Genomic DNA, 72089 nt, shown 5'->3' with positions numbered 1-72089 from the left:
TTGAGTGAGAAACAACAAGGGAAACGGCCACAAGGTCAAGGTCAAGCTCATGCTCGACCTCAAGTTGAAAATAGGCCACTTCAAGAAGAATCAAGATATTGTTCCCCATGAGAAGAAATCAATAAAGAAGAGAAATGGGAACACTTGCTACTTATGCCGTGAGAAGGGGCACTTTGCTTCTTCATGTTTAAGTGGTACCTTATCCAACCCTATCATTGTTGATGATGATTATTCTCTTAGTAAGGATAAGGATGGCAATGTGTTTGCCAAGTTTGTTGGAACTCAAAGTGGTTTCAAGAAAAGAACCATTTGGGTCGCCAAGCCTATTGTGACTAACCTCTTAGGACCCAACTTAGTTGGGGACCAACAAGCTCAAACTTGATCAATAGGTGCAAGTGGAGGTCATTGGAGACTTGGCTACTTCATGAAGAATTAAGGGATCTTCATATACTATATTTTGACCAAGCCAAGTCGTATGGATCATCATCTATATCTTATATCCAATGTTCCTCCTTGCGGTAACTTATACTTCAACTCTTCATATTTATTTTAAGTTACTTGCCCCTTTGCATGTTTGGTTTTGTATCAAATATGTGTTTGTATGTGTTGAGTCTTACTTGCCTATCTAGTGTATTCAAGTATGTTTGTTTGACTCATCATGTACTTGTGTATTGTTTTGAGCCTAATGCATCTTGATGATATCTTATTTGGCTCTCTTTGAGTGATTAATGGAACATCCCATTTTGGGGGAGTGATATGCATTGTGCATCTCCCTTCCTCTAAAATGTGTGTACATGGGTACCACCACTTAGTATTGATATTGCAAGATTATCTAGTCACTATGTGGTGCGTCATACTCATGAGAAATTCAAATTCTAATGTCCATTAATCATCTCTAGTCGAATTTTAGTAGTCGAATTTTAGTTGCCTCTTGTTTAGAAGAAATGTTTTATCACATTATGGGGGAGTAATATTTTTTGTACATATCACAAGCCTAAGAAAATGTGAACATATGAGGTTATGCCACTTAGAGTTGATACACGTAATTATCTTGATCCTAGGTGGCATGTTTGCTCAAACAAGCTCCACTTGTATTAAAAAGCTTTTATTGCTTATCTTATGGTTCTTGTTTGAGTAAGAAATTCTTGGTACGGTTTTTTCCTCAAATACATATCTCTATATCTTATTTGAGATACCGTTTGCTTCAAGTTTTTCTAATCATTGCCGTGCGTGATTGTTTGACTAATTGAAACTATCAAGAATCTTCATCCGTGCATAGTGCTTAATTCTATATAGGGATTTCTATTTTCGTGCCCTCGGTTCCTTAGTTGTACTCAGTTTTCCCCAGCTCCTTACTTTTTCCTCAGTTTTACCCAAACTTTTGTCTGAAACCATCACACGTGATGTAACGGCCAGTTGCCCGACGGTTGACCGTTATCTTCGACTAGTGGGGCCACGTAGAGCCCGCAAAGACACGTCGGACCATCCATCTTTGTTTGACCGTAAGCATCGCTGTATCCCCGACCAAAACGCGAACGAGTGGGGCTTCGGTATATCGAATGACAAGTGGGGCCATGACGCTGATACAAGGGGCAATACACGGGTAGGATTAGATTTTTAAATGGAGCTCTACGAGCGATGGCACGGAGGAGGTGGCATGCGGGGTGCCGAGATGAGATCGACGTCCACAATGAACCGCATGAGGCGAGACCGGACGCATTAGGTAGATATGAACTAGACGCGTTTAACCATGCAAAGAAGAGAAGAAATGGTCGACGACATCGAAGACTACGTCAAAACTTTGACCGACCGTGTCGGACACGAACACGAGCAATGTAGAGAAAACTAGTGTCTCTCCTTTCCGGCGTGTATAGGTGGGTGCTAGGAGAGTGTGGTGGCGAAGGGAAAGACCTCGCGGCGGTCCGTGGCGTCCGAGCATAGCGGGTCGGCGTGGCCGTGCCCACGGCGGCGTGCATGCATGTTCGGCATTGGCATCGGCATGTACGTTCGGCATTGGCCTCGGCGGTATCTCCGGTGTGTCGGTGATCGAATGAGGGGACGGGATTGAGGGTGCATCCCGACGTTGACCTAGCGATGGCGGCGAGCATAGCCGTTCTGACCATGCCGATATCGGCATCGGCATCGTTTGGAGGCTGTGGTGCTCGAATCAAGTTGGGATTTGTTTCTCGTAGGCCAAAATGAATTTGAAACAAGTTTCATGTTGAAGGTTAGGTAACGAAAGTTTGTAACTATCCCAAAATTATACTAGCGCCATGGTGAGGTTCTTTTTGATAGAGCTATACGGTTGGGCAAACTTTTTTGACACTTTTTAGATAGGGTTCCTTGTTGTTACACGTATGGCATCATGTATGGAAAATTTGTGGTCATTTGGAGATGTTCGAAAAAATCACTTTGCTTAAGCGCATGCCGTTTCGTCTCAGCTGAAACCAGCTTTTCTAACAAGGTGATTTTTTCTACCTTCTCTAAATAACCTCAAATTTCATACAGCTGATCTTCTATACATAGATAGATAGATTGTTTCGTTTTTACATTTTTCGAACTTTTTATTTCCCTTTATAATACCCAATTGATTTTCGGGTCAAAACCTCGAAAAACAGCATCATGTATGGCATCATTTCACCCTAAATTTCAAATTTTCCGAAACTTTCCCTTTTAGATATTCCTTGTTGTTATAGGTATGCCATCATGTATGCCAAACTTGGTTAGGTCTCACCGAAACCAGCTTTTGTAACAAATTAGGTGATGGTTTATCATTTTTTTTGCGTGAAAAGTAATGGCAACAACAAATCGGTGATGGTTTATCATATTTTTTTGCGTGAAAAGTAATGGCTACAACAAATTGTTGATGGTTTATCATTTTTTTGCGTGAAAAGTAATGGCAACAACAAATCGGTGATGGTTTATCATTTTTTTGCGTGAAAAGTAATGGCTACAACAAATTGTTGATGGTTTATCATTTTTTTGCGTGAAAAGTAATGGCAACAACAAATCGGTGATGGTTTATCATTTTTTTTGCGTGAAAAGTAATGGCTACAACAAATTGTTGATGGTTTATCATTTTTTTGCGTGAAAAGTAATGGCAACAACAAATCGGTGATGGTTTATCATTTTTTTGCGTGAAAAGTAATGGCTACAACAAATTGTTGATGGTTTATCATTTTTTTGCGTGAAAAGTAATGGCAACAACAAATCGGTGATGGTTTATCATTTTTTTGCGTGAAAAGTAATGGCTACAACAAATTGTTGATGGTTTATCATTTTTTTGCGTGAAAAGTAACGCCTAAAATAGTTTATAATTTTTAGCGCGTGAAAAATAATACGTGAAAACCGCCCTTCGACATACTTAGAGGGTGGAAGCTAATTAACCGCCAACGAGAGAGAGAGAGGGGTTATCCTGCCCGTTCCCTATATCATACGATCAACGGTCGGCGGGCACGATCCGCGTGACATGGGCTAGACCAATCGGGGCGATGATGCACGTCCGCGAGAATTTGTGAAGAGAGAGGGCAAAGCCGAGTACTATCAAGAAACCAAGGGCACTCGAGTAGTAAACGGACTAAGGGATTCAAATTTGAGATTTGAAAAATGGAAAATGTGTGTTTTGTACAATGAAACCCATCTTGGCCTACCTCAAACTATTTGCAATACCAATATACATCGGTGTGAGAATTGTGGCCTCATTTAGACAAAGTATGATTTGGGGGAAGCTGTTTTGGGAAGGGCTTGTTGTGGAAAACCATGCACCTTCATAGCTACTAGGTGATTTGAGAAGTGGCAATTTGTGGTAAAACTTGATTTATCTATGATTTATCTATGATTTGAGAAGTGGCAATTTGTGGTAAAGACTCCATGAGTAAGTGCCACTCTTTTTAGGATTTTTTTGCACATTAAATGACTCATTTAACTAGTTAATCCCATTTGTTGACTCTCCGTTGACCAGCCACTTGAGGGTAAAACCGAGTATATTGCACTAGCCGAGTATTAGCACTCGAGGGGAAAATTGAGCACACAAAAAATGCTAGTATAAGACTCGAGGGTATACCCGAGTATATCTAAATTTCCGGGGTTAGACTCGAGGACACGTGCAATTGTTGACGCGTAGACGCGGGTCGCGGTGGAGAAGTCGAGACGTGCAATCGTGGACGCGTGTCGCGTTGCGAGAAGTCCAAGACGTGCAGACGTGCACCGGTGCACGCGTAGGACGCGGGTCGCATTAACCACCCCTCGCCTTTATAGACGCCTCCTCGCACTCTCTCTGTCACTCTCACTCGCTCACGCATCGCCAACTCTCTCACGTCCCATCATCTTCTCCAAAGCAAAAAACCCTCTCCCTCTCCCTCTTCCTCTTCCTCCGCCGTAGAGATGGACAAGGAGAATGCCAATCCCATCGTCGAGGTGGGCTCAAAGCGCGACGCCTCCATCTTCGGCGCCGTCCCCTCTACGGACGACGACGCCTCCGCCGCCGCCGCCGCCGCCGGTGCATCGGACGCTGCTGCCGCCGGTGGCAGTCAGATCCCGGCGGGATGGGTCGACCCCTACGACCCCGTGCCATACGTCCCGCCCCCGAACCCCTACGACACCTCCCTGGAGGACCCATGGAACGAGGTAACTACGGTTTGCTTCCTTTTTTGTTCCCCATTCCTTTTTGAACCCTATTTTTGCTGGTGTAGATGGATCTGTAGATGGATGAGTATTGGGCTAATATTTGCGCCGATTTTATTCCATTTTGTTTTGATCACTTCTTGATTTCGTTTAAGATTTGGGGTTCGGACTGTTCGGTTAATTTATGCAAGTAATATTGGATCTCAATCGGTTAATTTATGCAAGTAATCATGGGATCTCAATCAGTTATTTTATGCACTAATCAAAAGATATCAACCGTTTAATTTTGCAAATAATCTCGAATGTGTTCAAGTTTAGATCTAGTTCAGATCTAGAATCTGTTTCTTTGCCTATGATGAATGGTTGGGCACAAATTTTTACGAGGAGGGTTCAGCAAACCATTGCTGTGTACAAATCACGTTGTGCATGAGCTTTAGTTCGCTAACACCTTCCCTGTAGATATATAATCATGTCCACTCTAACCGAGGCTGACTCTGTTTTTCTTAACTTTGTTATCATGTACGTTAGTCATCGTTGCAACTCATTCACTAGTTTCTGTTTGATATGGATCGGATGTACGGCAGCGACGTCGGCGGCCGACGAAGAGGAGGAGGACGTCAAGACTCGCCGGAGTCTGCGGAGGCTGCAGGTCGGCCGGTACATCTCCTACTTCGCCAAGGAGGTGTACGAGTGCCCCTTACGCACCGGGAGACTCGGCGCCACGGACTTCAACTGCCTCGTCACGCATGCTGAGAACATCGAGCAACACCTTCCCCAACGTCGGCACGACGGTGAACGTCCACTCCTTCCGCGCCAAGCACGGGCGCTCGGCATGCACCTCCGCGGCTTGCGGCGGGTGGAGATCTCCGCCGGCCGCATGCCTCCGCTCAAGCCCAAGGCTCCCAAGGGGAGCAAGAGCAACAAGTGGAGGCGAGCCGGATGGGGTAGGCGGAGTCCCCGGACGTGTCTTGCTGCTGCTTCTTGCCTCCTAGTTTGTTGTTGGGATCCCTTTGTTGTTAGCTAGGGATCCCTTGTTGTTATGTTAATATGATGGTCTCTGTGAAGAACCTGTTACTATGTTGGCTGCTTGTGTATGCAGCCTATTATCTATGCATATTATCTAGGGATTATCTATCCCTAGTCTACTATATTTTGTTGGCCGTACTTAGTTTTCTTGATTTACTATGATCGTGAATTTATCGTACATTATCCCGGAGATTTGCTTCTAGATTTAACTACATACATATGGACCGGAGGGAGTACTAGATTTGCTGCCATATTGGGCAAACAACGAGGGCCAAAAGGCACAAATAATTGAAGAAAGTCGAAATGCAAGCTTCTCTAGATTTTATACTAATTTGGTGAAAAGGACGGAGAGAAAGAGGGAAAAAGGTGCACTTAATAATGCCAATTTTGGGCCGAGAGAGACAGAACCCAGCTCCTGCTCACGTGCAACCAAACGCTTCTCGTCCTGTCCCACGCGGTCCCTTTCTACCAGCCCCACGCGACGCGAGCCCACACGACGCGGCCCCACACGACGCGGCCCCACACGTGACAGAACGGTCAACTAAGCGGGAATCCTGCCGTCTGAGTTGCTTCTGCGGGTTTCAGACAAACGTTTGGGGGTAAAACTGAGGAAAAACTAAGGAGCTGGGGAAAACTGAGTACAACTAAGGAACTGAGGGCACGAAAATAGAAATCCCTTCTATATACTTATCCTATGCCTTTTATTGTGAAGTTGATCCTTACTATTCTTGTTGATATACCACCGGAAGTTAATTCCAATATTCTCATTGTCTTTGACAATTGATAACCTTGTATGTGGTTGAATTTATGGATCACCTTCACCTTGGATTGCTTCTTATTGCCTTATTTTATTTCCAAGAAATCTTTGTTGCTCTCGTGTGTCTTCCTTGTCCCTTTGAAAAATTCTCTTAATTCATATCAAGTGTTTGTTTTGGAAGACAAACCTTTTCCTTACGGTACATTGTGCCATTATGAAAAGTGTAGAGGGTTTGGTTTATTTGTTCGAACCTTGCTCTTTTGGGGAGTTTGCTATCTCATTCCTTCTTACATGTTTTATTTGCTTGAATGAGATAAATCTTTGAGCATGTTTGGTTTATTTCTTCCTTTATGCTCAATGGTTTCTTCTTAGTTCATTTGTTGAACTTTGTTGAACAAATCTTTTGTGATTTGCGTCTTTGATATAATTTGGACAACAAATTTGTTTGGTCACATCTTTATGCCTTCGTCAATTCATTTGGTGTTTTGTCCAAAGTATATCTTTCTTGGATCTTTAAAGTCTTTATGCGTGCTTATATGTAATTTGTTTATATTTATAGCATGCTTTCTTTCTTTGATCCATTATATAGGGTATACTCCATCAAATCCTAAATGGCTAAGATGTGCATGAAATTCAAATTTCATCTAAATATGCACATATTTATATGGAGTGTGTCCTATATATTGTGGTTAGTCTAACCATGTTGGACCCAATGAGTTTGGGGACCAAGATGTACTTGAATGTTGTTTCAGGTACATTGGAGATGCAATGGAGGCTTGCCTCATCTATAAGGAAGGTGTTGTCACCATATGATAATTGGAGTCAAGCTAGGATGATCGATGAGATCTTATCTACTGCATCATGCCATTGCTATCTCGGTAACAAGTATCTTATTCATGCATTCTCATATAGCATCCAACTCGCTTGTAGCTTGTATCTTGGCATGAAATTATTTATTTCAAAAATATTGTGGTTCTTGAAAAATCCTTTTTAAAGTAAAATTTCTTATTATACATTTGAGTAATTTTAGAAGATGCATATGTTGGGAATATATATAAATCATGTTTATGATTCCCCTACCCAAATATGCCCTCTAGCAATTTATTGCATATCAATTCCTCAAAAGAACTCTTATGTGCAATTTTGATAAAAATTGCGAAATAAATCCCTATTTGTGATACTTGTTGCCTCTCTCAAAACATTCCAACTAGCTTTACTTCCCTTATCGTTAGTTGTGATGTTTTTGAGATTTTCTTGGTTGAAGCTCATTCATATACCATAAGTGAAAATTGGAGCCATAGGCTATATATGCTTCTTAAGCAAACATCCTTTCGTATATTTTATGACTTCATCTTGGATATCTTCACTACAGGAATGGACGCATACGCCGACGGCCAGCTGCCCTCGGCGTAGCCACGTTTGGCCCTCGGCGTAGGCTACGCCGACGGCAGCCCTCGGCGTATGGCGTCGGCGTTTAGGTCCCTCGACATAGACAACATTGCCGTCGGCGTAGCCCCGCCCTCGGCGTAGCACGCTACGCCGATGGCAAAACCGTCGGCATACAAATTTGAAAATTTTGAATTTTTTTTCCAAAAAAATTACAAAAAAAAATTCGAAAAAAAAATAATTTTTTTATATGCCGAGGGCTTTGCCGTCGGCATAGAGTTTTAAAAATTTTCAAATTTTAATTTTTTTTCACCATTTTTTTTACTTGTTTATCTTTCACCCATACACTTTTAACTCTAAGTACACTTAATCGTAGGTCAAATTACAATCATGGTTAAACTTCCCGGCCGGTCACCCATCCTCACACTACTCCAACCTCAGCACGCTTAACTTCTTGGTTCCATTCGGATGAGCTTCCCTTAAAGAATTGACACCTTACTGATAATAATAGCCTGTCAACCCTATTAACCCTTGGATCGTAATGTCACAACTCTTTATTTTTAAATTCCAAACAATTACATAAGTAAACAACAATGAATATATAAGTAACAATGAATAATAATATTGAATTCAAATAACAATAAAATGATTTTATTTTTTTGGTTTTTTTCTATTTAATATGGAATATTGATATCTTTAAATCGAAAAATCGAAATTCCACAAATAATATGTCTAAATCGATCAGAAAAATGAGAGGAATCTAAATATAACATCCATATCATCATTTGAACCTAAAAATTAGAGTAATCCAAATATGACGTCCAACTTTCCATCTGGCCAAAATGGCCCCCTCGGGAGATGCGAAATGGCCGTACCGGACGCGCTGGTGCACCGTTCGCCAACATGCTAAACGGAAAAAAATTAGCACATAAAGTGATGTGTTATAGACCTAAAAACATTTTTCGCGGAATTTATTGAGCGACAGAAAGTGTACCTCTAGTTCAAATCCGGTCAGTTTCCAGCGGATTCGGCGGGACACCGCATGAAGCAACAGTGATTTCCAGATAGCTAGCATGCACATATGGCATGTGATATGTGGTGCGGAGGCGGTGTCCTACCACTACGCGGATGTCTCGCGCAATACTAAAATACGCCTCATGTTGCTGCTTCACAAAAAAAACTTGTTTTGGCACCCCGAAAATGAAAAACCATCGCCCATGGGTCGGATTGGAAATCCGCTCCCGGGGCCATGCCTTCCATCCCAGGGACCACGCACGTGCCAAATATGGCCTCGTTCCGACAAACTATGCGGTGTCACAGGCCGTTTCCTACTCATTTGCCCTAAAAGCCATACAACTCCGGACGTGATAGCTCTGTTTGTGAAGGGTTTTCCAAAATAATCGCCGTATCCTAATTCTAATTTTTGGAGTGGTTACTAGGACACATAAAATGACGCCATGCGGCTCCAAGGGATTTTCGAACTTAGTTTAAATTGCCATCCGGCCAAAACGGGCCCCCACGGAGATGCGGTATGGTCATGCACGGCGCGTATCTGGTGCACCCGTTCACCATCGCGCTAAACGAAAAAAAATTAGCACATAAAGTGATGTGTTTTAGACCTAATAACATTTTTCCCGTAATTTATTGAGCGACGGAAAGTGTACCCCTAGTTCAAATCCGGTCACTTTCCAGCGGATTCAGCGGGACACAACAGGAAGCCGCAGGGATTCCCAGATAGCTAGCACGCACATATGGCATGTGATATGTGGTGCGGAGGCGGTGTCCTACTAGTACGCAGAGGTCTCGCGCAATACAAAAATACGTCCCATGTAGCTGCTTCACAAAAAAAACCCGTTTTGGCACCCCGAAAATTAAAAAACCATCGCCCATGGGTCGGATTGGAAATCCGCTCCCGGGGCCTTGCTTCCCATCCCAGGTACCACACATGTGCCAAATATGGCCTCGGTCCGACAAACTATGCGGTGTCACAGGCCGTTTCCTACTCATTTGCCCTAAAAGCCATAGAACTCCGGACGTGATAGCTCTGTTTGTCAAGGGTTTTCCAAAATAATTGATGTATCCTAATTCCAATGTTTGGAGTGGTTACTAGGACACATAAAATGACGCCATGCGGCTCAAAGGGATTTTCTAACTTAGTTTAAATTGCCATCCGGCCAAAACGGGCCCTCACAGAGATGCGGTATGGCCGTACCGGGCACGCTGGTGCACCCTTTCACCATCGCGCTAAACGGAAAAAATTTAGCACATAAAGTGATGAGTTTTAGACCTAAAAACATTTTTCCCAAAATTTATTGAGCGACGGAAAGTGTACCCCTAGTTCAAATCCGGTCACTTTCCAGCGGATTCAACGGAACACATCAGGAAGCCGCAGGGATTCCCAGATAGCTAGCACGCACATATTGCATGTGATATGTGGTGCAGAGGCGGTGTCCTACTACTACGCGGAGGTCTCGTGCAATACAAAAATACGCCCCATGTAGCTGCTTCACAAAAAAACCCGTTTGGCACCCCGAAAATGAAAAAAACCATCGGCCATGGGTCGGATTGGAAATCCACTTCCGGGGCATTGCTTCCCATCCCAGGGACCACGCACGTGCCAAATATGGCCTCGTTCCGACAAACTATGCGGTGTCACAGACCGTTTCCTACTCATTTCCCATAAAAGTCATAGAACTCCGGACTTGATAGCCCTGTTTGTGAAAGGTGTTCCAAAATAACCGTCGTATCCCAATTTCGTCTTTTGGAGTGGTTACTAGGACACATAAAATGACGCCATGCGGCTCCGCGGGATTTTCTGACTTCGTTCAAATCGCCATCTGGCCAAAATGGGAACCCGATGACATATAAGAAAGTGTTTGAATTGTTACTATATTAACATGATATACATGATTCAAATATGCATGGTTTTGACATAAACGGATAGAGGATGTTTTTCTGAACATTTTGATACCTTATACGCATTTTTCTGACATCATACGAATTAGTTATGATTTTTACAAAATTAGACAATTTTGACAAATAGTCTACGCCGAGGGTGGCCGTCGGCGTAGCCCTGTCTACGCCTAGGGCCAAACATATGCCGAGGGTGAGACTCGCTGGCTGGCCGTGCCGGGCCATACGCCGACGGCCCCGACATTTGGCCGTCGGCGTATGCCACGGCCCTCGGCGTACGTTGCCATTCCTGTAGTGCTTGTCTTATTTATTTTGTTAACCTCTTGTGTGTGCATGTTCTTTATGGATCATTTTGTCCACTTTAGAAACTTATATACATAAGAGCGTTAATCCATCACCTTGATATCCTTGTTCTTTGCCGACCATCTTTTATCCTTTTGTTTCTTAGTGGTGTTGGTAAAGAAGATTTATGAGTGCTTGGTTTACTTGTTTTTATTCATGCACTCATATCTCGTATTGTTGGACTCAAGTTGTTCTTGATAAGCATATTCTCTTTATCTTGATCATGTTCTAAATGATATAGAGGGAGTAAGGATTCCATGTTTGGGCATATTGTATTCAAATGCAAACATTATAAGTTATGCACGAACCTTGGGGAGCTTCCTTATTTTATTTAGAGCACTATATCTCTCTTATCATGATATCTTTGGTTGTCCAATTGGATCTTTGATTGATTGCTTTATTTGTTAAAGCTTCCGTCACCATGTTATCCTCGTGCAATCTTTGATCCTCAATATAGTTTGACTTCCTTCAAGTATTTATCATTGGATATGTGCATTTGATTCCACTCAAATTATGAGAAGTGCACACCTTGGGGAGGAACTCACATTATATTGGCTTTCTAAAAATTTCACCCATTTTGGCACTTGATGCGAATGGGGAGAAGTTTAGAGGGTTTAAGGGAATGGTTTTATACTTAAGTTTGGTTTGTGCTTAAGTGTTTTGCCTCTCATGCATTCCATATTTATATGTCTTGCATGGTTGTATATATATATAGTGGAAATTGTCCCAAAGGTTAATCTTGACAATGTATGCAATGAATTCATGTTCATCACACGTGCATACATTGTGGGGGAGTTTGCTCTATATATATTGGTTATACTCACATCCCTTGCATTAGTTGTAGTTGTGTGAGTAGAGTTGGTTTTGATATGGGATAGTAGCTTTGTGTTACTTGACCATATCAAATACAACCTCTTGTATACAACTTATTCTCGGATAAAGTTGCGTACTTGTCTCTAATATTCATTATATAAACCCTCTTATTGTGGTTGTCATCAATTACCAAAATGGGGGAGATTGTAAGGGTATATTGCCCCTATGTGTGGTTTTGGTAATTAATGACAACCCCTATGGACTAATGTTTTCATTGAGTTTATATGAAGGAATATTCCATAAGTACTACTTGTATTCCATCTGTCGGATTCAAGTATGGATGCCATGAAGATAAAGATACACCTTGTGTATTGGCATCAAGATCATCGATTTAAAGATACATATGTGATATGATCAAGAAGAAGAAATGAAGATGGAGTTCTTATGTGGAACTCAATATTAGCCATACTCTATCTTATGTGATAAGCAATGGATGATCAAGATCTTGAGAGCTTGATTCCAAGTGAAGAATTATTTACACATCTCAAGATAGTATGATAGAGTAAGAGAAGATACAAGGTTGAGTTGTGCAAGTTGAAGATGAGCATCTCAAGTGGATCACATACTTGAAGCTTGCCGTCCATGTGATGATAATGGACATGTGAAGATGTGCATCAATGAAGCTTTCCCATCATGGTGTATGGGGGAGCATTTGTAAGTCTTCACGAAGCAACCGTGATCAAGTTGAGGCATTCCGGCTTGAATGGAGCTTGTAGAGCTATCATCAAGATCAAGCGGGATGCGCAAGTCAAAGGTATGGCCTTGCTAGGTTTTCCTTTTACCGGTCTCAAGGTGGTTGATGGGAGACCGGATTATAGGATAGATAGCCGCACTATTAAAAGGGGCTTTCGGTTGGGTAACTTGATCACATCTTCTTAGTGAGCTCAATCCTTTGCATACTTTGCATATCCCTATTGCTTCTTGGTGTTTCTCTGTGTGAGGTTCTTGAGCTTGTTGCTAGCTTTACAACAAGCCCAAGTTCATCGAAAACGGAATCCGCATGCATCTTCTATTGCGTTTTCGAGGTTGGGTGATTTTACCGGTTATTCATGATATAAGGCTCTACCTTTTATATTCATGATAAAATCCCCTCCTACAGATTTGTGTGTTTTCACTTTCTATTGGATAGCATTTGTTGCTATCTTCCAAACAAAATTGGTTTCATTCGAATCGGAGTTTGGGAGCATTCGTTATTAAAGAAAAAGGAAAAAGGAGAAAAGAATAAAAAGAAAAGGGGAGGGGCAGCCGGCCGACCTGCCAGCCCACCCAGCCGTGACCGGCCCGGGCGCTTCTGCCAACCGGCTGCATCCAGTGGGCCTCCCGGCCTGGTCCGGCCCAGGAGCCGGCCGCCGACCGGCCCGCCCGACGCTTCCCCCGGCCCGACCGAATCCCTGGCTCGCACGCTTACGCGCCGCCCACGCGCGGTGGGCGCGGCCGGCTTGCCCCGGCTGGGCCTTTCTCCTCCGCGCGGCCCACGCTGCCCGATCCGACTGGGCCGGATTCCTGGCCGGCCTCCTCAGCGCCAAATCCGGTCGGCCGGCTGGGCCGCCGGCTGGTCCGCTTTTTGGCCATTTTTCCTGTGCAGTTTTTCTGTCTTTTTCCCCCCAACGGTTATATTTTCTCTTGGGCTATAAATAGCCCTTCTTCCACCTTGGGCTTTGCTAGTTCTTTCATTCTCCCCTCCATTGCTGCCTTTGAAGAACTTGCTCTCTCTCTTGTCTCCCCCCATGATTCTTGCTCATTCTTGAGGGATCTAAGAGAGGAGATCTAGATCTACAACCTCCACCAATCCATTTCTCCTCTAAGTGAGCGGAACTCTTGGGATCTAGATCTTGGAGTCTTTTGTTGACTTTCCCCATTGTTCTTCCTCTCCAATCTCATCTTAGTATTTGTTGCTTGGGTGGGATTTGAGTGTGAAGGACTTGAACACCTCTAGTGTTTTTACTTTGTATCATTGCATAGTGTTGAACCCTCCACCACGATTAGTTCGAGTGAGAGACCGTGAGCTTGTTACTCTTGGAGGGAGACCTCCTAGTTGGCTTGGCGGTTGGTGTTCCGGTGATCTCTTCAAGAAGATTGTGAAGAGGCCCGAGCTTCTCCTTCGTGGAGCTTGCGAAGTGGTTGTGGAGCTTTCCATCTTCGGAGTGGAGGAAAAGCTAACCATAAGGAAAGGGCCATTATCCTTCGTGGGTGTGGTTCGGAGAATAGGGTGAGCCTTCGTGGCGCGGGGAATCCTTCGTGGACCTCCACTCCTCCAAACGTGACGTGCCTTCTTGCAAAGGAAGGGAACACGGGAATACATCCTCGTCTCCGTGTGCCTCGGTTATTTCTATACCCGAGCTCTCTTTTCTTGTGATAGCCATCGTGCTTGAAGTACATATATCTTGCTATCACTTGTGCTACATATATCTTGTGCCTATCTTGCTTAGCTCTAGTTGTTATTGTTACACTTAGTTGAGCTTAGCATATTTAGGGTTTGTTCTTGTAAACTAAACGTTAGTTTAATTCCGCATTCTTACAAGACAAATCTGTAAGAGTTTTTAATTGCCTATTCACCCCCTCTAGGCGATATCTCGATCTTTCAAAAGTTAACCCTTTGTCAGCCGACAAATACAAACTTTCATCCATATGTGCGTCCGTACTACTCGGTAACTATGTTTCGAGCAGCCTATGCTGGAGAGATTGAACCCATCACAAACAAGTCTTAGTGGCCTCAGGTTACACTAGATTTTGAGATGGTGCCACCGATTTCAAAAAGACCCATTGGAAGACAGAGGAAACTGAGAATCAAAGGTTATCTTGAAGACGGTGGTAGTATCAGTAAAAGGAAGAAAAAGATAGATGGCAAAGGGAAAGAGCAGGAAGATGGTGGCGAATAGAAGGCACAAGATAATGAAGGCAAAGGGAATTTAAAATAGAAAATGAGATTTGACACCACAAACAGATGCAAAAAATGTGGAGGGTTGGGGCATAGGAAAACAACATGTGCACAAAATGAACCTAGAGAAAGGTAACATTTGTATTGTTCTATTGGCATCACATTTGTATTAGTCTCTCTTCCTAATGTCTTGTGTATTGAAACAGAAAGAAAAGGACGAAAAAGGTTAATATAGGTGAGGATGAACTTCCTAGAGAGGTGATTGATCAAGAGGTTTTTTCAGCTGATGTTGGGACGCCGAAAAGAACTACAATCACAATCCCTCCTAGCCTTCAAGACAACACCGGGGCTATTACACGGAGGTAATCCTTCTGCTTGCTTTCATATGCACAAAATCATTAGGGAAGAAACTATTTTCTAACCCGATGTTTAATTGTAGGAGACTTGCTATGGCCTTGGCTGGAGATGGTACATCCCCGCCACCTCTGACAACTACTTGATCTCCACCGAGACCTAGTTTTGACGTGCCTTCAAGTTCAAAGAGATCAGTAACAACAATGGCCTCCTTGAGATCAATAACAACAATGGCTTCCTTGAGAGAGATGGAATCATTCTTGGCAAAAGAAAAGAGATGTGGCCATGTCTCTTGCAAAGGTTCATCTGGCCATTTATCTTTACATAGCATAATAAAATCCCCTTGCACAAAGGTGCATGCAACAATATTCTTAAAGGTGGATAGAATTTTCAGACAATCCCTCCACCACCAGAATGAAATCTCTCTATTTCTAGCCGGTGCCAGAGCTGGAGAATAATACAACTCCCAAGTTAGTTTAACCCACGACAGATCAGCGTGGTTATAAAACTTATGGAGATATTTCATCAGAAGTGATGTCGGTCATTTTGAACCGTAAGATTAAGAACCCCAAGGCCTCCCTGATCCTTTCTAAGAGAGTTAATGAAGATTTATGAGATGGAGGAATTGTATTGTTGTAGATGAGGGAATGAGGTAGATGCTACTTCTTGGACTTCAGTCTTCAGGCCCATTATTCTTCCCCAAAACAAACTCACGCGGCAAGCACGTGCTCCTGCTGCCCACTACACTCACTCTCTGAAGACTGAAGACTGAAGAGAGGATAAGGAGGTCGGGCTGTGTTGGCAGCCGCAGCGAGAGGGAAACGAAAGCAACCCAAATCAATCAAACCGCGCCCGGCAGCAGCAGCAATGGCGGCCCTCGCCGGCCTCTTCGCCTCCCCCGCCTTCCCCTTCCCCTCCACCTCCGCCTCCTCCTCCTCCTCATGCTCCTGCCGCTTCCGCCCCGCCGTCGCCTGCGCGCCACGCCACCCGCCCGCCTCACGCCGCGTCATGCGCCGCTTCGACGAGGTAGCGCTTTCTTCGTTCGTTCGTTCGTTTACCGAGGAACGGGTCCAGGGGCACCGTCGTTGACGACCTCACGTGTTGGTTCGCAGGTGGAGGGGGCATCCAAAAAGCGGCGGGGCGGCAATGGCGGCGGTGGAGGAGGGGGCTCGCTGGCGTCGTCGACGCGCAAGGATAAGGGCCTCTCCGTTGACTTCAAGGAGCCGCAGGTGAGAGGCGCAATGTGCCTTGCGTTGTGCAAATTGTGCGTAAGCTCAAAGTAGAACTAGATTTGGATTGCGATGGACATTTCCAATTGGCTGCTGAATATGGTCTGTTTTCCTTTACTGGTTCAGATAGTATCACCAGGTCCCTGAGTATCACTACATGCTTGCTGGTTCTGTAAGCACTGTAGCGTTTTGGGTTCCACGGGTGCTTCGGATTGCAATTTGGTGCTGTCCATTATCCTATGTATGTATGTATGTGTGTGCGCGGTATGTCTCCTCAATAGGACAATCTTAATGGCTACATTCTCCATTTCAGACAGCTATATTTCGTTTTATTTAGCATGTAAGTTCACTGTTGCAGCAATTCATCATGCCCACAATTTAATTTACAATCTGTCATTTGTCCTTTCATGCTACGACGTCTGTGGGATCCTCATTGCATCTTCTTAGTGTTCTTTCATCAATTGTTTTTGCACATATGAGCTATGATGACCAATCCAACCAATATTTCTCAATTTGCAGATCCACTAATGTTCCCTTAATTTTTATGGTTTTTTTTTTTGCAAACTGTGAGTTTTATTGCCGAGAGTGGTCGTCACTTCTTACAAGTTGCATGATTTTCATGCTAACTCTGCTGTTTTGATAGGTTGCTGACTTCGAGGACCTTGAAGAGGACAAATTCCTGAATGCTGTTGTTAAGGTGGGTCTCAAGAATATATGTCCTGGCTATCAATTATGCCTGTTCTTGTAACTGTTCCTTACTTTAGTTACTCAATAGTTTCAAACAGAACCTAATATGTGTGCTACATACTGCTTATGGTATTAGAAATGCACATTGGTATAGTATGTCTGTCAAGCATACTGCTATAACCTGTTCAAAGTTAAGGGTCATGTTACCTTCATTTTGTGTTGCAGTGTTCTGCTTTTTATTATTATTATATCATGCCCGTTGGGTTTAACTATCTGATCTCTTGTTAGGTCTACTGCACTCATATTAGACCTGATTACGGGCTTCCTTGGCAGAAGCAAAGGCAACACTCGAGCACTGGGAGGCAAGTATTGACCTAATACTTATTTCTTATTAAATTTTGTATCTGAGCTCTTTCTTTTGAACTTTTTTATATTCACTACCGACTACTGCATTCTGTTGTCCTGTGTGTGGGTGGGAGAGGGACTGGGCTTAATTGTGCATTCAATATGCTTCAATTTTTAACGATGTTAGATGGACGCTGTACTCCCCCCCTCCCTGTTGCTGTTATATTTCATAATCTGTTTTGACAACTTCAGAAGTATATTGTAAACATATGTGCTGGCTGTTTCATTTTGAAAGGCTCCCTACTTACTGAAGTCATGGACAAGGATGTCTCTCATTTGTACCTTATCCTTTATCTGCATATTTGGATGCAATTTTCAGTATAATATGAGTGGTGATCCACACTTCTTGATTCTAGAATCTCTGCTTATCTTACTACAAACTTCTTTTGCAGCGCTTTTATGATCGCCGATGGTAAATTATTGACAAATGCGCATTGCGTTGAACATGACACCCAGGTGCTTAACTAACTAGTCATGCCTATGAATTTCTAAATTTTATTTTGCAGTGGAGTCACGGATCCACATTTTTTCAATATATCTCTTTCTGAATAAGCATTTGCTTCGTAACATTCTTCTTAGCAAGATCAATCAAAATTTTATTTCATTTTAGTTTGCATGTCTTCTAAGTTGTCCCAAAACCAGGCTAAATATTTGTGTATTCTTATTTAGCTGGGAGTACTATCCACATGATCATACCATAGCATGGGATATAAACAGATCAATCCAATTTCAAGTCTGATGCTTTCCAATAATGCAGGAACACTACACTAACTTGGCCCAAATCTTGTTGTTCCTCTAAAATTCTGAAGTTCAGTTCAATTGTTAACATATATTATGGCTTTATTCTATTCTTTCCTCTGAAATTTTTGGGCTAATTTAGTTTTGGCGTTTTGAATTACGAATGCTGGTTGGGCTAACTCAAAATTTCTGCCAATGTTGCCACATGATTTTTTTATGGGTAATAGTTTAGTTATGCCATTTGCACCTTCAAACTAAGTCTTCTTTTATATACAGATTAAAGTAAAGCGAAGAGGAGATGACAAAAAGTACGTTGCCAAGGTATTTTCCCTGCAATTGTTCTGCTTTCTAGAGATTTTATCCAAACCGTTGCTCACTTTATCTGGATTACCTGAACATGGAGACATGTCTAAAGTTCTTAATTTCTTATAGAAGACACCCTTGCACCATTGAGTGAACCTTTTACTCTTGGGTCCTGGTATTACTACTGTAAATGTTCGGTTGCATATCAAACTTGGCTTGCCAAATTTGCTGATTGTCTAGAATCCACTATATTGCTAAGATTGTACTTTGTAGGAACTTAGGATTGTTTACAAATGTGAAGAGGAAAATAAGAAGTGTTCATATGGATAGGTCTCTAAATACATACAGGTGTAGGTACTCAGTACTGACTATGTTGTTACTCCCTCTGTTCCATATTAGCTATCTCTGTACTAAAACAGTGATAACTAATATGGAACGGAGGGAGTACTAGTTAATTTTTGAAAAGTTTACAAATATATTTTGAAATAATATTTTTGGGTTATTAGTTACCGCTTTAATTACTTTTTTGAAAATCTTGTTTGCTAGAATGTCGTCTGATTTTTTTTTTGCAGGTTCTAGCTAGGGGCACAGAATGCGACCTTGCGTTGCTCTCTGTTGAGAACGAAGAGTTCTGGCGTGGTACAGAACCACTTCAATTTGGTCGTTTGCCATGCCTTCAGGTAATTATCTATGTAATGTTCTAATGTAGCAAGTACTTACTTGGAGCATGACAATAGCCTCAAATGAAGCAGGCCTTTGTTATACTATGTGTAGCAACATCTGCCAAAAAACAAATACGATAATTGGTTAATGTTAGATGGTATGCTGACCTTTTCATTTCTTTACCATTTGACATTGTTTTTATGGTTTACCCCAGGATTCAGTGACTGTTGTCGGATATCCTCTTGGTGGAGATACAATATCTGTCACAAAAGGCGTTGTTTCACGCATTGAGGTGCTATTCTTGGAACATTCTTTTTTTACATTGTACATTTTGAATGGACTCATTCCTTAACAAGGACAAAAGTGATGATGTGTCATGCATGCAATGATCATCCTATTTCTCAACTACCAATGAAGTCCTTGAATGTCTATTGCTGTTCGCTAACTAATACTTTCTCTTTTTTGCAACACATGTTTCTAGAACGTGGAAACAAATTAGTTTGCTTTCTTTGTTCAGTTCTGAACATGGTTTTTGGAATATTGGCACACTAGCTTTTTTTGCTGTCAGAAAACCACCCTCATCTTGTAATACTAGCTAGGTCCACTAGTTTTGTACTCAAGTAGTTATCAGTTACTCCCTCTGTCTCAGGATATTACGCATATAATCTGTGCAGTTCCATTTTAATATATATATCGTGCCTGCATATTTAATGGCCTTTTCACTATTCTGCCTTCATTTCTCTTCCCTCTCTCTTATTCTCTTCAACATTTATGACTTTATGAGTAAACACACATACTAACTAAGTATTTCTATGTTATTTCCAAGACAATAACATGGCAGATATAACTGTTATTTCCCACTAATATTTTCCTGGTCTCATGACTTCGTTTGACCAAACTATACCTTATGAAATGAACGAAGGGCGTACAAAATAAAGGTCATTCTGTTCTATGTCAAGCCTGTTTGTGGAAGTTACAGTAAATTCAATATTACTTTAGATGCATATATTGATACGCTAGGCTCAACTTTATGTATGTTTCTAAGCAATCGTATTTAATACTACTTTATTTACGTAGTTGAACTTATACAATTTTACCTTTGGAATAGCCCAGGTCACACCATATGCACATGGAACATCAGACCTTCTTGGTGTTCAAATTGATGCAGCAATAAATGCAGGTTCGCTTTTACCTTGGCACTTGTGATTTCTCTTAGGAAGGACTTTCTCGCTTGATTTTTAAGAGGATGTTTAGAGCATCTATATGTCTTGCTGGATTTCTTAGATCATCGATGTATCTTTTGTCGAACACGCACCCAAACGTGAGTCGTTTTGTGTAAGAAGAAACGTGGGATCGATGTGTCTTGCTTCTGCCTTATCTTAACCTAAATTTACTTCTGATAAATGGCCAGATAAGTTTTGTTTTGTTTGATTTGTTGCAGGAAACAGTGGTGGACCAGCTTTTAATGAGGAAGGGGAATGCATTGGAGTAGCATTTCAGGTACTTTTACTGGTTACTTAGTTACGTAGCTGATATATGGAACTGTGGACATAACTGATGTACATAACAGTTTTCTAAAAAATATCAGGCGCGAAACGAAATACCAATTCAAATTAGTAAAGTGGACTTAGGTTCACAAATCCATAGGTTATATTGGGTCTGTTGGATCAGTTCAGATGGGATTTTACTTGATTATGAATTAGAATTATATCCATTTCACATTTCATAAGCAATAGCTACTTCTTTTTTGTACTTACATAAAATACAATCTTTTCTCAAATTTTTATTAAAAAATATGTAGGCGCACTTAAAGCCATGTTAATATGTAATTTTTATGAACGTCAAAGGGTTAAGGTAAATCACAAGGGTAACAATCAACTTTGGTATGACGACCCAAATATGTGTGTGGCACTTTAATATATTTCCTTTGCCCATGCAGTGACTTTCTGAAAGCACTGACATTGACTAATTTGCTACTATATATTGAAGCCAAAAAATAATTTTAAAATGCTAGTAGTATACTAGAGAAATGGCGTTTTCGTCTTTATTATTCATACTATGCTATAAATGCTGAAAGACAGCCTGAGCTTGGTCATACTTGTGTGAGGAATAGCCAAAAGTTGTCATATAAATTGAGTCATATATTATGCATATTTGAGACCTGCAACATTAATGCATCGTATTTCCCATATTGGTGCGAATGGAAATCACTCCCTTTGCTTCTAAAGATAGTAGAACTTCCTAATGAGTTGGCTACCTTAATCCAAATCCAGATTTAATATGAACCATGTAAGAGTTGGTTTTACTGTTGTCTCCTAAGTAAAATACTAGAGTAATGTTTATCCTCTCGTCTTCCTATTCTGTTTTGTCATGCTGTATTTTGTTTAGGTGTTTAGATCTGATGAAGCTGAAAATATTGGATATGTTATTCCAACTACAGTTGTATCGCATTTCTTGAACGACTATCGGAAGAACGGAAAATACACAGGTAAAGTATAGTCATCATTGCAAGCAAAAAAAGTTACACAGGAACTATGCCTTGTACTTGATTATATATAGATATATAATCTATGATAAATTGCTTTGGTGTACGTATTTTTTTGCTAGAGCATTTTTACCCCTTAAAATATATTTCGAGAAGTATTTTAACTGTGTACGTATCAAGTATGCATTAATTAGGACAACTGTAATACGAGATGCTGGTTTAATGGTGTGAGATTGCTGCAGTATGTTCAAAGTTATTGTCCTCAATGTTTCTAAATGTTATGTAGGATTTCCTTGCCTTGGTGTCCTACTTCAAAAATTGGAAAACCCAGCACTACGTGAAAGTTTGAAGGTACCTTCAAGTGAGGTATGCTACCTATATTTGTTGAACTTAGCTTGTGAAAAATAATAACTTCAAGCACCTTGAACTACCAATTTTCCCTATACAACACAATGTTACAGTTTAATAAGAGATATCGATTTTTATCCAGAATCGAAAAACTACTTTCTGCAAACTGCTCACATTACTGCCCTTAGCATTGACTACTACTCAAGTTTTTTCCTTTTTTATCCTATAACATGCCATTTTAATTGGTTTAAGGGTATTCTTGTCCGCCGAGTTGAGCCTACTGCTCCAGCAAGCAGTGTTCTGCGAAAGGTAAACATCATCTCTTAGATGGTATTCACATATTGACTACCCTTTTGGTTTTGTTTCTGCACATCAATCCTTTTGAATTAATGAATGTCAAAACAGTATTTTCTACATTTGCTTTACATGTTTAAGTTCACCGGATGTTTGTTTCACCAGGGAGATGTGATAACAAGTTTTGATGGTGTCTCGGTAGGATGTGAAGGAACAGTACCATTTCGGTCCACGGAACGTATTGCTTTCCGCTATCTCACAAGTCAAAAGTAAGCGTTTGTGTTATTCCTTACAAGTTTTATTTGTCCCCTAATCCTCTTGAAGTGCCTTATCCTAAACATGCTAATTTATTTATGTTCTGTTGGACAGCAGAGTATTTTTTGTGTTGTTAATATATAAAGTACATGCATGTGCACCTAACATTACCAATTTCTATTGATATGAAATTAGATAGTGATAAAATACCCCAATTCTGTATTTCAACAACCATAACCGGTGGATTTTACATCAACATGTGTGCAGATGGGTATACATGTCACCAATTCTCTATCAGTTAGGTTTGGATGGGTAAAATGAAATCATGCCTCTCCCACCAACATGTATCTATTTGATGTTACCTCTTCCAAACCTCCATTAGTGATTCAGTAGTTCAGAATCGCATAGCGCTAAACAGTCTTTGATTATATGCGTGCTGGTCTTGATTTGCTTCATCCCATGAAGTGTGATGCATACAAAGCTCCATCTGGACCTGTATACTGAAGTTATGACTTTGTTCCATCTGAGGCATTGCAATTTTGTTCATTGATCTGTATGTGGATCTCGTTTTGACACTAGTGATATCCTTAGCATGTGCAGAAACTAGTGTTCCAACATGATAGCATGGACTGCACTAAACTATTGGTGTTTTATTGATCAGGTATGCAGGTGATGTTGCCCAATTAGGTATCATTCGGGAAGGCAACTTCATGAAAGTGCCAACTATTTTGCATCCAAGAAAACATTTAGTAAGATACTATAATCCATCATCCTTTCATGAACTAAAAACTCAAAATTAATTTCACCTATTTTGCAACTCTAAGAATCTTCATCTTCCTCAAATAAGGTGCCGTTCAATGTTGAAGGGGGTCAACCTTCTTATCTGATAGTTGCCGGCCTTGTCTTCACGCCTTTAACAGAACCATTTATAGAGTAAGTAACCAGTGGTTTTCTCTTTCGACTGCTGCTTGGTGTTGCAAAGCTTGTAGGTACTAACACATAAATTTATGCTCATTTGCAGAGAAGAGTGCGAAGATACTATGGGGGTAAGATCATTCTACATGACCATCTTGTTGCAGTTTTACCTTTTCGGAAGATGTGTTATTGACATCTTACCTTTGTTTTACAGTTAAAGTTGTTGGCAAAGGCACGATACTCTCTATCAACCTTCGAAGGGGAGCAAATCGTAATTGTATCGCAGGTTTGCTGTAATTTTTATTTAAATCAATTGACTAGTCCTTGCTGCACCAATAGTATCTTGTTCTTAATTCATCATTTTTGTCCAGGTACTTGCGAACGATGTCAACATCGGGTATGAGCACATGGGAAATCAACAAGTAAACCTCTTTGTATCTTCTACTTCTAGCTATCTTGATATGATTTCGCATTTAGCTAATGTGATCATCTAACCAATAATTTTATCAGGTAATAAAACTAAATGGGACTATGGTAAAGAATATCCACCACCTTGCTCATCTAGTGGACAGTAAGTAACGGCTGCCTCCTGATGAATAACCTTCTAAAGCCATCTACTCATGTTAGTCTTAATCATGGTTCAATAAACATCTGTAGCATGTCAAGACAAGTTCTTGACATTCGAGTTCGAAGACGACTTCCTCGTTGTTTTGGATCGGGAAGAAGCAGTGGCCGCATCATCAGATATTCAGAAGGAGCATGCCATCCCCTCTGTAAGGTCATCAGATCTATTGGAGCCCTACGTCGACACAAACCATGAGGTCCAAAACCAAGGGGAGGATTTCGGTGACAGTCCCGTCACGAACTTTGAATTGGGAGTTGATTGTCTGCTGTGGGCTTGAGGAACTGGCAGTGTTCCAGCCAACCACGCAAAGCATGGGGGGTTTCTGTTGAAATGGTATTTTTGTTTGTGCCCTGTGGCAACAAAGAGCACCGGTCAATTTGGACATACACTTCATAGCGGCAAAAGCCGAGCCATGTTGTATTTGTATCTCAATGCTGGAAAGTTAGCTTAGGCAAAATTTAGGGTATGTTGTATGTTAAAATCATAGAACGTTTCATTCATAAACCTTTTTTTGTGGGGGATGGTGGACTGCGTTGTGGGTTGTGCAGCATCCCTTCTGTCCTTTTTTGAGCACGGCATATTCTTTAAATTCTCGGAAGTGCAATAAATCATCAGAAATTTTGTTGGATTAGCTATAAAATGTTTCTGTAGAGCAAACCTTCTATGTAAATACACTTCTCTTTTATGGCTGTACCAGAACAAGATGTACTGAACTTTTTTTTTATATATATCAGATGTACCGAACTATTGACATCCAATCGTTTAACTTTATTTAGTACAGTACTTGACTTTTTTTTTTCATCCGAAACACAGTACGTACAGACGCAGATGCTCACACATATGTTAGTACTTGGATTAATATTACTAGAAGTATTAATTTCTCTCCTTTGCTGTAATATCTGTTTTTGATGTCATAACCAGAGTTTAGTTTAGATTCACCCAAAATACGGAACTTCAGTGGAAAAAAAGAATTCATATAACACCAGTATAAATATGTAAATATTTTTCATTTGTATTAGCTTTGGCATTATTATGATTGGCGTAAGTTTAATACAGTAAAAAGAAAAATAACATCAACATTAGTGTTGCAACTTGCAACGTGCCATACGGGTATATATTGCAAAAATGATTCGGCACTTCAGCTTAATATGCAGTACCTGGAGAATTAATTCCCGGCACGGCAGAACATGAGAAAATGTCTGTCCCCGCGCTCCTCAACTACGCCTACCTCAGCGGCCTCCTCTCCCGCTGCGGCCGCGCCGCCGACCACCGCCTGGGCGCCGCCCTCCACGCCACCGTCGTCAAGAACCCCACCCACTTCCTACTATGCCCGCTCCGCCCCTCCCTCCGCCACGTCCTCGTCGCCTGGAACGCGCTCGTCTCCATGTACGCAAGGTGCGGCCGCCACGAGGACGCCGCCAGGGTGTTCGACGAAATGCGCGTCCGGGACTCCGTGTCCTGGAACTCGCTCATCGCCTCCGCTTCCTCCTCCAGCGCTGAAGACGCGCTTGTGCAGTTCAGGCAGATGCTGCGCTCGCCCTTCTCCAACAGCAGTGCCACACGCGTCTCGTGTGACCACGCCACATTCACCACGGTCCTCTCGGCGTGCGCGCGGGCGGCATCACTCGCGGCGTGTGCCATGGTGCACGGCCTTGTGGTCTCTCGCGGGTTTGAGACAGAGGTATCTGTCGGGAACGCGCTGGTGACAGCCTACTTCGAGTGCGGATCTCCTGGCTCTGCGAAAAGGGCGTTCCATGGGATGGCAGAGAGGAACGTCATCACATGGACAGGGATGATCTCCGGGATGGCTCGAGCAGAGTTCTACGAGGACAGCATCATGTTGTTTCGGCAGATGAGGCGCACGGTCGACGCCAACTACGCGACGTACTCAAGCTCCCTGCTAGCTTGTGCTGGATCTTTGGCAGCCAAGGAAGGTCAGCAGATTCATGGCCTTATCGTGAAGGCTGGCCTCGAGACTGACCTGCATGTCCAAAGCGGGCTTATGGATGTGTACTCCAAATGTGGCTTCATGGAGGATGCTCTAAGTGTGTTTCGCTCCTGTCGGGATCCTGACGAAGTTTTCTTGACAGTGATTCTGGTCGGATTTGCTCAGAATGGACTAGAGGACAAGGCATTCGAATTGTTTGTGGAGATGGTGGGTGAAGGAATTTGCATTGATACAAACATGGTTTCTGCAGTTCTGGGGGCATTTGGTGCTTCCGCGCCATTTGCTCTTGGGAAGCAAATCCATGCACTGGTCATCAAGAAGTGCTTTGGAAGGAATATGTATGTTTGCAATGGTCTGATCAACATGTATTCAAAGTGCGGTGAGTTACAAGAGTCTGTCCAAGTGTTCGATGAGACAACCAGTAAGAACTCGATTTCATGGAACTCCATCATTGCAGCCTTTGCGCGACACGGTCAAGGTTCTAAAGTCTTTCAACTGTTTGAATCCATGAAAGCCGACGGTGCCAATCCCACGGACGTGACATTCTTATCACTACTCCATGGGTGTAGCCATGTCGGATCAGCAAAGAAAGGACTGGAGATCTTATACTCTATGTCTTCACAGTACGGGGTCCTCCCAAGGGTGGAACATTACTCATGTGTTGTCGACATGCTTGGCCGAGCAGGTCTGTTGCACGATGCAAAATCGTTCATTGAGGATGGCCCTTTCAAGGATAATGTTCTTCTTTGGCAGGCCTTAATGGGTGCGTGTAGCTTCCATGGGAACTTGGAGATCGGGAAATATGCGGCGGAGAAGTTGCTCCTTGTGGACCCTGACTCCCCTTCTGTTTATGTATTGTTATCAAACATCTACTCATCCGAGGGCCGATGGGATGATCGAGCCAAGGTCATGAAGAAGATGAGGCATATGGGATTGAGGAAGGATACGGGCAAGAGCTGGATCGAGCTCGAGAAGGAAGTTCATTCTTTCGTCGTGGGGTCACCCACGTCTCACCCTGATTCTGCTGCGGTTGACGATGTGCTGCTGCAGCTGTCTGCAGTTGCCAGTGATCGTCAGGACCATGATGGAAGGAAATGCTTTATGAGTGAGACGTCAGATGTGCATACTCGATTCTGATGCATTAATATTCTTAAGGCTATCCCATGACCATGATCTTCATGGCGAGCGGAACCCCTTCAGGACATGGAGATGGGCATGGGTGCCCCCTGGAGGGTAGCACCCCAAGTGGGTCAAGGAGTTGTGTGGTTAGGCTGGTGACTCCCGGAGATCACAACAGCGAGCGTGGTAGATTGGTGGGTCCTCAAGGAGGGAGCTAAGATTCCTGCAGCAGCACTCTAGTCTCCAATAGCATCAAAGTAGACCTAAGGGTCTGATTTGGAATGTATGAAGAGTTGTGAAAATATTTTAAAGATGGAAGACAAATCGGTATGTCATGCTGAATTTTCTCTGCATCCTTATTTTTAGTTAGGAAAGTGGCGATTCTGAAAATTAAACTGAACAGAGGCATGGTGATTTTTTATGTAGAAGCGTGACACATTGACAAGAGGGGAAATTGAGTACTATCTGTCTTCAAGTTTTCGGCCTTCAACTGCAGTTCGGGGGGACTCATGGAAGGCTTACAATACTCCCTCCAATAAAAGGAGGCGACATTTTTTACTATAATTCAGTAGAAACTTATAGTCAAAGTTATATTTTTGAGACCATGTCCAGAGTCATGTTTTTGTCCACTGTTGCTACATTTTTTATGTATTGTTTCTGCATTACACCTCACCCTGCTCGAGTTGGAAAAAACATGGCTCATTATGCCAGCAATTGGACACCATGTTAAATACGCCATGCCTAGTTAACCATCCCAGTTCAAATATGAACAAAGGTTACTTTCCGCTATGGGATTTTTGGTGTTTCACCATGGGTGAGGCGTGATTACAAAGGGTTCTATCAAGGGTTTTAGGGGAACTTCTGTTCTCAACCTATGCTCATCAGTAGTCTGTCAAAATTCTCAGTACTCCCACTTTAATTCAAATGCACTGGCCCAGGTAAAATTCCGACTGCATAATTTGGTCTTTCTTACATCCAAGCCATGAAATGACAACATTTAATATGAGTGGCCATCCGTCAACAAAAATTATCAATGGTTTTTCCCCATCTTCATGCATGTTGTCATGTTGATAATATATTCCCTTTATCGAAAAATGTTGTCATGTTGATGTTGAAGTCCCTCGATCAATGTATTGCATGCCTGAACCATTCAGCCAAGATGTATTTTTCCCTTCAACTGGATCTGGGCTGCACCATGCAAAACTGCCAACATCCATACAGAAACCGTTGTCTTCATTGCAAGTGAAATTTTACATAAAGACTGCTAATTTTAGAAGATAACCCAGAAGGAAAGGTTGCTAAATTTATCTCCATGATGATGCCCACATATCAGCCATGGAAAGATATTCAGCGCGAATTTAAGTCTAACCCACCACATAGATGTTCTAGACATATTCACACATACCTTATTGGGAGATTTCAGATAGTGCAGGAACGTAATGCATAAAAAATTGAATAGTCAAGAACGCTCAGCTGGAAAACCGAACCACATTCAAATTCTTTCAAATATCGAACAGCAAATAATCTATATCCATTTCTGATTCTACAACTTTCTCGCAGTTCTCCACTTACTGATAAATGTATTTGTACAAGCCGCATATCCCAGCTAAGATTTTCAGCAAAGATACCATAACCCCACTCCACAGCTGCAAGGCTCATCTTGGCTCGAGCTCTGTGATGGTTCTTCCATTCGAGGATACCACTTGTTAATTTTCACTGCATTCATTCAACCTGTCACAGAAGGCTGGCATGGAAACAGAAGGGAGAACAACATTGTGGCTGCTAAGCATGACATTTACTGATGACATTGTCGGCCTATCCTTAGCTCTGTTCTGCACTGCACACACAGTAGCCGATTTGGATGCACTTCAGGACCTGGTCAATGGGGCAAGGATGGTCGCTAAGGCTGGTGCCAATGGAGGCGTTAGTGTGGGCGCTATCGCCCGAGTTGGGGCGGGAGGCGGGCGGGAGTGGGGCGGGACGCTAGCGCGGGGCGCTGGGGCTGGCGCCGGGCGGTACCGCCCGCTGCCGCCCGGCTACCGCCCGCGTTGGAGGCGAGAGCGGGGCGAGAGCGGGGCGATAGCGGTGCTAGTGGGGGCGAGAGCGGGGCGAGAGTGGGGCGAGAGCTGCCACTATAGCCCATGCATTGGCACCATGGGGTGAGAGTGGGGTGAGAGTGGGGTGAGAGTGAGAGAAAAGCTGACGTGGCGGGGCGGGAGTTGGGCGGTGCATTGGCACCAGCCTAAGGGATGGATCGATAAGCTTGATGTCATTTCCCCTGGTCCAGTGCTTCCATACCTGCACCAAATTAGTAAATTGTGCGGTTATTAGGGGTAATTCAGCAACGCATACAGAGTATGTCGAACTAAATGAAGGATTAGTCTTCCTTGTTTTTTTTAAAAAATTGAGTTTAGGTTGTTGTATTTGTTCTGCGCTAGCAAATTTCAAACTGCAGATCGCAATTTCTGCAACATATATCCGCTCGTTTGTAGGATACGATTTGAGTGGTCTGCTAGAGATGCTCTAAATCACACATTAGCTTTATTCACAATACACAACTGAGCGTACTCAAGTTTCAGTTCCTCGGGCATGTCACCCATGGAGAAAAGCCAACCAAAAATCCATTTTGGGTGGTTTGGCAAAATACTCAAAGTAGTCTTGTGCTGTGTCATGACACATGAGGTGTGCGTTCCCGGGTGTTGCTGGTATGCATGGAGACAAGGAGCTGAATGTTGAGGCCTCGAGGGAACGGACCATTGTGCGAGCGTGGTTTCGTGATATTCAACATCCATCACAGAGTAAGTTATTTTGCACGCAGTTTTTTTAAAGAGTAACCACAAGATATTTCATTAATGAAAAATAAAATTATATAAGTAAACAAATATGGAAACTACTAAATAGATCAGGATAAAATAGCTAAAAACTTTGCAGAAAAAGCCCTAAAGGACAGAAGTATACAAAACTATCAGTAAGGTTTCCTGCACTCGCTGAAGCGAGCGCCTGCTGCAAAACTTTAACGCCGCTAAACGCGCGTTGAAAGAGACACCGAGTCTTTACCATTGCCAGATCTAAAAAAGCAACATCATCAACAAGACTTTGTGAGTCGATGAACAGACTCGCTGCAAGTGGCACATTGACCGGAGGACATTTCCGTACTATCTTGGAGCAAGATCCGCCGCATCCCGGCAACGAAGTCAAGGAATAATGACAAATCCACCCCCTCCAGACCAGTTTTGTGTTTGCGTTGTTACACTCAAAATTAAAGTTTGATATACAAATAGTTATATCGACCTAAAAAATGTTGGCATAAGAAATGTAATATATGAGTTGTAATAACATAATGAGAGTGGATTTTGTAAGCGCGGATGGGTGTATTTTGAATCTATGATTTATTCATCAAGATTTCCGCTTGCCTTGGTAGATGAAAAGATTCCTTTCCCTTATCTCATTTTATCTAAATCTCAAGTCGTATTGTTTGGAAAAACACATGCATTGTAAGTTGTACTATACTACCTTAGTCCATAAAAGAATGTCGGAATTTATCTAAATTTTAATCATCTAGACACACTGTAGTATATATATACATCTAAATTCAGACAAAATCTCCAACATTATTTTATGGGCGGAGGTAGTATATCATGTCTATCTTCCTCACGGTCTTCAAAACTTCGAAGGTTAGAAAAACTTATGTAACACAAGTTATAAAAAGACACGGTGAGTGTAAAATAAATATTCTTCGCCCTAGGTGCCAAATATTAACCCTAGAACCGTTATGAAATATAGGAATATTTTCAAATTAGTGTGTATACATTTGATATTTTTTATATTATATGACAGACATTTGTCTTATAACATATATTTATTGAGCATGGCCCAATTTCTTAGAATTTTGTAGATACATCCAATATTAGATAAATCCGTGACACCTTTTTTGTTTGTTTTGGAATGAATAGAATAATTTTTTATGTCCTTTTTTGTAAGTAATGCAGTGAGGAATACCTACAAAGTTTTTCTTTAAATAATTAAAACCCGAACATGAAATTAAACGGTAGCTGGGTGTCAAGGCAGTGGCTCGAACCTCAATGCAGCAGAGGTCATACGGGGCTTGGTCGTTGACGTGGGTAAAGGCATAACACACAGGGAACGAGATAAGAGCTTTTGGTGGAGAAACCCTACGCGCTGTTTGTCTGTTTTGTATTACTGATGAGGTTACAAAGGTCGCCGAGATGGCTATTGTGAGATTAATCTAGCATAGCTAGGGTTTGGTGTCTCACCCTCCTTTCCCCCAGATGTAAATGTTTTCTTAATCAAGTTTTAGTTCTTGAAGCACACGACATGCCAATCGGCCTTCGCGTGCTTTGCTTAGCCTAGTTTCTCTTGGACTGATTAGTTCTTCAACGGACTCTTGCTTTGACCGCACTGGGTATGGTAATGGGAGGTACTTGTTTGGGTATGCCATGAGTCGTGGCCTTGCATGGGCTTTTGTAGCGACTTGGAGATCTGTATGGGCAACGGGTATGTTGATCGGGCCGATTCATCTTCGGGCAATGTGGACTTTGGCTTCTATGTCGGTCGGGGCAACGACCCCAAATTTAGCTTGATGTTCAAGGTCTGCAGGCGATTGACCGGGTAGCAGGGCTACAAGACGGCTGGGTCGTGTGGTGTTACAGCTCGTGTGTGGTTTTGGCACCGAGTGGTGTAAGTCAAGGCGGCCGTCCCGGAGCTTGATGTGTGTTGTGTTTGGGGGCTGCGCTGTGTGGAGGACGAGTCCCATCTCTTGCGTGGTTTTTTTGCACTGATTTTTCTTAACATCGGCCTAGGACACGTTTGGTAGCATGCACCTATTTTCTGCACCACTGGCGCAGTGGAAAGGAGCCCCCTGCGCGTCCAACATGGGTAATGGGCCAGAAAGGCCTCGTTGTTTGGTGGCATGCACATAGTTTTTTTTGGCCCCGATGGCGTGTAACTCACACGTTCGTTGGGAACCCCAAGAGGAAGGTATGATGCGCACAGTAGCAAGTTTTCCCTCGTAAAGAAACCAAGGTTTAATCGAACCAGAGAGGAGCCAAGAAGCACGTTGAAGGTTGATGGTGGCGAAATGTGATGCGGCGCAACAACAGGGATTCCGGCGCCAACGTGGAATCTGCACAACAAAACCAAAGTACTTTGTCCCAACGAAACAGTGAGGTTGTCAATCTCACCGGCTTGCTGTAACAAAGGATTAAACGTATCGAGTGGAAGATGTTTGCAAAGAAAATAGTAAAACACAAGTATTGCAGTAAATTGTATGCTATGTAAAGAATAGGACCGGGGTCCACAGTTCACTAGAGGTGTCTCTCCCATAAGATAAAAGCATGTTGGGTGAACAAATTACAGTCGGGCAATTGACAAATAGAGAAAGGCATAACAATGCATATACATGATATGATAAATATAGTGAGATTTAATTGGGCATTACGACAAAGTACATAGACCGCCATCCAACCGCATCTATGCCTAAAAAGTCCACCTTCAGAGTTATCGTCCGAACCCCATTCAGCATTAAGTTGCAAAGCAACAGACAATTGCATTAAGTATGGTGCGTAATGTAATCGACAACTACATCCTTAGACATAGAATCAATGTTTTATCCCTAGTGGCAACAAGCACATCCACAACCTTAGAACTTTCTCATCATCGTCCCGCATTCAATGGAGGCATGAACCCACTATCGAGCATAAATACTCCCTCTTGGAGTTAAGAGTACAAACTTGGCCAGAGCCTCTACTAATAACGGAGAGCATGCAAGATCATAAACAACACATAAACAATAGATTGATAATCACCATAACATAGTATTCTCTATCCATCGGATCCCGACAAACACAACATATAGAATTACAGTATAGATGATCTTGATCATGTTAGGCAGCTCACAAGATCCAACAATGAAGCACAACAAGGAGAAGACGACCATCTAGCTATCGCTATGGACCCATGGTCCAGGGGTGAACTACTCACTCATCACTCCGGAGGCGATCATGGCGATGAAGAGTCCTCCGGGAGATGAATCCCCTCTCCGGTAGGGTGCCGGAGGCGATCTCCTGAATCCCCCGAGATGGGATTCGCGGCGGCGGCGTCTCTGGAAGGTTTTCCGTATCGTGGCTCTCGGTACTGGGGGTTTCGCGACGGAGGCTTTAAGTAGGCGGAAGGGTAGGTCAGGGGGCTACACGAGGTGCCCAGGGGGTAGGGCCGCGCGGCCAGGGCCTGGGCCGCGCCGCCCTGTCCCCTGGCTGCCTCGTGGCCCCACTTCGTTATCTCTTCGGTCTTCTGGAAGCTTCGTGCAAAAATAGGACCCCGGGCGAAAGTTTCGTCCAATTCCGAGAATATTTCCTTACTAGGATTTCTGAAACCAAAAACAGCAGAAAAACAACAATCGGCTCTTCGACATCTTGTTAATAGGTTAGTTCCGTAAAATGCATAAATATGACATATAATGTGCATAAAACATGTAGGTATCATCAATAAAGTAGCATGGAACATAAGAAATTATCGATACGTTGGAGACGTATCAGCATCCCCAAGCTTAGTTCTCGCTCGTCCCGAGCAGTAAAACGATAACAAAGATAATTTCTGAAGTGACATGCCATCATAATCTTGATCATACTATTTGTAAACATATGTAATGAATGCAGCGATCAAAACAAAGGTAATGACATGAGTAAACAAGTGAATCATATAGCAAAGACTTTTCATGAATAGTACTTCAAGACAAGCATCAATAAGTCTTGCATAAGAGTTAACTCATAAAGCAATAAATCAAAGTAAAGGTGTTGAAGCAACACATAGGAAGATTAAGTTTCAGCGGTTGCTTTCAACTTATAACTTGTATATCTCATGGATATTGTCAACATAAAGTAATATATCAAGTGCAATATGCAAGTATGTAGGAATCAATGCACAGTTCACACAAGTGTTTGCTTCTTAAGGTGGAGGGAGATAGGTAAACTGACTCAACAATAAAAGTAAAAGAAAGGTCCTTCAAAGAGGAAAGCATCGATTGCTCGTATTTGTGCTAGAGCTTTTATTTTGAAAACATGAAACAATTTTGTCAACGGTAGTAATAAAGCATATGAGTTATGTAAATTATATCTTACAAGTTGCAAGCCTCATGCATTGTATACTAATAGTGCCCGCACCTCGTCCTACTTAGCTTGGACTACCGGATCTTTGCATGCCATGTTTCAACCAAGTGTCACAAAGGGGTACCTCCATGCCGCCCGTACAAAGGTCTAAGGAGAATGCTCGCATTTTGGATTTCTCGCTTTGATTATTCTCAACTTAGACATCCATACCGGGACAACATGGACAACAGATAATGGACTCCTCTTAAATGCATAAGCATGTAGCAATGATTATTGTTCTCATATGAGATTGTGGATATATGTCCAAAGTGAAACTTCCACCATGATTCATGGCTTTAGTTAGCGGCCCAATGTTCTTCTCTAACAATTTTGCATGCTCCAACCACTAAAATGATAGACCTTCAGACAAGACGGACATGCATAGCAACTCACATGATATTCAACAATAGTTGATGGCGTTCCCCAGAAGCATGGTTATCGCACAACAAGCAACTTAATAAAATATAAAGTGCATAAGTACATATTCAATACTACGATAGTTTTTAAGGCTATTTTGTCCCATGAGCTATATATTGCAAAGGTGAATGATGGAATTTTAAAGGTAGCACTCAAGCAATTTACTTTGGAATGGCGGAGAAATACCATGTAGTAGGTAGGTATGGTGGACACAAATGGCATAGTAGTTGGCTCAAGGATTTTGGATGCATGAGAAGTGTTCCCTCTCGATACAAGGTTTAGGCTAGCAAGGTTATTTGAAGCAAACTCAAGGATGAACAGGTCCAGCAAAACTTACATAAAAGACATATTGTAAACATTATAAGACTCTACACCGTCTTCCTTGTTGTTCAAAACTCAATACTAGATATTATCTAGACCTTAGAGAGACCAAGTATGCAAATCAAATTTTAGCAAGCTCTATGTATTTCTTCATTAATGGGTGCAAAGCATATGATACAAGAGCTTAAACATGAGCACAACAATTGCCAAGTATCACATTATCCAAGACATTTTAGAATTACTACATGTAGCATTTTCCAATTCCAACCATATAACAATTTAACGAAGAAGAAACTTCGCCTTGAACATTATGAGTAAAGCCTAAGGACATATTTGTCCATATGCAACAGCGGAGCGTGTCTCTCTCCCACAAAGTGAATGCTAGGATCCATCTTATTCAAACAAAAACAAAAACAAAAACAAACCGACGCTCCAAGTAAAGAACACAAGATGTGACTGAATAAAAATATAGTTTCAGGGGAGGAACTCGATGATGTTGTCGATGAAGAAGGGGATGCCTTGGGCATCCCCAAGCTTAGACGCTTGAGTCTTCTTAAAATATGCAGGGGTGAACCACGGGGGCATCCCCAAGCTTAGAGCTTTCACTCCTCTTGATCATAGTATATCATTCTCCTCTCTTGACCCTTGAAAACTTTCTTCACACCAAACTTCAAGCAAACTCATTAGAGGGTTAGTGCACAATTAATAATTCACACATTCAGAGGTGACACAATCATTATTTTCACTTCTGGACATTGCATAATGCTACTGGACATTAATGGATCAAAGAAATAAATCCAATATAGCAAAAGAGGCAATGCGAAATAAAAGGCAGAATCTGTCAAAAACCGAACAGTCCGTAAAGACGAATTTAAAGCTGGCACCAGACTTGCTCAAATGGAAAAACTCAAAACTAATGAAAGTTGCGTACATATCTGAGGATCACGCTCGTAAATTGGCAGATTTTTTCGAATTTTCTACAGAGAACTGTGCCTAGATTCGTGACAGACAGCAATGCTGTTTCTGCGCAGCGATCCCAAATATAACATCAACTATAACATAGAAACTTTACTTGGCACAAAAACATGATAAGGAGAGGTTGCTACAGTAGTAAACAACTTCCAAGACTCAAATATAAAACAAAGTGCTGTAGTAAAAACATGGGTTGTCTCCCATAAGCGCTTTTCTTTAACGCCTTTCAGCTAGGCGCAGAAAGTGCAAATCAAGTAACATCGAGAGTAGAAGCATCAACATCATAACTTGTTCTAATAATAGAATCAAAAGGCAACTTCATTCTCTTTCTAGGGAAGTGTTCCATACCTTTCTTGAGAGGAAATTGATATTTAATATTACCTTCCCTCATATCAATAACAGCACCAACAGTTCGAAGAAAAGGTCTTCCCAATACAATAGGACAAGATGCATTGCATTCGATATCCAAGACAACAAAATCAACGGGGACAAGGTTATTGTTAACCGTAATGTGCACATTATCAATCCTCCCCAAAGGTTTCTTTTTAACATTATCGGCAAGATTAACATCCAAATAACAATTCTTCAATGGTGGCAAGTCAAGCATATCATAAATCTTTTTAGGCATAACGAAATACTTGCACCAAGATCACATAAAGCATTACATTCAAAGTCATTGAATTTCATTTTAATGATGGGCTCCCAACCATCTTCTAACTTTCTAGGAATAGAAGTTTCAAGTTTTAGTTTCTCTTCTCTAGCTTTTATGAGAGCATTTGTAATATGTTTTGTAAAGGCTAAATTTATAGCACTAGCATTAGGACTTTTAGCAAGTTTTTGTAAGAACTTTATAACTTCAGAGATGTGGCAATCATCAAAATCTAAATCATTGTGAGCTACAGCAATAGGATCATTGTTCCCAAGGTTGGAAAAAATTTCAGCAGTTTTATCACAAGCAGTTTCAAGCAGCTTTAGCAATTTCGAGCAGTTTTGAACGCTTTGCACTAGGAGTAGAAACATTGCCAACACCAATTATTTTACCATTTATAGTAGGAGGTGCAGCAACATGTGAAGAATTAGCATTACTAGTGGTGGTAATAGTCCAAACTTTAGCTACATTATTCTCTTTAGCTAGTTTTTCATTTTCTTCTCTATCCCACCTAGCACGCAATTCAGCCATTAATCTTATATTCTCATTAATTCTAACTTGGATGACATTTGCTGTAGTAGTAATCTTATTATCAATATCATTATTAGGCATAACTTTCAATTTTAAAAGATTAACATCGGAGGCAAGTCTATCAACTCTAGAAGCAATAATATCAATTTTATCAAGCTTTTCCTCAATAGATTTGTTAAAAGCAGTTTGTGTACTAATAAATTCTTTAAGCATAGCTTCAAGACCAGAGGGTACACTCCTATTATTATTGTAAGAATTCCCATAAGAATTACCATAACCATTACCATTAGCAGAAGGATATGGCCTATAGTTATTACCGTAGTTGTTCCTATAAGCATTGTTGTTGAAATTATTATTTTTAATGAAATTCACATCAACATTTTCTTCTTGAGCAACCAATGAAGCTAAAGGAACATTATTTGGATCAACATTAGATCTACCATTCACAAGCATAGACATAATCACATCAATCTTATCACTCAAGGAAGAGGTTTCTTCAACGGAATTTACCTTCTTACCTTGTGGAGCTCTTTCCGTGTGCCATTCGGAGTAATTTATCATCATATCATCAAGAAGTTTTGTAGCCGCCCCCAATGTGATGGACATAAAGGTACCTCCAGCAGCTGAATCCAATAAATTCCACGAAGAAAAATTTAGTCCCGCATAGAAGGTTTGGATGATCATCCAAGTAGTCGATCCATGGGTTGGGCAATTCTTTACCAAAGTTTTCGTTCTCTCCCATGCTTGAGCAACATGTTCAGTATCTAATTGCTTAAAATTCATTATGCTACTTCTCAAAGATATAATTTTAGCGGGAGGATAATATCTACCAATAAAAGCATCCTTGCATTTAGTCCATGAATCAATACTATTCTTAGGCAAAGATAGCAACCAATCTTTAGCTCTTCCTCTTAATGAGAAAGGAAACACTTTCAATTTAATAATATCACCATCTACATCTTTATACTTTTGCATTTCACAAAGTTCAACAAAATTATTGAGATGGGCAAGCAACATCATCGAACTAGCACCGTAAAATTGATCTCTCATAACCAAATTCGAGTAAAGCAGGTTTAATTTCAAAGAATTCTCGCTGTAGTAGCAGGTGGAGCAATAGGTGTGCATAGGAAATTATTATTATTTGCATTTGTGAAGTCACACAACTTAGTATTTTCAGGGGTATTCATTTTAGCAACAAGTAAATAAAACAAACTAGATAAAGTAAATGCAAGTAACTAATTTTTTTGTGTTTTTGATATAGAGAGCAAGACAAGTAAATAAAGTAAAACTAGCAACTAATTTTTTTGTGTTTTGATTTAGTGCAGCAAACAAAGTAGTAAATAAAATAAAGCAAGACAAAAACAAAGTAAAGAGATTGAGAAGTGGAGACTCCCCTTGCAGCGTGTCTTGATCTCCCCGGCAACGGCGCCGTGAAAAAGAGCTTGATGGCGTGTAACTCACACGTTCGTTGGGAACCCCAAGAGGAAGGTATGATGCGCACAATAGCAAGTTTTCCCTCAGAAAGAAACCAAGGTTTAATCGAACCAGTAGGAGCCAAGAAGCACGTTGAAGGTTGATGGTGGCGAAATGTGATGCGGTGCAACAACAGGGATTCCGGCGCCAACGTGGAATCTGCACAACAAAACCAAAGTACTTTGTCCCAACGAAACAGTGAGGTTGTCAATCTCACCGGCTTGCTGTAACAAAGGATTAAACGTATCGAGTGGAAGATGTTTGCAAAGAAAATAGTAAAACACAAGTATTGCAGTAAATTGTATGCTATGTAAAGAATAGGACCGGGGTCAACAGTTCACTAGAGGTGTCTCTCCCATAAGATAAAAGCATGTTGGGTGAACAAATTACAGTCGGGCAATTGACAAATAGAGAAAGGCATAACAATGCAAATACATGATATGATAAATATAGTGAGATTTAATTGGGCATTACGACAAAGTACATAGACCGCCATCCAACCGCATCTATGCCTAAAAAGTCCACCTTCAAGGTTATCGTCCGAACCCCATTCAGCATTAAGTTGCAAAGCAACGGACAATTGCATTAAGTATGGTGCGTAATGTAATCGACAACTACATCCTTAGACATAGAATCAATGTTTTATCCCTAGTGGCAACAAGCACATCCACAACCTTAGAACTTTCTCGTCACCGTCCTGGATTCAATGGAGGCATGAACCCACTATCGAGCATAAATACTCCCTCTTGGAGTTAAGAGTACAAACTTGGCCGCAGCCTCTACTAATAACGGAGAGCATGCAAGATCATAAACAACACATAAACAATAGATTGATAATCACCATAACATAGTATTCTCTATCCATCGGATCCCGACAAACACAACATATAGAATTACGGATAGATGATCTTGATCATGTTAGGCAGCTCACAAGATCCAACAATGAAGCACAACAAGGAGAAGACGACCATCTAGCTACTGCTATGGACCCATGGTCCAGGGGTGAACTACTCACTCATCACTCCGGAGGCGATCATGGCGATGAAGAGTCCTCCGGGAGATGAATCCCCTCTCCGGCAGGGTGCCGGAGGCGATCTCCCGAATCCCCCGAGATGGGATTCGCGGCGGCGGCGTCTCTGGAAGGTTTTCCGTATCGTGGCTCTCGGTACTGGGGGTTTCGCGACGGAGGCTTTAAGTAGGCGGAAGGGTAGGTCAGGGGGCCACACGAGGTGCCCAGGGGGTAGGGCCGCGCGGCCAGGGCCTGGGCCGCGCCGCCCTGTCCCCTGGCTGCCTCGTGGCCCCACTTCGTTATCTCTTCGGTCTTCTGGAAGCTTCGTGCAAAAATAGGACCCTGGGCGAAAGTTTCGTCCAATTCCGAGAATATTTCCTTACTAGGATTTCTGAAACCAAAAACAGCGAGAAAACAAGCAACTAGCTCTTCGGCATCTTGTTAATAGGTTAGTTCCAGAAAATGCATAAATATGACATATAATGTGCATAAAACATGTAGGTATCATCAATAAAGTAGCATGGAACATAAGAAATTATCGATACGTTGGAGACGTATCAGGCCCCGTGGAGATTTAGGCTCTGCCCGTTTGGTAGGTCGGATTTCAGGCCTTGTAGCAGCCTAGAACGGTGCTCCTGCTGTTTGGTTGCAACCCAAAATCCGCTTGTGCTTACCTCTTCCCTTCAGTGGTCATGTTACCAGCGATCAACAACAAAGAAAGTACACAATCATTGACAAGTTCACGACACACCATTTTTCAGACACGATCATAGTTCTGGACACGGAAGACAGGATCATAGTTCAACACAGTTGACACGAACAACTACTACACACGACATGGTACCAGGTTAGCTTCAGACATGATGGTCGGAGACGACACACCTGGTGCCATCGCCATGGTACGGGCACCTACTCACCACCTCAGTGCAGGTGTGGTTGAAGATGACCACTCTGTACTCGAAGGAGGACACCTTCTTGAATGTGAGGAACTGGCCTACCTTGAGCTGATGGGCGATGGCGAAGGCCATCCACCCCTGGTCGATGAATGTGTCATTGTCTTCTCTCTTCGTAGTCATCCTCCAGTTGCAGCCAGCGTTGGTGCTGACGATGATGTTCGAAGGAATTTCTTCGAACAACTTGACGAAAGCTTGACGGATCATGAGATGGTCGAAGGTGGGCTTGAAGATGATGCGGAGGAAGTGGTCCGGCCCTACGTCCTCGTGGAAGTGGCCGACGTTTGCCGGCCTTCCACGACGCTTCTTCGCCGGTCCCTCGCCGAGAACATCAGCAGGTGACCCAAGCATGATCTTTTCAGTCTGCCACAAGAACACATACCATTGGAGGTGTGCCTGGTCACAAGCATTTAAGATGAAAACGGATATTGATAACATTAGTAAGGCCTCATACATTTGCTCACACGGCAGGCATAGGGAGTGGTCACAAACTAAGTGTAGTGTGCGATGACTATGGCAGGCATGACTAAATTTGAGGCAATCACCTAGCCTTCCATTGTGCCTTCGCTGAATCATTGGGCAACACAAATGAGGCCTCATAGATTTGGTCACATGGCAGGCAGAGGGACTGTCCTCAAACTAAGTCTACTGTGCAGGAAAACATGCACACACGACTAAGTTTGAAGGCAACATCTTGCCTTTAATTGTGTTATTGTTCAGTCATTGGCTAATGCACTAGACAAACAAAAAGATGCCTCATATATAGGATCACACGGCAGGCAAAGGGACTGTCCGCAAACTAAGTCTAGTGTGCAAGTAATATGGCACACATGACTAAGTTTGAGGGCAGCACCTTGCCTTTCGTTGTGCCACTGTTAAATCATTGACCAATTCAGAAGTGAAGAAGCAGAAACATGAAAGCAGGGAAACCATAAGCCTCATAATATCAGGACATATGGAGGAGATATTTGACCAGAACCAATGGCATGATCATGTCCAGTCATGCCATATGTTCTGATCAATCATCTCCTCATACTATGATCCCAAGTTATAATAATCGGCCTTGTTCAACCAGAAACAACACAAGTAGCAGTTCAAATTGAGTACATTACGAGTGGTACTTAGGGTACATTACAAATCTACTTAGGGTACATTACAAATTCTCTTACAGTACATCTAGAACACATTCATCACTCATCACAAAATAGCCTTGAGCCTTTTGAGCTTATCCTTGATTGTAAAGTTCACTTGGAGCAGATCATATATGTCGTACTTTAGCTTTCTCTTCTCAGCCTCCAAAACCTTTTTTTCTGCCTCCCATTCCTGTTTCTTAGCCTTCATCACTTGTGCTTGTGTTCTCTGCAGATTCTTCAGCTGAGCAACTTCGTTCCTCAAGTCCTCCCACTCCTCTTGTGTCTGAACAAACTAGCGCAACTCAAGTTAATCTTCCGCATAGCAATCAGAACATGCTAAACCCCAACAAAAAAAAACCTTCCCCTCTGTGCATGCACAGTAAGATGGATCTACCGCGATTGGAGATTAGAGTAACATATCAAAGCAAATCGAGTCGTGAACACAAAGACCTCAACAAGAACAACAACCAATGGGGACAAACAACTTGCAAACATCAATCCGAACCCTATGCTAATAGAAACTCTAGCAGATCTAATGTGCATGTCGTCGAAAGTGCCTGAGAATGGCCTGTTCTAGCACAACGAGTAAGAATGTGAGAAGGAGAGGTTGTTATCGCCATTGTTCCAGCCGAGGACGAGCTCGAGGTCGTGGGCGAACTCGAGATGCCGATGAAGACTGCGAAGCAGGTTGCGGCTGATGTCGCGGTTCGGCTCGCCGAATCCTCCTCCTCCGGTACCGGTGCTCCTCCTTGCGGCGGTGCGGCGGATTGGTCGGCGGGAGGGAAACCGAATGCTGATGTGACAGTTTGGGGGTGGTGACTGGTGAGAGTGCGGTCGCAAGTAAGAGAAAGGAGAGAGGAGCGGTGAGGCTAATTATGGCGCTTGTTCCCGAAGGGACGCGGCGTTTCCGTCTCCCTTCCCCACACGTTCAACCTTTATCCACCAGGGCAGATGCTTTGAAACCCAATTCATGCAACAAGTAAGCAACCAAACAGACCGAAAATAGTTGAGCCTACCAGACCAAGGATCATGCAGCCTGCCAAACGTACCCCCAGTCCTTTTCATCAGTTCTCACGGCCGCAAAGTCGCCCTGTTTCGGAAAAAGGTCACTCTGTTCCGGTGGTTCCCCTTTCCAGGCCTCATCCCCTCGGCGAGCTCCGGCGTGCTGCGACCTGCCGCCTGCGCCACCAGCCGCTATCTTATCGAGGGCCTCGTGGCATTGTTCCGCGGCCCCGGCTTCCGGCGACCTGCACCGCCAGGCACTGCCGAATCGAGGGCCTGTTGGCAGTGATCCGCGATCCAGGGAGTAGGCGATGCACCCAGGAGGAGGGGTAGATAGCGCAAGGACAAAGGGAAACTCGCCGGCGACCGGACACCGAGGCCACGACAGGGACGCCCCATCCCCTTCGTCGCCGTTCCCCTCACCCGAGGGATCATCTGAGGTTTGCTCGGCCACCTTTTTAGAAAAATCTTTGATCTAATCAGCGGAACCGGGAGCCTGAGTTGAACCGTCTCCACCATCTGTAGCAGAAGGAAGAGCATGAAGATGAGCAGCAGCAGCCCGAGGTGAGCCTCCCGGAGGACGCCCTCGTCGAGATCCTGTCGCGGGTGCCCTACAGGTCGCTCCGCCGCTTCAAGTGCGTGTCAAAGGCGTGGCTTGCCCTCTGCTCCGCCCCAGACATCCGCAGGAGGTCGCCGCAGACCCTGTCTGGCTTCTTCCACTTCACCACGGATGGCCTCAAGTTCCACAATTTGTCCGGGAGAGGCCCGCCTATGGTCGACCCCTCTCTACCTTTCTTGCGTGAAAGGTACAAACTCGTCACGGTTGAACAATGCTGCAGCAGCCTTCTCCTCTGCCAATGCTGTTCAGAGGGACAGGAATATGATTATGTTGTGTGCAATCCCGCGACTGAGAGATGGGTTGTCTTGCCTCCGATAGTATTGCCGGATGGTCGACTCTTCGATTTTTACGAGGGTAACATCTTCTTAGGTTTTGACACTGCCGCTGCATCCCGCTTTGTGGTGTTTGCGCCGTTGGCTGATTATTGCTACGAATTTCTGGAGGTAGCCATATATTCATCAGAAACTGGACGATGGACTTCTGTGCAGAGTGACTGGGGTTTCGGAACTATTCTTGTTGGTAATCCGGAATGTGTCTTCCTGAATGGGGTTATGCATTTGACTACACGCTATTCCGCAGTAGTCACAGTCGACAATGAGCTGAAAGTTTGGAGGAAAATTAGAATGCCAGACACTACGGCAAGCAGCTATGGTAATGCTATTGCTTCCATTGGTCATTCTCAGGGATGCTTGCATGCGTGGTGGATAGATAACCATCATGACTACCAACTCTATGTTTGGGTTCTTGAGGATTATGACACTGGAAAGTGGACCCTACGGCACACCGTTAACGTTTTAGAACTATTCGGAAGGCATTGTCGCAAAGGTACTGAGTTCTATAAGATGTTTGCAATTCATCCAGAATGTGATTTGATTTTCCTTACTGATGGGGAGGAAATGACAGTGTCATATGATATGGATAATCAGAAAGTAAATGTTATCAGCACTTCTAAAGAATTCTTGTATGGTCTACCTTATACCCCCTGTTTTGTGGAATGACTGTCAGATGGTCACTACAAGTTGGGACAGCTTCACAATCTTAGCATGACAACAAGAATCAGTGGTTGGTATGGGACTTATTCTTATAGTTTTATGGCACTGGCTTGGAAATGTCCCAATTCCTATGTCTACAGTTTGGTATTCCGATGTGTTAATGTTCAGGTGTATGTCTTTTTGTGGCTATGAACGATGTTGGTTATACAACTTTGTAAGGATAAAAGTTAGTTGTTTCAATGAATTTAGTCATTTGATCTATTCACTTTCATGTAGAACTAATTATTGTGTCCACTGGTTAGCTCTTATGTGGGGTAAGTGTAAGACACTGAGAGTGCATCATCTTACATAATCTATGTTTGAAATTGTTTGCATTGTTCGAAATAGCATGAATTGGAATGGAATTTATCTAATTAACCCATTTTTTATGCAAGTGCATATCTTCTATGTACAGCTTGTTATCCATCGATGCGAAATATTGATGTTGAGCTGTTTCTATGCATTTTCATGATTTGAAATGCTTACATGTGGATTATCTATTCTATAGGTCAGCATGTACAGAGATGATAAAGAAGTATTATTGTATTTTTTAAAACCTGCATGGCCTTCCATTTATGGTTCAAAATGATGTGCAGTTTGAGAAACCTAGGAGACATATTTCATGTTGTTTCTTGATTAGGGACTTAGGGTAAGAGAATAACCTAAAAATATGTGCAACGTTCATCACTATGCCACTTATTCTCTCCGTATTTTGATTTTTTCTTTGATTTAGCTGTCCATGACCATTCTCTGACTTCAATTAGAAAAATCTATGTTGCTGTCCGTATAAATTTATTTGTTAGCATCTTACCATTTTGTTGACTACAATATTATCTTATAGGACTTTCTTGTCCATGACCAAGAATTTCAAATTGTGTATCGAATTTCTAACCATGCAAATTGAATTATTTTCTAATTAGTCAATTTAATCAAACTGATCCCCTGTTCTGGTTCAGTTGTTGCTTTGGAAGATCTGACCACTCAGACTCTATTGTATCTGGTTACTAAAACAGGTATGCATTCTGTCTAGTGTGGCCAACTTTCTATACTTGTAAAGTTCAATGAATAAAAAATGAAATCAATGCTACATGGGCATGGCATCCAAATCATGCAAGTTGATACCTGCAACTTAGTATTTAACTTACTCCCTCTCTCACAGATTATTAAACTTGCGCGTATCCCTAGGTCGCAAATTTGATCAAGTTAGTAGCATTAGTTATATGTTATAAAAAATATATCATTAGAAAGTTTAGATGTTCTATTTTATAATGATATAATTTTTGCATTATATAATTTAAATTATATAGGTTAAATTGGTGACCTAGGGATACATGGAAGACTAGTAAACTGAGACGGAGGGAGTATTACTATTCATTATTTGACCCTTCTTTTATTACAATCTGTGCACGGCAACAGTTTTGGCATTATGACGACTTCCATTACTGCTAGTATACTGCCTTTAGCTCTGCATTCAGTCAAATCCTAGAAGTTCTAAGCAATCTTACCTGTTGCTTTGGCAACTGAAAGTCTCAAATTCCTTTGATTCGATCGTTTTTTCAAGAGGTTGTTCTCTGCTAAATTGTATGACCCATGCTGCTAAAAGAACCCCACTGGGCTCACTTACTCATCAATTGATGAAGTGGAGAGATCAGCTTTGATTGACCGGGCTGACTGTTGGTGTTTTTTTCTTGAGCTAGTAGAAGTGTTAGTGAATTAACCCCCTTGCTTCCGAAAACGATCACTTGTCAAAAGCTGAAATGGAGGAGGAAATTATTGTTAGTTAACTTAGGACTATCTTGTAATTTTTGAATATTTCGAGCCAGCCTTTTCTAAGCAATTTCTTGGTAGAGCAGTATTCCACTTGATGCACACGTGGGGCATTGAGGTTTATCTATGTTCCGAAAACAATTACAGTATGAGATTTGTAGCATCATAAGGAAAATGATTTTATAAGTGTGTACACATGGGGTAATAAACCTTCTATTTTTTTAAGAAAAAACATACTGTATGCAAATTTTGAATTGCAAATGGAAAGTAATGCACGAAAAATGTTGCTGCTTAAAACAAAATTGTCTTTCTAATATTTTTAGTATATAGACCCTCAATGTTTTACCCCCCAAAAATGGACGATGATCTGGTGCCCAAACCTTTCTAGATGGTTCGTGCGATTACTTCTACGAGAAAGAACTGCATTGTATCCAGTACCTACCCACAATACATTTCCTGCTCCATGATTACTCAGCTAGGATCTTGGATTCTTCCTTGCTTCGAGAGGTAAAAACTAATAGTACCATCTCTCTGCCAAGAGCGACTTGCCCTGTTCTATGTTCAGTTATTACCGTTGTAACATTAGCGACAGCATGTAATCCAAAAGAGCTTGTCTCTACAATTCAGTTGTCTTCCATGCATGTTCCAACACAGCCATTTTAATTAGGCCTGTATCGATCGAGCATACCGGTCGAGAGAGTATCTTAGTCAGCTTAAATTTCCTCGTACTCATCTAATAAGTTAATTAGTCCGGAAGCCTTGACGGGAACCACACAAGAGGCCAGGAGCCACACAAGTGCAGCTAATTAAGTACGGCATATTCCAAGCTTGGCCTGCAGCTAGCCTCCTGAGCCTATATAAAGGAACTCCCCGGACCAGACACAACTCAGACCAGTACCAGTGTACCCACGCAAGTCAAGTGTAAGGCTTAGCAATATGGCGAACGCCAAGCTTGTTGTAGTCGTGGCCACGCTCGTGATCCTCCTGGAGGTGTCAACGTGCGCCCTGGCCCGGCACCACGGCAAGCCAGACCCGTGCAGCGGCGAGGACGACGGCTCCGCGGTGGGCACACTGCACAAGCACAAGAAGCCTGGCCACTGCCCGTCGCCGGGCGGTGGCGTCGGTGGCACCCCTGGCATCATGACGGTGAACGGGTTCCAGAAAGGAGAGGACGGCGGAGGGCCATCGGAGTGCGACGGCAAGTACCACAGCGACAAGACCTTGATTGTGGCACTATCAACGCGGTGGTACGCTGGTGGGCGGCGGTGCCACAAGCCGATCCGCATCACGAGCAAGCAAAACGGGCGCACCGTGGTGGCCCGAGTGGTGGACGAGTGCGACTCCAACCACGGCTGCAAGGACAATATTGTGGACACCTCTCAGGCCGTGTGGGATGCGCTCGGTCTTGACAGCAACATCGGCGAGGTTCCAGTCACCTGGTCAGACGCATGAAACCCACGGCGAGCGGGGGAGGCCATTGGGATGTAGCGTTCCCGAGCCAAGCATCAGTGTCGTTGCTAATCTCGATGGATATAACCGAATAAGGTACTTGGTCGAGTAGCAGAATAAATAAATAAGCTATACTAGTGTGGATGATAGTATGGATTTATCATCTTGTAAGAGTGTCACCCTTACCTAATGTACTTCTCGTTGTCAGTCTCAGTTTGATTTGTGTCTTTTAACATGTTGCATTGTGCACTGTTGATTGTTCTGTTCACATTATGACTGATGATTAGGCGTCGTTTCTTTGGGGCGCCACCCTGGAAATTTAGTTAAGTACATAGCAGTCAAACTTGACCGTGAATTTTGGCCATATGTAAAGTTCCAAACCTCCAATCAACATGACATATAGCGGGAAACATTGACTCATCCGGACCTAGCTCAGTTAGTAAATCCTTCGTATAAACCAGCCTGGAATTTTCACAACTGCCGAATTCTGATTGATGAAGCCGACGGAAGCATATATGAATTGGTAACCACCAATAATGCATGATTAAGGCACTATGAACGCTAATTGATTATTATTAGAAATTAGCATCTCGCAACATTTTTTCGAACTGGCATGGGCTCATCCCCTTTTCCAATTTTCATAAAAAATAGCAAATAATGAAATTTGGAGTGTTCCCTTGAAAGACAAAACTATAAGACTAGTCATAGTGGGGAGTAACATAGAGTAGTCACGGGCGGAGCCAGCAGTGGGTCGAGCCAGGTCGGCCGATCCGGCTCAATAATTGGCAATTTTTTTTACCTACGCCCAATCGCTCATTCGCTCGCATCTCTGGCTTCAGAGTCGCGCTTCTCCCCGAGTCTCCCAGACGGCCAGAAGACCAGAGCCCACGCCGCCCAGGCCGTCGCCCAAGCCGCCACCCAGGCGCAGCCAGGCCGCCGGCAGCAGATCCCGGCGCGGCGGTGACCCGCGCGCCACCTCCCCGTCTCGCCGGTCGCCCCCTCCCCGTCTCGCCGGTCGCTGTGGCTCCATCCCCCCCGCACGCCTCGCTCTGCTCCGCCTCCATCTCCAAATCCCCATGGACGCCGAAGAGGAGTCACGGAAAAGGACACGCACATAGGTTGATTTTTCCCCTATATTGAGTTTTGTTGTCTATGTGTCTACGAATTAGCAGTATGCTCACATTTTATTTTCGTTTTCAATGTTGTATTGTAGGCAAATATTCCTGAAATCTTTGATCTAGAAAATGTTGATAATGATATGCTAGTTGAGCTTGCAACCATGTACTCTGCTGATTTCTCTTCATATGATTGTTCTCGATTGGTTGATGAACTGGACATATATGTTGATGTGATGAAGAGAAGTTCTGATTTCATAGCTTGTGACAGTTTGAGTGATCTTGCTCTCAAGTTAGTTCAGAAGAGATACCATGAGACCTTTCCATTGGTATACCGCCTTATTACACTTGCTTTGACATTACCTGTGGCAACAACATCTGTTGAGAGGGTTTTCTCGGCGATGGATATTATAAAATCATCTCTTCGGAACAAGATAGGGGATGATTGGCTCAATGATTTGATGATTTGCTATGTTGAGAAAGATATATTTGCCAAAATTGACGACAAGAAGATTATGCTACGTTTCCATTCCTACAACAACTGTAGAGGTCATCTTCCTCGGGGCTTTCGTCTTCCAAGCTTAGATGCAACTTAATGGTATGATACTATCTTATCAAAATGTAGCTCTATTTTGTTGTTCTTCTTCTTTATAGTCATTTTGTTGTTGTACTTGATGAAATATGCAAATTGAATCTGTTTGGACCTCTTTTGTTGAATATATTTTCTCTTTTCCGTCAAAATATTTTTTAGAGCTTAGTTTCGACCCCCCTCATTTTAATTCCTGGCTCCGCCACTGAGAGTAGTAGCATGGTGCATGTTACTACCCTATGTTACTACCTCCATATTGGATAGTTACTTATATGTGGTATCATGCATGTTATATTTATTAGATTGTAGATTCATCTTGTTTTGAGAAGTGTGATGTTATGGTAACATAGCTAGTTACCACCTCACTCTCTTTCTTCATTTATTATCATGCCTTGTCACCAAAATGCCTTGGGGTGTGTGATGTTACTAGCTATGTTACTCCACTATGAGACTACTCATAGTGGGAGTAACTTCACTAGTAACTAAGTGTCCAACTCAGCAAATTTGCTTATGTGGCAGTGAGTTAATGAGGAGAGAGGAGGATGGAGTAACATAGTTAGAGCAATTCCAATAGTGTAGCCAGCTGCTAGCTATAAGCCAAGTGCCATGTCATCTATAGCTAACATAGAGCCAACATATACAATAGTGAGCTATAAAAGTGTAGTACTTTTACAATACATGACCCACCTTTTAGTATCACATAGTGCATAGGAGCACGTGCTAGAGCTGGCTACAAGATAATAGCCCACTTACCTTCTCTCTCCTCTTCTCTTCCCTCCAACTAAGCACAAATACTATATTTAATTTCTTATAGCCCGCTGACTCAGCCTTATTGTACATGCTCTTAGTTACTGTAACATCACACTTCCCAAGATACAATGAGTCTATAAGCTAATTAATAAAGACATATATGATACTACTTTGATGTTACTAACCACTATGAAGGTAGTCCCGTAGGTGGCGTTTTGGCACCCGGGAGCATATGCTCCCGGTTTTTAAACTTCATTTTAAATGCACTTTTAAAATGTTGAAAATTTTGAACACAAAATTTAGTAGATACATCTCGAAATTCTACACGTTGACAAAGTGGTTCCACAAAAAATCGACATTTTGAGTGTCATCTGTAGAAAAGACAATTTTTTCTGTAAAAAATGGTTGTGTATGAGACGTTTTGTTTATCTTTTTCGCACAAGTCATAAAAAATGTCGGTTTTTCGCAAGACTTGGTCTGCGCACGTAAAATGTTGATACGTAAGCAAGAAATTTTTTATTCGAATTTTTTGAACATTTCAAAATATTTTTCCGGTGGCAGGAGCATATGCTCCCATGTTCCGAATTGAATTCCCCGTAGAGTAGTAGCATGTGCATGTTACTACACTATGTTACTTCCCACTATGGGATGACATGAGAGGAATATTCTACAGGGATTGGATTTAATTTGCACATCATCTGATGCTCGAGTAAGAAACAAGACGGGGCATTATTTTTCTTTTGTACACCTTGAGTTGTCGCTACCGCGAGCTGGAGTAATATATTGTCATGTGTGGATTTTCAGTTCCAGGCCACTCGTCAGTACAAGTGCTTATTGGAACTACTGTCCTAATTAAGTATTTGCTTGGTACTATTTAAGAAGATTATTGCTTATCACCTGGATCTTAAAAAAACATTATTACTCACACAGATAAGCATACCATTCTAGCCTTCTATATATATTGTGCTACGCAGTACAGCTAAGCATACATAGTTGGAGTGATGCTTTATAAGAGCAAGAAAGGAAAATCAACAAGATGATCTTTCAACTAAGATTTTTATAACTTAATTAATCTCACATATTAATGCATGTATACATTATAGGGTATATATGATCGCAGTTCTCCCGTGCGATCTTGAACAGAAAAATCTGTTTATTGCGTGCTCCATCATCAACCAAGAGCATAAGTAAAACATCCTTCCCTGTGCGAGCATGCACCCGTTATTCATTGATGCATGGTCTCAGGAATCGGACCATGTGACGGGCACCTCACCGATGTTGGTGTCAAGCCCAAGAGCGTTCCACACGGCGACAGAGGTGTCCACGATGTTGTCCTTGCAGCCATGCCTGCTGTCGCACTCGTCCACCACGCGAGCCACCACACTACGACCGGTTTGGTCGTTCCTGATACGGATCATCCTTTGGCACCGAATCCCGCCCTCGTACCACACAGTGGACAGAGCTGCCAGCATCTCCTTGTTGTTGTGGAACTTCCCGTCGCACTCCGCTGGCTCACCCTCGCCCGGCCCGAAGTCGTTCCAGGTCATCGTCGCCGGCATTTGCTCAATCGCCAAGGCGCGCGTCGACGCATGCAGCAGGATCACCACGAGCACGGCCAGGGCTGCGAGCTTAGCGTGCGCCATTGCTAGGCCTAATGATCAAGCTCCTGCTAGCTGCTTAGGTTTGCATGCGCTAAACTTGCTCGTGGGTGCTTATGGCGTCTGATTTGGCTGGTTTATATAGACGGACATCGCTGTCTTGTGTGCATCTATTATTTGTTTCGGAACTGCGACATTAGCTAGCTTATTCCTTTTCGGTAGATGAGCACGATACCCCTACGATCGATCGATGTGCCCGATAAGGGAATATGACTAATTAACGGCTTGTTTGGGGGACACTTGTGTAGTTGTGTGCGGTGTAAAACGATGTGGTTGGATTTGATGGTGTTGCTAAGTATTACAGCGGTAATACCCGAGCGAAAATGGCAACTGAGCAGGACTACTCCATGTAGTAGCTATATATAAACAATCTCAACTTCCCAAGCCAGCTGTTAAACATGCATCTAAAATGTGCTTCTAGAATAAGCATCACGTCAGTAGTGGAGTAGTATGCAGCTCCTTTCAGGATAATCAATACTCCTTGCTCCACTTATGTCCGAGTAAGTACCATGTGTTGTAGGATCACTACATCTACATGGCCAGGTACTGTTAGTGGTTAGCTTAATTAGCCATAAGTTTCTGAAAGTTCGAAAATACATGATGATATATATATGGGAAATGGTTGCCGTGCGACAAATCGCACGGCAAATGACCCTATTTGCCTGGCAAAGGGTTTGCCGTGCGAAGTCGCACGGCAACGACCGGCCGGCAAAGGTTCCGACCGCAACGGCATCATTGCCGTGCACATCGCCACTTCTGCACGGCAACTGCCTTTGCCGTGCGTGCGCTGGGCTGCCGTGCGCCAGGATCTTTGCCGTGCGCGCGATCTCAGCCGTGCGGCCGTGGTCTTTGCCATGCGGCAACTCTTTGCCGTGCGCACAGGGCGTTGCCGTGCGGCATCCCTCTGCCGTGGCGCTGGCATTGCCGTGCGCCCTCAGCCCAAACCGCACGGCAAAGACCCCTCCAGCACGCCCCCCAGGAGCTCCCAGGAGCATAGCTGCGCGCCACGTGGCTCCTTTGCCGTGCTTGTGCACACGGCAAAGGACTTTTCCGTGTGCATACACACGGCAAAGGCCCCTGTTTTTTTCTTCATATTTTTGCTGTTTTTCAATAATCCCTGCATTTCAAAAATAGCATTTCACAATATAACATATACAACATATATCTTTAACATATCATCACCAAACACATCAACAACACCACAAATACATCGAACGCACATAGTCCATGCATACAATCCATTACATAGAGTCCATCCACACAAGTTAAATAGCAATGTCCATTACAATCCATTACAAGTGCATACAATCCATTACAACAACGACAAGTGCACGACGACGAGTTCATAGAATCGATGCCATCAACCTTGTCCTCCTCCATTGCTTTCCATGGCATCATCGTCATTGCCTTGTCCTCTTCCTACAAGGTTAATGAAATTAGCATTTGCATTTGCATTTGCATATTGACATGGAATTGAACAAGTAGTAGCAGTTGCATGTTGACATGGAATTGAACAAGCATGGATTCATGGCTACACTTGAACAAGTACAAGAAGCGGGTTGGGCACAAGTGTAGGAGGACTCACCGGGGTTCAGGCTCCGGATGATGTTCATGTTGTTCACGGTGAAAGGTGTCACCAGACTCTGAGTGGACGGTGCCTGCATGAGCGGCATATTCGGCATCATCTGCGAAGGTCCCATCTGCTGCTGGTGATATGATTAGTCAATAAGACAAGAGAAGATAAGATGGAGATATGGAGTTAACCACTTACCCACGGCAAGGAGAAAGGAGGAAAAGGAAGACCACTCCCCGGTGGAGAAGACAGATTGGTTTGGCTCATCAGCCAGCTCATCTGTGTCTGGTGCCGCTGGATCATCTGCTGCTGCTGTTGCATCTGCTGCATCAGCTGCGCCTGCTGCTGCTGGTAGTCCATAATCTGCTGCTCCATATGCGCCCTTTGCTCCTGGGCCTCCTGCTCCTTTGCTGCCATCTCCGCCTACGTTGTGTTGCCGCGATGTCATTAACATTTCAATGGAAAGCATGTAAAGGAAAGGTAGAGGCCCGAGGAAGAACATACCCGTAACCGCTCGACAGCTAGATTCGAAACCCGTGGCCGGGTCTCTACCTGAGGCTGGCCGCTCTTACGACCACGACGGATCTGGCGGAGAGATGGAATAGTCGTTGGGTTGACGCACCCGTCACCAAGCCATAGGCGGCCATGCTTCATGCCTTCTCCCGCAAGCACCGCAACCTCAGCGTCAAAGTCCCCGGCCTCCGGGTTGGAGCTCTCGCCGTGCTTCTGCTTGAACTTCGAGATATACGCCGTACAATGGGTCTTGGATTGCGGGTTAAGCCACAAGGACCCCGTCTCAGGATGCGGCGTCTTCCTTTTCTTCATCTTTTTTATCAAGCCAAAGACGTTAGGCTTCGCTCCTGTCATGACTTCCTGCAAAAGAGAACATGTAATTAAGTGAAGTGGCACACCCTTGCGGAGTTAACAATATATAACATGGTGGAAGATGTAATGGTGCAAAAGTAGCTCCCCTAAACACTAAACCCTAAACTAGGGAGGCTTCGAGCCCTAAACCCAACCATTAACTACACGTATTGACACGAGAGCTGCAAAACCCTGCATCATAAACCCTAACCCTAACCCTAAACCTATACCTAACCCTAAATCCTAACTTTGACCCTAAACCCTAGCCCTAGCCCTAAACCCTATCCCTAACCCTAACCAGCAGATTTGGCACCCTCGTGTGATAATGGCTCTAGCTGCGGGTACGCCGGAGGCTACCTGATGCGCGTAGATGTACACGTCCGTTGGGAACCCCAAGAGGAAGGTGTGATGCGCACAGCAGCAAGTTTTCCCTCAATAAGAAACCAAGGTTATCGAACCAGTAGGAGCCAAGAAGCACGTGAAGGTTGTTGGTGGAGGAATGTAGTGCGGCGCAACACCAGTGAAACCGGCGCCAACGTGGAACCTGCACAACACAATCAAAGTACTTTGCCCCAACGTAACATTGAGGTTGTCAATCTCACCGGCTTGCTGAAAACAAAGGATTAAGCGTATCGAGTGGAAGATGGTGTTTGTTTGCAAAGAACAGTAAAAGCAGTAGAAGGTATTCAGATGTAAAAGAATGGACCGGGGTCCACAGTTCACTAGTGGTGTCTCTCCAATAAGATAACTAACATGCTGGGTGAACAAATTACAGGCAGGCAATTGACAAATAAAGATTCAATACATATCAACGATGATTACTATGTGATTTAATCGGGGCATTACGACAAAGTACATAGACCGCTATCCAGCATGCATCTATGCCTAAATAATCCACCTTCGAGGTTATCATCCGAACCCCTTCCGGTATTAAGTTGTAAACAACGAGATAATTGCATTAAGTATGGTGCGTAATGTAATCAACACAAATATCCTTAGATAAAGCATCAATGTTTTATCCCTAGTAGCAACAGACACATCCACAACCTTAGAACTTTCTGTCACTGTCCCAGATTAAATGGAGGCATGAACCCACTATCGAGCATAATTACTCCCTCTTGGAGTTACAAGTATCAACTTGGCCAGAGCCTCTACTAGCAACGGAGAGCATGCAAGAACATAAACAACACATATATAATAGATTGATAATCAACTTAACATAATATTCTATATTCATCGGATCCCGCCAAACACAACATGTAGCATTACAAATAGATGATCTTGATCATGTTAGGCAGCTCACAAGATCTAAACAATGATAGCACAAGCGGAGAACACAACCATCTAGCTATCGCTATGGACCCATAGTCCAAGGATGAACTACTCACGCATCAATCCGGAGGCGGGCATGATGATGTAGAGCCCCTCGGGTGATGATTCCCCTCTCCGGCAGGGTGCCGGAGGCGATCTCCTGAATCCCCCGAGATGGGATTCGCGACGGCGGCGTCTCTGGAAAGTTTTCCGTATCGTGGCTTATTCGTATCGGGGTTTTAGGTCAGGGAGCTTATATAGGCGAAAGGGGAGCCTCGGAGGGGCCCTGGTGGGGCCAGACAACAGGCCGGCGCGCCCCCCTGGGCCGCGCCGCCACCATGTGTGGTGGGCCTGTGGCCCCCTCTCGCTGACTCTCGGGTGTTCGGAACCTTCCGGTGAAAATAGGGTGCTCGGGCGTTGATTTCGTCCAATTCGAGAATATTTCCTTACTAGGATTTCGAAACCAAAAACGACGAAAACGAGAGCGGCACTTCGGCATCTCGTCAATAGGTTAGTTCCGGAAAACGCATCAAAACATCATAAAGTGTGAACAAAACATGTAGGTATTGTCATAAAACAAGCATGGAACATCAGAAATTATAGATACGTTGGAGACGTATCAGCATCCCCAAGCTTAGTTCCTACTCGTCCTCGAGTAGGTAAACGATAACAAAAATAATTTCTGAAGTGACATGCTACCATCATAATCTTGATCAACATTATTGTAAAGCATATGACATGAATGGAGTGATTCAAAGCAATGATCTATAGTTTGACAAATAGATGACATATAGCAAAACTTTTCATGAATAGTACTTTCAAGACAAGCATCAATAAGTCTTGCATAAGAGTTAACTCATAAAGCAATAAATTCAAAGTAAAGGCATCAAAGCAACACAAAGGAAGATATAAGTTTCAGCAGTTGCTTTCAACTTTCAACATGCATATCTCATGGATAATTGTCAACATGGAGTAATATGATGAATGCAAATAAGCAAGTATGTAAGAATCAATGCACAGTTGACACAAGTGTTTGCTTCTAAGGTGGAAGGAAATGGGTAAACTGACTCAACAATAAAGTAAAAGATAGGCCCTTCGCGAGAGGGAAGCGAGGATTAAATCATGTGCTAGAGCTTTTCAAGTTTTGAAATCATATAGAGAGCATAAAAGTAAATTTTTTGAGAGGTGTTTGTTGTTGTCAACGAATGGTAATGGGTACTCTAACTACCTTATCAACCAGACTTTCAAGAGCGGCTCCCATGAAGGACGTTATCTCTACCAGCAAGGTAGATCATCCCTCTTCTCTTTTGTTTACACATGTACTTTAGTTTTATTTATTAGATGACACTCCCCCAACCTTTTCTTACACAAGCCATGGCTAACCGAATCCTCGGGTGCCTTCCAACATTCACATACCATGGAGGAGTGTCTATTTGCAAATTTAAGTTGCTTACTGATAGATCAGGGTAAAACATGTGAAGAGAATTATTAATGCAAGTTAATTAATTGGGACTGGGAACCCCATTGCTAGCTCTTTTTGCAAAATTATTGGATAAGCGGATGAGCCACTAGTCCATTGTGAAAGTCTGTCAGAAGTAAATGACAAGATCGAAAGATAAAACACCACATACTTCCTCATGAGCTATAAAACATTGACACAAATAAGAGATAATAGCTTTTGAATTGTTTAAAGCTAGCACATGAAGTATTTACTTGGAATGGCAGGAAATACCACATAGTAGGTAGATATGGTGGACACAAATGGCATGGGTTTTGGCTCAAGGTGTTTGGATGCACGAGAAGCATTTCCTCTCGGTACAAGGCTTTGGCTAGCAAGGTTGTTTGAAGCAAACACAAGTATGAACCGGTACAGCAAAACTTACATAAGAACATATTGCAAGCATTATAAGACTCTACACTGTCTTCCTTGTTGCTCAAACACTTTTACCAGAAAATATCTAGACCTTAGAGAGACCAATCATGCAAACCAAATTTCAACAAGCTCTACGGTAGTTCTCCACTACTAAATTTAAACTACATGATGCAAGAGCTTAAACATGATATATGAGAGCTCAAAACAATTGCCAAGTATCAAGTTATTCAAAACCATATGAAGCATTTTCTGATTCCAACCAAATAACAACAAGTGAAGCGATCAACTTTCGCCCTTGAACATTAAAAGCATAAACGAAGAACACTAGTGTTCATATGAAAAAGCGGAGCGTGTCTCTCTCCCACACAAGGATGAACTTATTCAGAGAATGAAAATAACAAAACGAAAATAAAAGCACACAGATGCTCCAAGTAAAGTACATAAGATGTGACCGAATAAAAATATAGTTTCAATAGAAGAAACCTGATAAGTTGATGAAGAAGGGGATGCCTTGGGCATCCCCAAGCTTAGACGCTTGAGTCTTCTTGAAATATGCGGGGATGAACCACGGGGGCATCCCCAAGCTTAGGCTTTTCACTCTTCTTGATCATATATCATCCTCCTCTCTTGACCCTTGAAAACTTCTGCCACACCAAACTTCAAGCAAACTCATTAGAGGGTTAGTGCATAATCAAAATTCACATGTTCAGAGGTGACACAATCATTCTTAAGACTTCTGGACATTGCACAAAGCTTCTGAAAGTTAATGGAACAAAGAAACTCATTCAACATAGCAAAAGCGGCAATGCGAAATAAAAGGCAGAATCTGTCAAAAACAGAACAGTCCGTAAAGATGAATCTGGCAGGGGCACTTAACTTGCTCAAATGGAAAAACTTTTTTTTTAGATAAAAGGCATCAACTGCCCGACTTTAAATTAATAAAGCCCTCAGGTTTGGAACACATAGATAGTTATTACATGCTGCGGCATACAGCTTAGCCGATAAAACCAAGTAAAAGGGACACAAGACAACACTAGAGATGTTGGGAAGCTGCTGGGTGGCCTGGACTCCCTTGCCTGCCCCTCCCGAAGCGCCTAGCCATCACTTGCCACCACCTCCGCGTGAGTACGTCTTAGGCGACTTATCAACTCCATGATGCTTGCCTTGTCTTGGGGTTTTGCCAGTGGAGACCACAGCTGCAGGAAGATGACAGTTTTGAATATAATGTCAAATGGAAAAACTCAAAACTAATGAAAGTTGCGTACATATCTGAGGATCACACACGTAAATTTTCAGATTTTTTGAATTTTTTACAGAGACTTCTGCTCAAATTCGTGACAGACAGCAAATCTGTTTCTGCGCAGCAATCCAAATCTAGCATCAACTTTACTATACAGACTTTACTTGGCACAAAAACATGATAAGGAGAGGTTGCTACAGTAGTAAACAACTTCCAAGACTCAACAAAACAGTAGCAAAATAAACACATGGGTTATCTCCCAAGAAGTTTCTTTCTTTATAGCCATTAAGATGGGCTCAGTAATTTTAATGATACTCTCGCAAGAAATAGAAGTTGAAGCAAAAGAGAGCATCAAGAAGCAAATTCAAAACACATTTAAGCCTAACCCACTTCCTATGAAAAGGAATCTTGTACACAAATAAATTCATGAAGAACAAAGTGTCAAGCATAGAAAAGCAACACAAGCGCAATTTCAAGATTTTCAACATAAAGAGGGGAAACTTAATATTATTAAGATGCATATAACCATGTTTCCCTCTCTCATAATAACTTTCAGTAGCATCATGAACAAATTCAACAATATAACTATCACATAAAACATTCTTGTCATGAGCCACATGCATAAAATTATTACTCTCCACATAAGCATAATCAATTTTATTAGTTGTAGTGGGAGCAAATTCAACAAAGTAGCTATCATTATTATTCTCATCAAGTGTAGGAGGCATAGTATAATCATAATAAAATTTACTCTCCATAGTAGGCGGCACCAAAAGACCACTATCATTATAATCATCATAAATAGGAGGCATAGTATCATCAAAGAAAATTTTCTCCTCAATGCTTGGGGGACTAAAAATATCATGCTCATCAAAACCAGCTTCCCCAAGCTTAGAATTTTCCATATCATTAACAACAATGGTGTTCAAAGCGTTCATACTAATATCATTGCTACTAGCATGCAAATAAGATTCCATAGGTTTTTTAATTTTCGCAGACAAACAATCCATGTCTTAACTCAGGAAATAGAATAAGAAGCTCATTGTTCCTTTCCATTATGCCTAACTAGTGTAAACAAGAAACCAAAAGATGCAATTGCAGGATCTAAAGGAAATAGCTTCGAGTACTTACAACGGCGCCGGAAAATAGCTTAGTAGCCGAGATCCGGAGTGTGAGTACCTTTTACCTTTTCTCCCCGGCAACGGCGCCAGAAAACGGTCTTGATGCGCGTAGATGTACACGTCCGTTGGGAACCCCAAGAGGAAGGTGTGATGCGCACAGCAGCAAGTTTTCCCTCAGTAAGAAACCAAGGTTATCGAACCAGTAGGAGCCAAGAAGCACGTGAAGGTTGTTGGTGGAGGAATGTAGTGCGGCGCAACACCAGTGAAACCGGCGCCAACGTGGAACCTGCACAACACAATCAAAGTACTTTGCCCCAACGTAACGATGAGGTTGTCAATCTCACCGGCTTGCTGAAAACAAAGGATTAAGCGTATCGAGTGGAAGATGGTGTTTGTTTGCAAAGAACGAGTAAAAGCGATAGAGAAGGTATTCAGATGTAAAAGAATGGACCGGGGTCCACAGTTCACTAGTGGTGTCTCTCCAATAAGATAACTAACATGCTCGGGTGAACAAATTACGGGTAGGCAATTGACAAATAAAGATTCAATACATATCAACGATGATTACTATGTGATTTAATCAGGGCATTACGACAAAGTACATAGACCGCTATCCGAGCATGCATCTATGCCTAAATAATCCACCTTCGAGTTATCATCCGAACCCCTTCCGGTATTAAGTTGTAAACAACGAGATAATTGCATTAAGTATGGTGCGTAATGTAATCAACACAAATATCCTTAGATAAAGCATCAATGTTTTATCCCTAGTAGCAACAGCACATCCACAACCTTAGAACTTTCCGTCCATCGTCCCGGATTAAATGGAGGCATGAACCCACTATCGAGCATAATTACTCCCTCTTGGAGTTACAAGTATCAACTTGGCCGAGCCTCTACTAGCAACGGAGAGCATGCAAGAACATAAAAAACACATATATAATAGATTGATAATCAACTTAACATAATATTCTATATTCATCGGATCCCGCCAAACACAACATGTAGCATTACAAATAGATGATCTTGATCATGATAGGCAGCTCACAAGATCTAAACAATGATAGCACAAGCGGAGAAGACAACCATCTAGCTACTGCTATGGACCCATAGTCCAAGGATGAACTACTCACGCATCAATCCGGAGGCGGGCATGATGATGTAGAGCCCCTCCGGTGATGATTCCCCTCTCCAGCAGGGTGCCGGAGGCGACTCCTGAATCCCCCGAGATGGGATTCGCTACGGCGGCGTCTCTGGAAGGTTTTCCGTATCGTGGCTTATTCGTATCGGGGTTTTAGGTCAGGGAGCTTATATAGGCGAAAGGGGAGCCTCGGAGGGGCCCTGGTGGGGCCAGACAATAGGCCGGCGCCCCCCCTGGGCCGCGCCGCCACCATGTGTGGTGGGCATGTGGCCCCCCTCTGCTGACTCTCGGGTGTTATGGAAGCTTCCGGTGAAAATAGGGTACTGGGCGTTGATTTCGTCCGATTCCGAGAATATTTCCTTACTAGGATTTCTGAAACCAAAAACAGCAGAAAACAGAACTGGCACTTCGGCATCTCGTCAATAGGTTAGTTCCGGAAAACGCATCAAAACATCATAAAGTGTGAACAAAACATGTAGGTATTGTCATAAAACAAGCATGGAACATCAGAAATTATAGATACGTTGGAGACGTATCACTACCATGTGCCAAAGTGTCCTAATCTTGGTTCTCCATGTGTATATGTCCTAAAAAACCTAAAAGAATGAAAAGGTACATTGGTGCACCCTCCCGCGGAGAAATCTATGGGGGTAGACCCGCCGGGTCACACATACCGCTATTTGGGTGGTGGGGGGGGGGGGGAGAACGATCGCCGGAGCACCGGAATCCCACTAAATCTTGCATGTGGACCTACGATATGTGTGAAAGTGTGGTGGAAGGTGTAATGGTCCAAAAGTAGCTCCCCTAAACCCTAAACTAGGGAGGCTTCGAGCCCTAAAGCCAACCATTAACTACACGTGCTGACACGGGAGCTGCAAAACCCTGCATCACAAACCCTAACTCTAAACCCTAAACATATACCTAACCTTCACCCTAGGTAAACACTAGACCTACCCCTAAACCCTAGCCCTAACCCTAAACAGTAGATCAGGCACACCCTCCTGTGATAATGGCTCTAGCTGCGGGTATGCCAAAGGCTACCATGTGCCAAAGGGTCCCAATCTTGGTTATCCATGTGTATATGTCCTAAACAAACCTACAATAATGAAAAGGTACATTGGTGCACCCTCGCGCACGAAATCTAAGGGGGGGGGGGTAGACCCGCCGGGGCACACATACCGTTGTTTTTAGGGGGAGGAGGGGAGAACGACCGCCGGAGCACCGGAATCCCACCAAATCTTGCATTTGGACCTATTATATGTGTTAAAGTGTGGTGGAAGGTGTAATGGTGCAAAAGTAGCTCCCCTAAACCCTAAACCCTAAACTAGGGAGGCTTCGAGCCCTAAACCCCTAGACCCTAAACCATTAACTACACGTGCTGACACGTGAGCTGCAAAACCTTGCATCATAAACTCTAACCCTAAACCCTAAACCTATACCTAACCATAAATCCTTACCTTGACACTAAACCCTAGCCCTAACCCTAAACCTAGTAGATCAGGCACACCCTCGTGTGATAATGACTCTAGTTGCGGGTATGCCGGAGGCTACTCTGTGCCAAAGGGTCCCAATCTTGGTTCTCCATGTGTATATGTCCTAAACAAACTTAAAAGAATGAAAAAGTACATTGGAGCACCCTCGCGCGGAGAAATCTAGGAGGTAGACCCGCCGGGGCACCCATACCGCTGTTTTGGGGGGGGGGGGAGGAGGGGGAGAACGACCGTCGGAGCACCAGAATACCACAAAATCTTGCATGTGGACCTATGATATGTGTGAAAGGGTGGTGGAAGGTGTAATGGTGGAAAATTAGCTCCCCTAAACCCTAAACTAGGGAGGCTTCAAGCCCTAAACCCAACCATTAACTACACGTGCTCACACGGGAGCTGCAAAACCCTGCATCATAAACCCTAAATCTAAACCCTAAACCTATACCTAACCCTAAATCCTAACCTTGACCCTAAACCTGAGCCCTACCCCTAAACCCTAGCCCTAAACCTAAACCTAATCCTAACCAGTAGATGAGGCACCCTCGTGTCACTACTAGGAAAAGGCTTACCGCCGACAACCTAAAAAGGCTTACCGCCGGCACTTTCGTATTCGCCGGCGATAACCTCGCCGGTGGTAAAGTGCTACCGCCGGCATATTCGTAAGCGCCAGCGGTAAGGTGGATATACCCCCGGCGGTTTTCCCAACTCGCCGGCGGTAAAAGGTACCACCGGCACCACCCAGCTCGCCAGCGGTAATTTAAGTTACCATCGGCAAACAACCCTATGTGCCGCCGGTATGTATTTTAGGATTTAAAAAAAACTGACATTAAATCACAAAATCTTCAGATATAGAATAAAAACAAATTCACTATTTATTCTATACGCTCTTTAATACGCATCCAAAGTTTCTCTACACAATTGTATTTAAATTGGACAGTAATTACAATTTTGCTCATATTACAATTTTGCTCCGACGTGCTCCTCCGCACAAAATATTCCTCTAGGTTCACTCCATGATCCCCAGATCGCGCTCTGCTCGATCCTCTCCCTCGCTGCCCAGGAGCACCTGGGGGCTGCTTCTCCTTGCTGCTCGCCTCCGCCATGTTCGTCTCCGATTTCGGCAAACAACACTGCAACATCATTAAAAAACAAGATAAGTGACCTGCCATCTAAGGAGTTACCATGGCAGCATTTATGTTTAGAAGGCAATTTGAAAGAAAGAAAAAAATAAGGAATATCTTCCTGCTATTACTACCAACTACTGCTACTGAATTAATATCCAGGAGTATGCTACAGAAAACACTAATGGCAAATCTGAAGAAGAGCGGTAAATGAAATGCATGGGAGTTTCAGACTACCCATGAGACACAAAAGTGAGCTGATATATGTGCCTGGAATTTCAGACTAAGCAGGTTTGTAAATTGTAAAGTGTTCAGATCATCTCAAAGCAGATGAATAACCTAATGAACAGGATAGCAAATAAAAAGGTGAATCGTGTACTCTGCCAGGTTTAATTCAAAACTGAAATACAACTGAAAAAGCATGGAATAATCATTTAGCTAGTTCTAAAAATAGGAAGGCAGAATGAGAGGATTGCAGAACATATGATCTCAGAACAAAGGAGCTAGAACCGCATGACACTTACTTATCTCAGTATAAGATCAAATTCAGAAAATTATCTTCAAGCTTGTTCAACCCAGTTCAGTTCTACATCTCTTGTCTTAACTGAGGAAAGCAACAAAGAAGTATTATCATTCAACTGATAAGATGGATGAAGCATTGTGAAATAAGACAATATAACACAAAATCGCTGGTACGGGCATGTTTATTTCTAAACCTAATCAGATGGAAAACATCAGCATGTATACTGTATACATGAGCAAATAAAGCATAGCAGAGCATTCAAAAACACAGTAGGATCGTAATTACTGAATACTGAGACCGACCTCGGAATCTAAGAACTTTTCACCACAACAAGTTAGTAATCTGTAGACCTAGGCATCAACCAGTAGATCCCGCAAAGACTAACTTTTCCACCAGCCAAAGCAAACATGGGCGACTAAACCGAGAAAAGCTAAGATTTTCCCTACAGATTCGCGGCCTAAACTCTTAACCAGCACCGTCAGCTACCTGGATCACTCTAAACGACACCCGAATTCCTAGATCGGCGGCACAATCAACAAGCGAGGCCGTCTGATTTGGACCTCGAGAAGAGATTGAGGATGAGATGATTTCACTCTTGGGTGTCACAATTATCTTGCATATGAGAAGTCACTGCATTGGCTCAATAATTCTGAGCAAAACATTTGTATATGTAAGTTCAAAAAAGGTAATCAAATAATATCTGTAGTGAACAAAGGCTTTGACTGTAATCCACTACCAAAAAAGTGCAATCAGCAGACAGATGTAACAGAAGCATAAAATGTGGTCTATAATTGCAGTGCCTGATATATGTAAATTAGGAAACATTCATTGCATCACATGATTAGATGGCAGAGAGTATTTACAGGGAAACATAAATTATGTGCTGAGATCAATTAGTAAGAAACATGCAAGCATTAGTACATGAGATTGAGTATGAAGCCAACATATCGACTTGGAAACATTCATTGTATGACAATGATCAGATGGCATATGAGAAACCGAACTAATTTATTAGGAGTAGATGAACATTAGTCCGCTAGATTCTGCAGAGATAGAAACACAGGACGAGAATCAATATACAAAACCTAATCACTGGATCTGGCTGCCTCCCCTAGAACACAAGATCTAGAACGAATCTACACAGACGGGGCAGTCGATCTATCCATAACCTAGCAGTACCAAACTATCCGGCCGAAATTAACCTCCCCAAAGCCGCGACCAGGAAGTGGAATCTAACCCAAGACAGATGGATCGGGACCAGGCAAGAAATCTAGATTCTAGAGGGATCGAGGGAGGGAGATCGAGGCGCGTACCACCAGCATCCTGGTGCTGCTGCTGGGGCTGCTGGTGCTGGCCCTCCTGCTGCTGCTTGAGGAGGAGCTCCTCCTGCTGCAACTGCTTCTTCTTGAGCTCGTAGAGCTGCTTCTTCTCGTCCTTGGAGAGGGACCGCGGTACGACCTCCTTGGCGACCTTGGCGACGGCCTCCTTGCCCGAGGCCTCGCCGGCGAGCTCGAGCAGGTCAAAGATCCTCATCGCCGCGCCGGAGACGCACCGCTGCGTGAGGTGGCGGCGGCACCACTGGGTGGGGAGGGGGAGAGGAGGGGAGGGGAGAGCGTGAGGAGGAATGGGGGATGTGGGGAGGTTGGGCTGGGATGCACGGGGGATGTGGGAAGGTTGGGCCGTCACTGTTGGTCGCTCGCTCGCGGGGGCCTCTCGACGGCTGGCGAAAATGAAACGGGAACGCCGGCGGTAATTTTGGCCCAAAATAACCCACAACAGACTAAGTTACCCCCGGCGCTTGCAAATCCATCTCGCCGGCAGTAATTATATTATCCCTGGCATTTACGAGTCCAAATCGCCGGCGGTAATTGGAGGCCTATCCGGGTGGTCTCGGCCCACCTTACCGCCGGCATTTTCGATTCCATTTCGCCGGCGGTAAGTGTCCTACCCCCGGCGACCCTATTTAAACTTGCCGGCGGTAATGCGAGGCGGGCATAAAAGGCCTTACCGCCGGCATCTTTAAATCGTACTCGCCGGCGGTAAGAAGTGCGGCTATAAGCCTTTTCCTAGTAGTGTGTGATATAATGGCTCTAGCTGCGGGTATGCCGGAGGCTACTATGTGCCAAAGGGTGTTGGAGATATGCCCAAGAGGCAATAATAAAATGGTTATTATAATATATCTTTGTGTTTATGATAATGTTTGCATACCATGCTATAATTGTATTAACCGAAACATTGATACATGTGTGTTATGTAAACAACAAGGAGTCCCTAGTAAGCCTCTTGTATAACTAGCTTGTTGATTAATGGATGATCATGGTTTCGTGATCATGAACATTGGATGTTATTAATAACAAGGTTATGTCATTAGGTGAATGATATAATGGACACACACCCAAATGAGCGTAGCATAAGATCAAGTCATTAAGTTCAATTTGCTATAAGCTTTCGATACATAGTTGCCCAAGTCCTTCGACCATGAGGTCATGTAAATCACTTACACCGGAAGGGTACTTTGATTACATCAAACGCCATTGCGTAAATGGGTGGTTATAAAGATGGGATTAAGTATTCGGAAAGTGTGAGTTGAGGCATATGGATCAATAGTGGGATTTGTCCATCCTGATGACGGATAGATATACTCCGGGCCCTCTCGGTGGAATGTCATCTCGATTAGCTTGCAAGCATATGAATGGTTCATAAGAGATCACATACCACGGTACGAGTAAAGAGTACTTGTCGGTAACGAGGTTGAACAAGGTATGGAGATACCGATGATCGAACCTCGGACAAGTAAAATATCGCGTGACAAAGGGAATCGGCATCGTATGTAAATGGTTCAATCGATCACTAAGTCATCGTTGAATATGTGGGAGCCATTATGGATCTCCGGATCCCGCTATTGGTTATTGCTCGGAGAGGAGTCTCGACCATGTCTGCATAGTTCGCGAACCGTAGGGTGACGCGCTTAAGGTTCGATGTCGCATAAGTAGATTCGGAATATGAGATGGAGTCCGAAGTTTTTGTTCGGAGTCTCGGATGGGATCCAAGACATCACGAGGAGGTCCGGAATGGTCCGGAGAATAAGATTCATATATGGGAAGTCATTTTCAGGGTTACCGGAAAAGTTCAGGATTTTTCGGTATTGTACCGGAGGTTCTAGAAGGTTCCGGAGGGTACCATAGTGGGGCCCACCTATCCCGAACGTCCAACATGGACCGGAGGGGGTCACATAGGCCCACATGGGCCAGGCACACCAGCCCCCCAAGGCCCATGTGGCTGGATCAAGTGGATAAGATCAAATCCCTTAAAATTAGGGACTTAACTTGGGGGGGAAGTTGCCCCCCTTGTTTTGGCCGACCCAAAGGCTTGGAGGGGGGGCCAAGGCAGCCCCCCCACGCCTATATAAGAGGGAGGGGAGGGCTGGGGCGCAGCACATGATTTCCCCAAGCCCTAGCCGCCCCTCTCTCCCTCCTCCTTCTTCCTGCGCATGTGCTTGGCGAAGCCCCGCAGAATTTCTCCTCCACCTCCACCACCACGCCGTCGTGCTGCTGGGATTCCGAGGGGATCTACCACACCTCCGCTGCCCGCTGGAACGGGGAGAGGAAGGGCTTCATCGACACCGTACGCGCGACCGAGTACGGAAGTGCTGCCGGATTGCAGCACCGGGGACGATCGTCTACACCAACAACGAGATCTAATCTCGTAGGCTTTGGAAATCTTCGAGGGTTAGTCTCATATCAATCTCGTTGCTCCGATCTTGTAGATTAGATCTTGGGTGTTCCATAGATTAGATCTTGGATTTATTCGTCTTGCGGTAGGAAAATTTTTGTTTTCTATGCTACGAACCCCAACAGTGGTATCAGAGCCATGTCTATGCATAGATCTCGTTGCACGAGTAGAACACAATGGTTTTGTGGGCGTTGATGCTTTTGTTGCTTTAGTTTGTGTACTTTGCATCTTGCGGGATGGTGGGATGAAGCGGCCCGGGCTAACTTTACATGACCGCGTCTCATGAGACTTGCTCCACGCTTGACATGCAACTTGTATTGCATAAGTGGCTTTGCGGGTGTCTCGTCTCTCCCACCATAGTGAAGATTCCAATTTGCACTTTCTATTGTCAACACTAGTATCACCGTTGTGGTTCATGTTCGTAGGTAGATTGGATCTTACTCGAAAACCCTAAACCACGTAAAATATGCAAACCAAATTAGAGGCGTCTAACTTGTTTTTGCAGGGTTTGGTGATGTGATATGGTCATGATGTGATGATGATTATATTTGATGTATGAGATGTTCATTGTTGTATTATGGCAACCGGCAGGAGCCTAATGGTTGTCTTTAATTTTTGTTAAAGACCTGCGTGTCTATTCATCATGTAATAGCTTTATTTCAAGTAGTTGTCATAGTAGCTATAAGTGATGGACAACCATGAAGCGGCGCCACGGACCTTGGTGCAATGTTGGTGATGATGGAGATCATGATCATGTGCTTTGGAGATGGAGATCAAAAGCACAAGAAGAAAGGCCATATCATATCACATATTATGAATTGCATGTGATGTTAATCCTTTATGCATCTTATCTTGCTTAGATCGCGACGGTAGCATTATAAGATGATCCCTCACATTAATATCAAGATAATAAAGTGTTCTCCCCTCGTATGCACCGTTGCTACAGTTCGTCGTTTTGAAGCATCTCGTGATGATCGGATGTGATAGACTCTACGTTCACATACAACGGGTGTAAGCCATGTTTGCACACGCGGAATACTTGGGTTTGCTTGACGAGCCTAGCATGTACAGACATGGCCTCGGGACAACGGAAACCGAAAGGTTGAACACGAGTCATATGGATGATATGATCAACATGTTGATGTTCACCATTGAAGCTACATCATCTCACGTGATGATCGGTTTTGGTGTAGTGGATGTGGATCGTGTGCCACTTAACAACTATGAGGGATGTTGTATTAAGTGGGAGTTCATTAGTAATTAGATTAAAACATGAACTAATTATCATGAACATAGTCTGAATAGTATTTTGAATTAAAGTTGTAGAATTGGCATCCGTTATCTACCATGCGCTAGTCTTGTAATTGAGATAGAAATACTGTTAAGTCTGACAAGTAACTCTACGGGCTGGTACCGTATTGTTAAAGAATCAAGAAATGATTAAGTCCTATTGCAAATTTTTAGTAAACTTCTCATTAATGATTCAAAGAACAATGGTTTCAATTAGTACCTAGAATCATCTTGCCTCCATGAAACTTGAAGTTCAAATCTGTTTGAAAAGTAAGGAGCTGGAAATTTTGTTTTCGTAAATAAGCAAGGTATGAGATATATGTGATATCTAAGACCTTATTGCAAGATGATAGAATATAATCTAGTGAGACTACATAAACTCATAAGTTTTATGGGAATGTACGAAGGTTGAAGACGCCGAAGCGTCCCAATCCTCCAACTAGTTGGGCACTAACGATATTCGCATATCCATGAAGTGATCGTCCTTAGTATGCACCGTTGCTAAGACTCGTCGTTTCGAAGCATCACGTGATGATCGGGTGTGATAGATTCTACGTGTGCATACAACGGGTACAAGCCAGATTTGCACATGCGAATATCGAGGTTAAACTTTACGAGCCTAGCATGTACAGTACATGGTCTCGAAAAGTCGTCATGATATGATGGATAAAATTATGAGTGAAATTGTTCATCATATTACAAAGTTACTAATAGTGAAATCTGGAACACTTGTCATATGATGATCAACTTCAAAGTAAGAACCTCAAGGTTATTGGTATTTGACCAATGGACTTAGAAGTCATTGAAAGTGAAGTGTTTTCTGAGAATGAGGAAAACTAAAAGAGAAACTACAAAAGATATTTTGGCGTAAAGAAAGAAAAGACTAGAAAGTCTAGCTCGTGTGTATATAGATGATATACATGTTATGAATGTATTCCTTGTTTGGTCACAAAATGGAATTCTTGGGTATTAGTACCATATTGGTTGGTATGAGGTGTCATACAAAACAACGCAATACAAGAATACATTGGCCTAAGTGACTCGAAAAGGAATGTGATAGGAATGCACGTCCGGAACAAAAATAAAGTGTTATTATGTTCGCCGTTGGCATTCTGTCTAGCCATTCAGATTTATAATAAAGAACTTTATAATTGTTATTCTTGTTCTGGTTAAATGAAAACAATGAGTTGTTCAAATTGTAACAACATTCCATGTACGATGGATAAGTTATTATAAATCTTTATGGTGAAGCACACATACATAACACTGACGCTAAAATGCCATAAGGCAAATGATGTGAATTCCACTCATTAGTGGAACCGCCATTTAGGTCATGTTAGAAAGGAACGCATGAAGGAACTCCATTTGAATGGATTTTTGGAGTCATTCGACTTGGAATCGTTTGGCGCTTGCAAATCTCTTCTAAAAGAGAATGACTTAAATACCGTTCATAGGCCAAGAGTTGAACGGGCAACTAACTTAGTGGAAACATACATAGTGATGTATATGGTTCACTCGGGCATAGTTGTGTGCGGGAGATTCTTCTACTTCATGAAAACTTCTAACAATGAATTGAGTATATATATGTGGATATATTCGATAAGGAAGAAGTTTGAAACATTTGAATGGATTCAAATAAATTTCAGCATGAAGTGGAAATCATCGTAATAGAAAAGTCAAATATCTGTGATTGGATCATGGTGGAAACATTTGAATTACGAGTTTTAGCGAACATCTAAGAGAGTTATGAAATTGTTCTACAACCTCACGTTTCTTGGAGTATCATAATGATGACGGAGTATCCAAGAGACGTATCCAAACCTTGTTGGATTAATGATGAGATAATATAAAATGATGCCATTATATTTTTTGTGGATTATGCTTTAGAGACTATCGCTTTTACACTGAATAGAGCATCATCATGATCCATTGAAATGACACCATACGAGTTATGGCATGGGTATAAACCCTAAATGGTCCTTTCATAAATTTTGGTATGCATAGCATAAGTAAATGAGTTTACAGACCAAAATCGGATAAATGTCTTTGTTGATTATCCCATGAAATTGATTGGGAATTCTTTCCACTATGAAGTCAAAGACAAAAGTGTTTGTCAATGTTTCTTACTTATTTCAAAGAAATTGTTTCTAGCGAACTATTTGAGTGGGAGGACAATAGAACTTGATAAGGTTTATGAACCTGAGCATGATGATCGTAGTAGCACAACATCGGAAATGGTTCCGGAAGCAGCTACGAAGATCATGGCTCCCATGTCTACAAAGTGTTATAGTCATGGAGATCAAAGTACTTATTGAACCTTGTAGATGTGGTTTATTTTGTAATCAAATAAATGATTTGTGGACAAAGGATTGTTTTTGAACAATGATAAACCAACTACATACAAAGAAGTTATGATGGGCCCTGACTCCGTTAAATTGGCTATGCGCCATGAAATCCAAGATAGGTGAATACTTTTTGAAAGTAAATGGATCTATAAAGTAGATGGACTTGGATGGAATATCCTTAAAGAAGCTTGACTTATCGAAAAGCAGTTTACGAAAAAGTTCAAAGAGTTGACTACGATAAGATTAGATCTTCCGTGGCAATGCTTATAGTCTATGTGGATTATTCTAGTAATCGCTACATATTTCTTTTATGAGATATGATAGTAGGATGGCGTAAATACATTCCTTACCAAAAGTGTGTATGAAGGATGTATACTAGATACAACCAAGAGTTTTGCTGGTCCGTGGAATACTAGATAGGTATACAAACTTCAATTGGATGAAGTGAGTATCGTGGAGTTGGAATCTTCACCGGATGAAATAATCAAAGAGTTTTGATTCCATCAGAAACGATGAAGATGCTTGCATTTGCAAGAAATTAAGTGGGAGCGCTGAGACATATTTATAATACTTTATGTAGATGACATATCGTTGATTATAAATATTGTAATTATATAATTGATTTAAAAGGTTTCATTGAGAATTAACATCAATGAAAGGATATGAATTGAAACATATTTAGTGTCAAGATCTATGAAGAT

At 42.8% G+C, this 72089-nt stretch overlaps 4 protein-coding genes across 4 annotated transcripts; all 4 read left to right on the top strand.

Moving 5' to 3' along the window:
• The first annotated feature begins 15991 nt into the window (after window positions 1-15991).
• On the top strand, window positions 15992-24730 carry LOC124706326 (protease Do-like 2, chloroplastic). The gene is made up of 21 exons (XM_047237984.1): window positions 15992-16178; window positions 16265-16381; window positions 17025-17078; window positions 17357-17430; window positions 17866-17929; window positions 18488-18532; window positions 19087-19194; window positions 19392-19469; window positions 20291-20357; window positions 20619-20677; window positions 21566-21665; window positions 21949-22028; window positions 22263-22319; window positions 22470-22573; window positions 23221-23308; window positions 23407-23492; window positions 23581-23605; window positions 23689-23760; window positions 23846-23896; window positions 23985-24045; window positions 24132-24730. The coding sequence occupies exons 1-21, from the start codon at window positions 16020-16022 to the stop codon at window positions 24374-24376; spliced, it is 1794 nt and encodes a 597-aa protein (XP_047093940.1). The 5' UTR covers window positions 15992-16019; the 3' UTR covers window positions 24377-24730.
• A 738-nt stretch (window positions 24731-25468) lies between these two features.
• On the top strand, window positions 25469-27796 carry LOC124649180 (pentatricopeptide repeat-containing protein At3g05340). Its single transcript, XM_047188844.1, has 2 exons — window positions 25469-27493; window positions 27593-27796. Exon 1 carries the CDS (start codon window positions 25484-25486, stop codon window positions 27182-27184), a length of 1701 nt encoding a protein of 566 aa, XP_047044800.1. The 5' UTR covers window positions 25469-25483; the 3' UTR covers window positions 27185-27493; window positions 27593-27796.
• Window positions 27797-43014: 15218 nt separating this feature from the next.
• Window positions 43015-44512, top strand: LOC124649466 (F-box protein At5g07610-like). The gene is made up of 2 exons (XM_047189091.1): window positions 43015-43229; window positions 43318-44512. Exons 1-2 carry the CDS (start codon window positions 43101-43103, stop codon window positions 44404-44406), a joined length of 1218 nt encoding a protein of 405 aa, XP_047045047.1. The 5' UTR covers window positions 43015-43100; the 3' UTR covers window positions 44407-44512.
• Window positions 44513-47142: 2630 nt separating this feature from the next.
• Window positions 47143-47715, top strand: LOC124646725 (putative ripening-related protein 6). The gene has a single exon (XM_047186803.1). It carries the CDS (start codon window positions 47143-47145, stop codon window positions 47656-47658), a length of 516 nt encoding a protein of 171 aa, XP_047042759.1. The 3' UTR covers window positions 47659-47715.
• Window positions 47716-72089: the final 24374 nt, after the last annotated feature.

Source organism: Lolium rigidum, chromosome 4, assembly GCF_022539505.1.
Source record: "Lolium rigidum isolate FL_2022 chromosome 4, APGP_CSIRO_Lrig_0.1, whole genome shotgun sequence".
NCBI lineage: Eukaryota > Viridiplantae > Streptophyta > Magnoliopsida > Poales > Poaceae > Lolium > Lolium rigidum.
This window is presented reverse-complemented; position numbering and strand designations above follow the sequence as displayed.

What these genes read in the sequence shown, in the direction of transcription:
- LOC124706326 (XM_047237984.1), top strand. Translation starts at nt 16,020, where the DNA reads ATGGCGGCCCTCGCCGGCCTCTTCGCCTCCCCCGCCTTCCCCTTCCCC. An exon ending in TGAAGGTACCTTCAAGTGAG is followed by an intron (nt 22,029 to 22,262) that starts GTATGCTACCTA and finishes AATTGGTTTAAG; the next exon opens with GGTATTCTTGTCCGCCGAGT. An exon ending in TGCATCCAAGAAAACATTTA is followed by an intron (nt 23,309 to 23,406) that starts GTAAGATACTAT and finishes TCCTCAAATAAG; the next exon opens with GTGCCGTTCAATGTTGAAGG.
- LOC124649180 (XM_047188844.1), top strand. Translation starts at nt 25,484, where the DNA reads ATGTACGCAAGGTGCGGCCGCCACGAGGACGCCGCCAGGGTGTTCGAC.
- LOC124649466 (XM_047189091.1), top strand. Translation starts at nt 43,101, where the DNA reads ATGCACCCAGGAGGAGGGGTAGATAGCGCAAGGACAAAGGGAAACTCG. An exon ending in CACCCGAGGGATCATCTGAG is followed by an intron (nt 43,230 to 43,317) that starts GTTTGCTCGGCC and finishes CATCTGTAGCAG; the next exon opens with AAGGAAGAGCATGAAGATGA.
- LOC124646725 (XM_047186803.1), top strand. Translation starts at nt 47,143, where the DNA reads ATGGCGAACGCCAAGCTTGTTGTAGTCGTGGCCACGCTCGTGATCCTC.